Source organism: Oreochromis aureus, linkage group 9 (genome assembly GCF_013358895.1).
Source record: "Oreochromis aureus strain Israel breed Guangdong linkage group 9, ZZ_aureus, whole genome shotgun sequence".
Classification (NCBI taxonomy): Eukaryota; Metazoa; Chordata; class Actinopteri; order Cichliformes; family Cichlidae; genus Oreochromis; species Oreochromis aureus.
Genome location: NC_052950.1, coordinates 23,183,238 through 23,255,326, shown reverse-complemented (window position 1 = coordinate 23,255,326; position 72,089 = coordinate 23,183,238). Strand labels below are relative to the sequence as shown.

General features: G+C 39.8%; 2 protein-coding genes and 1 pseudogene across 2 annotated transcripts; 1 reads left to right on the top strand and 2 right to left on the bottom strand.

The window, feature by feature from the left end:
* The first annotated feature begins 12,673 nt into the window (after positions 1-12,673).
* Positions 12,674-14,067, top strand: LOC120441828 (annotated as a pseudogene).
* A 9,455-nt stretch (positions 14,068-23,522) lies between these two features.
* tmx3b (thioredoxin related transmembrane protein 3b) lies at positions 23,523-58,367 on the bottom strand. The gene is made up of 16 exons (XM_031751682.2): positions 58,275-58,367; positions 57,951-58,008; positions 57,207-57,246; positions 54,073-54,196; positions 53,514-53,559; positions 50,629-50,709; positions 50,080-50,179; positions 49,804-49,881; positions 49,453-49,519; positions 44,525-44,623; positions 40,633-40,690; positions 40,375-40,428; positions 36,261-36,317; positions 32,357-32,486; positions 30,735-30,803; positions 23,523-25,663 (listed from the first exon to the last, which is right to left on the bottom strand). The coding sequence occupies exons 1-16, from the start codon at positions 58,306-58,308 to the stop codon at positions 25,403-25,405; spliced, it is 1,356 nt and encodes a 451-aa protein (XP_031607542.2). The 5' UTR covers positions 58,309-58,367; the 3' UTR covers positions 23,523-25,402.
* A 1,256-nt stretch (positions 58,368-59,623) lies between these two features.
* Positions 59,624-71,568, bottom strand: pxdc1b (PX domain containing 1b). The gene is made up of 5 exons (XM_031751697.2): positions 71,011-71,568; positions 63,278-63,369; positions 63,067-63,184; positions 62,860-62,971; positions 59,624-62,347 (listed from the first exon to the last, which is right to left on the bottom strand). The coding sequence occupies exons 1-5, from the start codon at positions 71,264-71,266 to the stop codon at positions 62,224-62,226; spliced, it is 702 nt and encodes a 233-aa protein (XP_031607557.1). The 5' UTR covers positions 71,267-71,568; the 3' UTR covers positions 59,624-62,223.
* Positions 71,569-72,089: the final 521 nt, after the last annotated feature.

Genomic DNA, 72,089 nt, shown 5'->3' with positions numbered 1-72,089 from the left:
TGATGACAATTTACAGTAAAACAAGTGTTAGCTTGGAGTTTTAAATAGATCTGCTTGTTAATTGGCAGAAATCGCCCAGCTCTAAGGGATTTATCTTTGTACTGGCATCCAACTGTTTACAATAAAGGTAAAATACATTTCTGTCCACTAAAAATAATAAGCAGTTTTACTTTTGAACATGTACTTTTTTATTTATTTAGAGTTTGTTCCCTGGAACTTCCCTAACAACGCTCGTGCCCTAATGAGTTGTTCTGTTTGGTCCATAATGTTTACAGTTTGCTCATGTTGTGTTTTATTTAAATACAGCACACATTAGATGGCCAAAGCTATGAATGCGGTGCTTTGCTGGTCTGAAGACGTCTCACCACCCAGACGTATGTGAGCAGGCTGAAAATTAAGTCATTTTACAAAGAATCTCGAGCAATCTCATTTGTCTGTCTAATGGGTGATTCATCACTTGTTATGGTATAATGAGCATAAGACTTTAATTGCATGGACATGACCAATTGCTCTAGTCAAACAGTGGCACTTAAAAATAAATGCCTGCCTCTAATACAATAGATGCTTTGAATACAAGTCTGGTTAAATAAAGGCCTGTCATTTTTCTTACGATGAAGAAAAAATGCCCAGGATACCATCTGAGGGAATAAAGGAATAATTGCACTCTCGTGTGATTCTAAACCTAATTATTTTTATAATAGTGTGTGATAATACAACTTTACAGGTGTTGTTGCGCTTTTAAAAACCCTTTGGTGAACATTAACAATCTGAAACAATACATAAGATCACATGTAGAAATTGCACCAACACACTGTAATTGAATTATTGAATTTTTTTTTTGCAAGAGATTTTATTTGCATTATTTTTACTGTATTTTTGAAGGGCAGCAATATGGGTTTTTTTTTTTTACATGTAAGCATTTACTACCTGTGGATAAATAAGTGCATTCACTTTTCACTTTTCTCAAGAAATGTATTTCTTGTCTTTTTTCTTTGTAGTCCATACACGCCGCATGAATATGCAATGCCCTCGTGTCAGAGATATACAGTTTTTATATTGTAGTTAATGACTGGCATGTATATGAACCTGCTTTGTATGCCTGGACTCAACACTTATGCATGTAATTAACTGCTATACTCTTTCTCAGTGTTTTTACCACCTAGTAGCATTTTAGTCAGGTAGGCAGTGGGTGCTGCTTTCTTTTTCTTTATATTGATTTTTCTAGGTTTTGTTTGTCATCCACTTCTGAGTTTAAGGTTATTTTGTATCCCTGTAGTTCCCAAAGTGTTCTTGCCTCCCTTACATTCCTGTATCTGGTCAACTTGTCGGGTTATATCTGGTTATACTTTGTGTAGTTGTTTCCTGTTTTATTTTTAGGTCTTTAGTTTTGAGTTCACTGTGTTTGGTTTTGCTTCCCTTGTCTTGTTTTCCTTGATTTGTTGCCACTGTGTCTCCCACTTGTTTCCACTTCTCTCATTGTCTTGTGAGTATTGACTGTTCACTGTCACATCGTCGACCATCCCTGCATCCTCTTTAGTGCTGTGTATTTCCTTTGTTCAGTGTTTCTCATGGTTCTTCTTTCCTTCCACATATGTATTCCCTGCTAGTGTAATTCTGTTGAATTATTTTGTTGAACTTGTTAAGTTTCAATCAGCCAGCAATAAAGGCTCACCTTTTGTTCTACACGTATGTCCTGAGTTCTGCATATTGGGTCAAAAACCTGCCTCCAGCACAGGTTGATATGCAGCATATTCATTTTGTTTGTGAGTATTTTGACAGTCTCTGCTTAGAGCAATAAGGTTTGCCAAACAGAACTGTTTTATCCAGGTCTGAGACTAAAAATGGCCAGTAGTAAAAGAGACTATTAGTGCAATAAGCCAAGTAAAGCCTCAGAATTTTCTGTAATAAAAAGTCTCAAATACTCACATTGTTTTATTACACTGCACCCACCTTGCAATCCTGGACTAATCTCCAAGATCAGTTAACCACCCAAATCATCCAAATCATATTTTTCCCTGTGCAATAACCTGTAAAAACAGCCATATTAAAATATCGATTATTTTTTGTTTTGTGAATTGAAGCGCACAAAGAAACACAAAGTTTTCAGGCCATGAATGAATTTAGAAATAATCATGAGTTATTCAGTACAGACCCTGCATGGACAGCCTTCAGGTGCTTTTTTAGATATAATAAAAATATACACTGTCTGAGGGAACAGGCTTCTAGATGAATGAGAAGGGAGGGGAGGAAGTACAGTGCATCCTAACTCTCCTAATGCAGCTTTTCATATTCCAAAGTGTCAGCAAATTCACGGTCCCAACTCCATCAGTGTGTTTTATAGCTACAAAAGCTAGAACAGATCAGTGATAGCTCATCATTACACCCCTTGAATGATTTCACAGCCCATAGATTCATTTGGTCCAGTGACTAATGCAGCCGTATGTGCAGTGGAGCCAATAAAATTCTTGCTGAGGCACATGGTCCGACATTAGTGAAGCAGATAAAGTAGATGCAAAGTCTGTGTGTTTGTGTGTATGTGATACAAAGGCAGGATGGAGGAAGAGCGTCATATCCGCTAAGAACACAGAAAGCGTCACTATTCACTCTTCAAGGTAACATGGAGGCCTTGCAATCTTGTGCCTTTAAGGATTTCAATGAGAGAGCAGGCCGTACAGTGGTGGCGGCAGTTAGAGAGCGCTTGTTAGCCAAGATAGAAACATTTCATTACTACTGACCGGGACCACAGCTCAGACACTCCACTATTTGACACGGAGGAAGCAGTCATCATCGTGTTTATCTCCTATGAGCACACTGCTGTCTGGATTTCTGAATTCAAGGCAGCAGACACATCTCCTCCACATACGCTTAGTGTTCGACTTAAAGTAGTGTAGCATAGTTTACCGGAGCTGCTGCTTCAAGTCTTTCCATCATCAACATTTTCTAAGTTTTTGACAGGACGCAGTCTACAAACAGACAAAAGCTTCACTGGCTGCTCTTCGTTGACAGCTGACTTATGAGAAATAGTTTCTAAGCTTTTGGAGCCGTACAAAGAAAATGCTCAAATTTTTACAACAGTAAGCTTCAGTTCTAAATATGGACATGAGTAATGCAATGTTATGCGAGCAATGGATCACATGGTGAGAAAATGATGTCTAGTAATGAGCCTATAGGGACGTATCAGCTGACAGAGCAGCTCTCCTCAACCATCTTTATGCTCGTTTCATTAATCTGAGTCATGATATCACGAGTTCGGTTTAATCTCACTCTTCTTATGTTGTTACTTTTGAGCACAACAGCCCTAATGTCTAATAAAAAAATACAAAAAACACCTTTACTCTTTTTGCCTCGTATCACATGCCAGACATGTTACACCATTTGAACCTACAGTCAAAGCTAAGAGTGAAAGCAAAGAGAAAGAGAGAGAAGAGAGAGTTTAGAATTTATTTGCTTCATATAAATACAGCCAACAGCGTAATATCACTGCATGTGTAATGTGTAAACAAATGTCTAATAAGATCCCTATAAGCCTAAGGTGTGATAATACTAAAGGTACGCTTATACGCATTGGGCACCTGCTCAGCTGCTTTTTAATGCAGTTATCTAATCAGCCAATCACATAGCAGCAACTTAATGTTTTTAGGCATGTAGACGCAGTCAAAGCGACCTGCTGAAGTTTAAACCGAGCATTAGAATGAAAAAGGAAGGTGATTTAAGTCACTCTGAAAGTGGCATCGTTGCTTCGTCTTGGTGAAGCTTAAACTTGAGTGAAGAAAAGTGAAGAGTGGCAAGGACACCACTCATCTATGCAATACTTGCTTGACGGTCATCATCACAAAGATGATGTTCTGTTAAATAATACTTGAAACTATAGAGGTGAAACAAGGGGTTACCTATTAGGAAAGGGTTCATATATCAAATGAGCATCGGGGTCATTTTCCTATAGACTTCTATACAATCAGGCATCTCTTTGCAGTTGCTAGTCATTTTGGAAGAAACTAATTAAAAGCACAACTTAGACCTAGAAATTATGTCATGTTTTAATGGGTATTTTGTTATGTTGCAGGAGTCATGCATTTACTTTAGAATAGACCTCTCTGTACTGAATCATCCTTGTTATTAATCTCTGTCTCTCTTCCACAGCATGTCTTCTATCCTGTCTTCCTTCTCTCACCCCAACCAGTCACCACAGATGGCCCCGCCCCTCAATGAGCCTGGTTCTGCCGAAGGTTTCTTCCTGTTAAAAGGGAGTTTTTCCTTCCTACTGTTGCCAAAGTTCTTGCTCATAGGGGGTCATATGATTGCTGGGTTTTTCTCTTTATGTATTATTGTAGGGTCTACCTTACAATATAAAGCGCCTTCAGGTGACTGTTGTTGTGATTTGGCGCTGTAAGAATTTAATACGTTTTTACTTCATGTTACATGCATAGTGAATAAAAGCTGCACATTTTACTCCCCAACAACATTTAAAATAAAGAAAAGCTTTCTAACAGTTTCACTAACAAGAGTGAAAAAGTCTTTAGCTGTTAACAGTTTTTTTTTCCAACAAAAATTCAGGTAGCACTTTATGTTTTCTTTTCCGAGCCCATTTCTATTCACTGCTTACACACAAGCTTATTTTTGTGTATTCCTCGCTTCTTTCACCTGAATTAACACCATTCCTCTGCAACTCATTCTGCTTCACTTGCCCCTTTATTTGCAGCTTTTCAAGCAATAACCAAGATCCCCCAGGAAGCAAACTGCATGTTCTTCAGAAAATAGCAGTGCTGTTTCTGTTTTTAATCAGCGTTTTATTATTTATAAGTGCTTAAGATTTAGTAAATGTATTTTTATTTTAAAATGTAACTTGCATGTAACCAAAAATGTGACAATCTAAATGTGCAAATTAAACTTTGCAGACAAACGGCGAGGTTGTGTTCAAATGCACATCGAGGACTTGCGCTTGACAACGTGAGTAGCTGATTCCGGGTCATCCAGTTGAAGGTCGCCACAATCCTGTATGTCACGCTGCTGTCTGAGGAGACTCCTGGTGTGAGGTTAGAATAAACAGAGGGTTATTCAAATGTGACTTCCTCTATTTTGAAATGGTATCAGAAAGTGTCAGTCATGGTAACTGTTTAATCTTTGATCCTCTTGAGATTCCGACAGTAACTTTAATAACTGTTTATTCACATGCAAAATAGCGGCGTCCCTCCTGCATGCTAATGGGCAAAGACGAGCAAGTTTTCAGATTCATTCTGATATCAGGCGCTGTTGACAGAAGCAAAAGAGATATGGTGGAATAAATTACAAGGACAAAGAGTGTGTGCGTGTGTGGGAGTGTGTCCATCTGCACTCGTGCGTCAGAGAAGCATTTTTTGAAGTTAAAGACGACAAGGTTGTCTGTTAAAAGGGAAATAAAGTAATAAAAATGTCGTTTTTCTAGAGTAATAAAAAAATGCCATCCGCCATAAACAAAAGAGAAGTCTCCGCCACTCAGGATGTTTGTACCTGTGTGAATACAGAAGCTACGGCGCTTTCTGACCATGAAAATGGACAATTTTGTTTGTGCCACACTCAATTTAGGAAGTCATAAATCATATTAATAGTTATAAATTTGTGACTTTACACTGACTCTGCACCCCAACATTTTCCATCCGCGTGGGCCACCTAAATGACAGCAACACTGCGGCGCAAACAACGTGCATATTTTTAGGAAACTGTAAAATCTATTTTAATTGGCAAACTTTAATGGGTACAGCAGGCCTGTCAGCCTTTGTTCCTGTGTCAGTAAATGATCGCAAAGACCCGCTGGAAACAAGCCAAATCACATAAGATTGCTGCCTCTCGCTTGTTGCACTGAGGGAGACGACACTGGCTGAGGAAGGAGCTTTGTTCTTAGCAACCGATTTGTAATGAAACAAAAGGCACCTTCACAACAGCTGCTGCTCAGAGTATTGCAGTCAACTGAAAATCAAGGCAGTCTTCATATCTCTGGTGTGGTAAAGCCAAACCTAAACTTTTGACCTCTCCTTTTATCGCCCCACTGGACTGTCTCATGCGGCCTGGAATCCTCGAATGTCATATGGAAAATGAATACCTTCAACCTCATCCAAGGCTTTGGAGAAAACATCATTGTTTCACTGCACATTGCTGTGATGGAATCTGTTGCATAGCTTTTCTGTCCCTTCTAAAGATCTGGCCATGAGTTCATACTAAAGAAGGCACAGCTCCTGTACTGGTTTGTAACCCTGGCTCTTCTTCTCTTTTCTATTTACATGTTTACCATTTACACACAGGCTCAAAAAATAAGCAGCTGCTTTAACTAAATAAAGATGCAGCCAGCATCGTTTGTGGTCCACCATTGTTTACTCTTCTACTAAATCTAAAATATCTTAGGTATGAAAAGAACACACCCGATATTGTTTTGTTGGCTGCGTGAAACTCTCAGTGATGAATGGTTCTCAGTCATCCAGGTCGTGGTAGTCTTAGTAGACTGAAAAAAGAAGGAAACTGGACTTTTTTTTGTTTGTAAAGACGTTTCACCAGTTCTTCAGTCATAAAAACAAAAAGGTGGACAGTCCCAGATATTTAAATCCTAGTGGGGGGGTGGCCACTTTGGAGGTGGTCTGTGACCCACTATTAATCATGTGCCTAATCACATGAGCCAAGGTGTGAGCTCACGCATATGATCAATAGTGGGTCACTGACCACCTCCAAAAGGGCAAACTCCCCACTTGGGTTTAATGCCGCGCTCTATTTGGACCTCAGATGTTGGAACTCAGGAGTGACGTCACTCTTGAGCACTGTGTTCCAGTCAAAAAGTCATGGATTCATTCGTGGATAAAGACTAACATGGCTCTCATTACATGGCTGAAACTGTCATGAATCTCTATTGCATCGATACATGATCATGAGTGGGTAATATGTTTTCTAATTCAGCTGTTGACTGGGTCAGCAGAGAGAAACTTGCATCAAGGAGTTGGCAGCTTGCGTGAGATGACTTCAGGTATAGTTTAAAGATGGTAATTGATATCTGCAACTGGAGGTCTTACTTAGAGAATCTAGGACATGGGTCCATGGATAGTTGATGCCATTGGAGGGTGAACAGGCAGAGAAGTATTAAGCAGACCTTTCCAAATGCAGTGGGACATTTTCATGGGAACAGGTAAGTAAGCTTTGCAGGTAGTGAGCTCTTTTGCTGTCCCAGAATTACACTCTACTATTGATAATAATCTGGTGGAAAGGGAATGCTGGAGCTGGTCCTTAAATTCAGGAAGGTGAAGGCAGAGGAAAAACCATGAGCCAGACTCTGAGTCGTGTGCTATGAAGCAGGTTCAACATAAAAAGGGTATCTTTCTGTTATTTGGGTTCTTACTACAGGGAGTGCAGAATTATTAGGCAAGTTGTATTTTTGAGGAATAATTTTATTATTGAACAACAACCATGTTCTCAATGAACCCAAAAAACTCATTAATATCAAAGCTGAATGTTTTTGGAAGTAAGTTTTAGTTTGTTTTAGTTTTAGCTATTTTAGGGGATATCTGTGTGTGCAGGTGACTATTACTGTGCATAATTATTAGGCAACTTAACAAAAACAAATATATACCCATTTCAATTATTTATTTTTACCAGTGAAACCAATATAACATCTCCACATTCACAAATATACATTTCTGACATTCAAAAACAAAACAAAAACAAATCAGCGACCAATATAGCCACCTTTCTTTGCAAGGACACTCAAAAGCCTGCCATCCATGGATTCTGTCAGTGTTTCGATCTGTTCACCATCAACATTGCGTGCAGCAGCAACCACAGCCTCCCAGACACTGTTCAGAGAGGTGTACTGTTTTCCTCCTTGTAAATCTCACATTTGATGACGGACCACAGGTTCTCAATGGGGTTCAGATCAGGTGAACAAGGAGGCCATGTCATTAGTTTTTCTTCTTTTATACCCTTTCTTGCCAGCCACGCTGTGGAGTACTTGGACGCGCGTGATGGAGCATTGTCCTGCATGAAAATCATGTTTTTCTTGAAGGATGCAGACTTCTTCCTGTACCACTGCTTGAAGAAGGTGTCTTCCAGAAACTGGCAGTAGGACTGGGAGTTGAGCTTGACTCCATCCTCAACCCGAAAAGGCCCCACAAGCTCATCTTTGATGATACCAGCCCAAACCAGTACTCCACCTCCACCTTGCTGGCGTCTGAGTCGGACTGGAGCTCTCTGCCCTTTACCAATCCAGCCACGGGCCCATCAAGACTCACTCTCATTTCATCAGTCCATAAAACCTTAGAAAAATCAGTCTTGAGATATTTCTTGGCCCAGTCTTGACGTTTCAGCTTGTGTGTCTTGTTCAGTGGTGGTCGTCTTTCAGCCTTTCTTACCTTGGCCATGTCTCTGAGTATTGCACACCTTGTGCTTTTGGGCACTCCAGTGATGTTGCAGCTCTGAAATATGGCCAAACTGGTGGCAAGTGGCATCTTGGCAGCTGCACGCTTGACTTTTCTCAGTTCATGGGCAGTTATTTTGCGCCTTGGTTTTTCCACACGCTTCTTGCGACCCTGTTGACTATTTTGAATGAAACGCTTGATTGTTCGATGATCACGCTTCAGAAGCTTTGCAATTTTAAGACTGCTGCATCCCTCTGCAAGATATCTCACTATTTTTGACTTTTCTGAGCCTGTCAAGTCCTTCTTTTGACCCATTTTGCCAAAGGAAAGGAAGTTGCCTAATAATTATGCACACCTGATATAGGGTGTTGATGTCATTAGACCACACCCTTCTCATTACAGAGATGCACATCACCTAATATGCTTAATTGGTAGTAGGCTTTCGAGCCTATACAGCTTGGAGTAAGACAACATGCATGAAGAGGATGATGTGGACAAAATACTCATTTGCCTAATAATTCTGCACTCCCTGTATGAACTGACAATCAGGATAAGCAGTCACACAAAGCTGGTTATCAACTTGCTATGTGAACTCAGCTTTTCCTCTGCGTGTTCACGTGAAAGGGGTGGTGTTGGTAGCAGATTGGTGTATTGGCATTAGAGCGGCTAATTTTAGAAAGGACAATAAAACTGCTCTAAGGAGAAATTATGAAGCAGTAAACACATAAAACAGGTTAAAAGTTGAACAGTGGCATGTGAATGTGTGTGAGAGGAAAAAGCATTGAAGAGTAACGTAGTGTTAAAAGTGTGTGCTTTAAGCACTTTGGTCAATAAGAACGGAAAGACCGACTATATTAATAAAGTTCAGTCTATTTGAAGCCACGAAGGAAAGCCAGAAAAAATGCCACCCGTGTAAGTGAACTGATTTAGCAATATCACAACTCCATCAAGACAGCAGAGAATCTGATGGCTTATAATCAAGTATTTCATTAAATTCAAAGGCAGATTTTTGTTTTTATTCTTTCAGCAGCAGACGTGGTGGTGTTTAAGGGTTTGAGGGTAAAGATTAAATATAAAAACAGAATCCAAACAGGCTGCGTACAAATTTTATATGACATCACATCTACAGTGTGGACGTGCTGTTTGAGGATCATATATTAACGTTTATGGAACAATAAAACTGTTGTTAAATTGTTTGCTCCCAACAGAAAAAACTAAGGAATAAAGTCACAGAGGTTCACGAGATCTTCCGGGAATTTGCCGCTCTTTTCTTTAGATTTGATTGGTCTGTAGGAGGTGATTTCAAATCACAACATAAGTTACCATGGTGATATACCCTGCTAACAAGTGAACCACCGTCAGAACAGAAAAGCCAGGGTTATCTCTAAAGTTACCTGGATAAGATGAAATCCTGCTTCTTAGTACAGAGCTCAGTACAGGAGAATGGCACCTGGAAGTTTTACGTCTACCAGCATCTTTGTTTTCTCATAAATTTTAATTCAGGATCCTTTTAGTAGTGTCCTCTCTCTCTCTTATGTCTCTGTTTTCATCTCTTTTCGTGTTTGTGGTCACCTACAGTATTTTTAATTTGACTGAATACACAATAAACCTTTTGCAATTCACAAAACAATGAAATACAATGCAGCGCAAAGTCCAATAAGACTCACGTCTTAATGGGCCTTACTGCTAATTAAAGTCCAGTGAGAGTCATAATAACCTGCAAACCTGAGGCGCGCCCACCATCATGCATGCAAACGTGTGAGTCCTGTATCGCCTGGTTGTCTGCATATTGATCAGTCATAGCAGCCTGACCCTCACGTCTATACAGTAGGAGCAACAAAGGAATGTGCTTCACAAAGAGGGCAAAAAAGGTGCCGCAGCAATTTACAGTACAAAGAATATAAAAGCATTAAGCCTTTTGTATTACACCACCAAAACATTATTACAAAAGTGGAAATGAGTACAGTGTGATCATTTTTAATCTGGGCCACTAGTAGGCTACTTATTGTGCAAGCACTGTGCTCTGTAGCTTACATTAAGCAGTCACTTTGAGACAAAAGAGCTGCAGTGAAAACAATAGGTTAGTATTATGTTGGGGGGGGGGGCAGCTAGCGTTTGTTATAGCTGCATTTGAGAGAGAGAGAGAGAGTTCAGAAAACAGAGAAAAATGTAATTTACAAAGAAAGATAAATGGAACAACAGCTACAGCATTCATCATTTTGTAAGGTTGCCCACTTAATTGTATCATGCTTTATTCCACATAACACAGAGATGTGCAGCTCGGCAGTGCCAGGCTCTCCATTCTTTTTTATGTCTTCCTCTGAGACATGAATAAAATGTCAGTGTAAAGAGCAAATTCAAGGGACGGGAAAGTAGAAATGATGCTTTATTTCTTTGTTAAAGTCAAATTTAACCAGAGAGTTACAGCGTTTACCATTTGAGACAAAAAACTTGCTCTGACAGTATGATTACTGCTATTAAAGTGGATCAGCTTTTTCTTCAGCTATGATTCAATGGCATTTATTTTAAGTTGGAAATTATGTCTTCAAATCTGACTCTCAGACCCTCTGTGATGGATTTCAGATTGAAATTCATTGACAGATGAGACAAAAAGGACAGCAGATTACAAACTGCCCCTGTCTCTAATGCCTGCTGATATCCTACGTTCATATTTTTAAGGCAAAGACAGATGCCATCTGTTTCCCTTTCTGTCTCATGTTGCTGTCAGAAAAAGCTGAGTGATAAAAAAATAAAAAAATGGTGCAGCAGAGGACTCTCTCTAACAGGCAATGCTGGCTCTCAGCTCCCTGTTCTTTGCCCGTGACAAATGTAGCCTCTAAGTGGATGTGGCAGGCTGTGATCCTGTAGGACCCTTGATGTTGCGTATGAGCGTTACATTTCTTTCATTAACTCCAGGTGTTCCATCCCATCTTTTCCTCCTCTGTCATCTATGGCCAGAGCTGAGATGCACTGCCCGCACCGAGCAACGCTTTCACTTTCCGCTCTGTTTAAACCGAGAGCAGAAGGGCGGAAACGCATGACAGACAATCTCTGTCCTATATGCAGCTACAACACATGGGCACAGACATCAGAGAAATGCATAGGACTGAAACCACAGAAGAGAACCCACTTAGGGAAAAAAACAAGGATGAGGGCCAGTTCTGAATATGCCTGTGACTGTCCTTGACAAACCTCCGGGCCAGATACTCCTGGGTGGTCTAAGCAGTGTGGAGCACTGAGAAGATTTATCTGGATTGTTGACAACTTCTGCAGCACTTATCCAGCCCGCTCATGTCTCCAAAGAGAGTGTGTGTCACGGCTTTAAAAGCAAAGCTAGTTGACAATGACATGTGGGGTTGTTTCATCTGGTTTTTCACTTTATTTTGGAAAAGTTTTGAGGAAGCACACTTGGAGCTTTGAGATTTCTTCTCTGCCGAGCTACAGATTTTCCAGTTCAAGCTACTGTTTTGTTTGTTTAAATACCCATTATTACAGCAGCTATTCTTTCAGAGAGCAATAAAAATATATAAGCGGCAAATGACTATTATGTAATGAAAATGTGACACTCAGCCGCTGAACTTATGACAGTTGAAAAGCTGAAATGAATGCTGAAAGCTTTCTCATAAAACTTTTGCACAGCCTCTGACATAAATAAATAGCAACATGATGGAAGAAGGCAAATATTTAAATGTATCAGTATAAAAAGCTTCACACATCTGCTACAAATGTATCAATATAAATAAGCCATTTTTTTCATTTACATATATGAAGTATATTTTGTAACATAAAATTGAAGAAATTCAATAATGGGTGAAAGTCCAAGTCAGACTTTTTTTTTTGAGCCATAGTTCTCCAGGCTTTCAGGAGGTTTTTCAGTCATTTTCAGTCCAGTCCTTGTACCCGACCATTTTCAGGGGAATATTTTGGTTTGCTTGTTAAGCCCTTTCGGAATGATCTATGAATTATTCAAACATAAAAAGGGTGCGTAACTCAAGGGATGAATCATTGTTATGTTTACAGAAAACAGAAAACTTTTACCTTTTGGCAATTTGCTACTAACAGTGTGTCACAAAACACAATTTGCTCCCATCTATTTAGTTGAATGTATGAAAAATGCCAAAGATAACAGAAATAAAATATTATTTAGGAATCATGTTGTTCGTGAAAAAAGAGCTATTAGCCAAAACTGTGGAATAACTCAGCATGGTGTTTAGTGTGTCCTTAGAAAAATTGAGGAAACTGGAGAAGTGGAGGACAAAAGAAGTGACAAGCCTAAAAAATATATCTAGACCAAATGAACATTTAAAGCCTGGACCTACCAGCATTCCATCCTGCCCCGAATCCTGTGGCCTCTGCTTGTCTATACAGTTCCAATAACTACTGTGGAATCCCTTGAAAGGAAGATCAGTGGCTTTCTTCGTAAGTGGCTGGGACTTCCCCGCAGCCTCACCAGTGCTGCCTTCTATGGGGCAAGCAACAGCTTGCAGTTACCCCTCAGTGGTCTCACAGAAGAGTTCAAGGTGGCTCGCACACGAGGAGCCCTACAGTACAGAGATTCTAAAGACTGCAAGGTGGCATCAGCAGGTATTGAGGTAAGGACAGGAAGAAAGTGGAAGGCCGAGAAGGCAGTTGAGTTGGCAGAGTCATGCCTAAGGCAGAAAACACTGGTGGGGGCCCTAGCAACAGGGGGAGCAGGCTTGGGGTACTTCCCAAAGGCCCAGGTCAGCAGGGCACAGGGAAAGGAGAGACACCAGCTACTCCAGGAAGAGGTCCGAGCAGGTGTGGAGGATGAGCGAGTAAGTAGGGCTGTAGGCCTTAAGCGGCAGGGAGCATGGACAAGGTGGGAGAGCACCTTGCAGCATAAGGTCACCTGGGCAAACATCATGCAGGCAGACTTCCACCAGATCCGATTCCTAGTGCAGGCAGCATATGACACTCTGCCAAGCCCGGTAAACCTCCATCTGTAGGGGAAGAGCAAGACACCTGTCTGTCCCCTGTGCTCTGGAAGAGGGACCCTAGAACACCTCCTTAGCAGCTGCCCAAAGGCCCTGGCCGATGGTCGGTATCGTTGGCGGCACGACCAGGTGCTCAGAGTAGTTGCTGAAAATGATTGCCTCAGCAATCAGCACCAGCAAGCACCATCATGCTCCGAGGAAGGCAATCTCTTTCATTAAGGCTGGAGAGAAACCCCAGGTGCGCCCACACTTAACAACTGGCCTCCTTAACACAGCCTCTGATTGGCAGCTACGGGCTGACCTGGGTAAACAGCTAAAGTTCCCACAGCACATTGCAAAAACATCCCTCCGGCCAGACATGATCATTATTTCTGAGGCCTCAAAACAGCTGATCATGCTAGAACTCACAGTGCCCTGGGAAGAGCGGATCGAGGAGGCCAATGAAAGGAAACGTGGAAAATACCAGGAACTAGTGCAGGAGTGCAGGGGAAGGGGCTGGAAGACTTTCTATGAGCCCATAGAAGTGGGTTGTAGGGGCTTTGCAGGACGATCACTCTGCAAAGTCCTAGGCCGGCTGGGTGTGGCTGGGGCAGCCAAGAAGAGGGCCATCCAGGCTGTGAGTGAAGCGGCAGAGAAAGCCACAAGGTGACTGTGGATTAAGAGGGCTGATCCGTGGGTAGCTACTGGTACGCAAGTCGGGGCCTGATCACCCCCGGCTGGGTCGCCTGGGTGAGGGTGTATGATGTTGTGAGACCCGAAACACCTGATGACCCCAGGATACATCACTGAAGATGTGTACCAGTGCATCCAGGAGATGTGTCTTGTATAGTTAACAGTATATGAAATTGATGTCCTTAAGAAATAGGACAACATGCAGCAAAAACCTGGCACAGGACCTGAGAGATGCATCTGGTCATTCAGCTGGTCCATCTAATGTTCACTAAAGCTTCATAAGAAATGCTCTCAGTGGAAGGTTGGCTCTCAAAAAGCCATTCTTAACAAAGTGAAACAGTCAAAAAAGGCTGAGGTAAACCAAATCACACAAGAACTGGACTGAAAACCAGCCGTAACAGGTCTTATGGAGTGAGTAATCCAAAATGTTGTATGCAGAGAGGAGGTCAAGAGAGAGTACAACAGTGAGTGTCTGCACCCATCTGAAAAACACGATGGAGGTTCTGTCATGATTTGTGGATCAGGTCAAAATTGATGGAATTATGAATGCAGAAAAGAACAGTCAGAGTTTGATCCATCATGCATTACCATCTGAAAAGCCTTTTAATTGGCAATCGTTTCTATTTTCAGGATGGCAGTGACTGAAAAACACAATGCCAAGCAGCAATTTTAACAGAGAATGGAACAAAAGGAGCCGACGACCAACGAAGATCTTTGAATGTCCTTCAAGAAACCTGGAGAACAATTCCTGAAGGCTACTTAAAGAAATTACAAGAAAGCTGCCTGGGCGAGTTCAGGCTGTGTTGAAGACGTTTCTTATATTGTTATGTTGTATGCACATTTTTCTATAAATCACTGCATGTATTTCCTATTTTTCTAGCAAAACATAAGAAATAAGGAGCGGCAAAGATCTTTACACACTACTGTAACTGTCTTCTTAACATCTTGTGTGAATAAATTTTTTTTTAAACGATGTTTTATTAATATTTATATTTAATTACTCGTCCTCAAACATTTGATTTATCTTCCTCCTTGTGAAACAGTAGTGCCACGTTTAGACAAGCTTTTTAGAAAATAAAGTTATTTTGGTTTCTTATGTAAGATCTAGATATACCAGTCGCACCTTAAAAATGAGTTGGGGACCATTTTATTCAGGTACTTTATTTCACACCGATCATTTAAGGCTCCTTTAGTATTTTGCCCTTGGAATATTTTTCCCACAGTCAACAAATACTGAAGACGCCTTTCAGCATAGCCTCATGCAATAACAGTAATTCAGTGCAACAAAAGCCTGTGTATTATTACAACCCAGAAGCCCCAAGAAGCCCCAAGGAGTCTGTTAGACTTTGTTGTTGTGGTCCTTACAAACAGTAATAATCCTTAGGCCTCATTATTGCTTGTTTTGAATGCGTTCCTAAGCCATCTACTATCAACAAAAATGCATTTTAAGAGATTAGTTTGTACCTCTGGGTCATTTTAAACCAAATAACTCCTCACAATTATGTTTCCCTAATTATGATCATTTCATGATTACATTACAGAGCTCCCTCGCCATAGAAAACACAACATGGTCTCGAGGCTACCGAGGAAGAGAGGTGACAATGTCACTGAAAGCAATTAAAAAGCTATCAGAGGGAGCTGAAAAGGAAACATTTCCTATTAGGTTGCAAAGTTAACCACTGGCCTGGGCCAAATGTGACCACAAGAGCAATAAGATGTTATTACTCTCTGTAGGCTTTATGTGGCTATTCCTCTGTGGTGCTGGATGCTAAAGTGGACTCGGTAATGACCACTAACAGCATTTTGTGTCGATCTTCCAAAGAATAGCACATCAGGAGCAGTTGTCTGTACTTGACTTGTCATTGTTCACATCACATCTCAAAGGCATCTGGTAAGTTTTAAATGCTCGATTTTTCTCTGGTGCCGCACTGATGTAAGGGTTTCTGCAGAGCACCATAGTTGGGATAGTGGGCTGTTTATTGTGCTCATTTCTAGCTACATATTTTTATTCCTGGATTCTGAAATCAAAGCCTATTACGAAACTGATACACCAGGTGTGTGGGAGTGCAGTGCAAAGACATTATGAGGAAATCTCTTCTCAAATCCCAAATCTAGGTGTGTTAAACAATGCAATGACACTGAAACAGTCGAACGCCTGAGCATTTGGCACACATGGGTTTTACACTCATTCAGTCCTTGACCTTTAAAATTTTGGACATGTTTGACATGAAAATGTTTGCTTTCAATTACTCATTAAAAGCAGTGGAAGTACTTCTGAAGAGAATGAATAGAAGCCTGCTCTTTCAAGCTGCCTGTTATTGCAGCTAGTCATACAGAACAACTCACATAAGTGCTTTTCCTCCTCAATAGACTAAAAAGATTCAAATTATCCTTTGAACACTCTATTGGAAGGCTCACCTGTGTATAAAGCTTTATTATAACTATATATATTGTTGTACATTAGGTCTCCAACAAATTAAATCAGATATCATATTTTAAAAAGTAGATTATCAAACAAATAATGACATTTACAAGATAGCAACTAATAGAAAAGTAGTGCATTCAGCTGTTGTCAGAAGTTCACATACAGTACACACTCATCACGGGCATGAATGTCGTGGTGAACCTGAGATTTTCGTGATTTGTTTGAACTGTTCGTTTTCCAGTGTGGCATTGTTGTACAGCATACATTTTTAATGATTTTTAAAAACCAGAACTGGATGCAGAAGTTGGAAACTATTTTGGATTTTCTCTAATCCGCACAGGCTCGAACATATACATGCACCCTCATTAACATTTGGTCCTTTGGCAAGTTGCACATCAACCAGATGTTTTTGTCTTCTGGCATAATTTTGGTTGGATTACCAACCTTCCTAATGAAATTGGTAGAATTCATTTAAATTATTTGGTTTCCTGGCAAAACAGCCCCAGAGCATGACGCTACCACCACCGTGCTTGAGAGTTGGTACAGTAATCTTTATCCCTCTAAATATCCCTCTTGTGCATAAAAAGCTCAATCATTGTCTGAACATTTTGGCAGCTACAGACTTCAGTCAAGCCTGACTCTCAGGCCATGCCGATGAAAATTCACTTCAGGCAGGCTTGAGCCTTGGTGGTTCCTGGGTTGTTCATGAACATCCAAATCAATTTCCTCTAATCCAGAAATGACAGCTTGGATCTTCTTCCAGATCTTGGCAAAGTATTGACACATTAGAATAATTTGTACTTTGATTAAACTGATAGTCCTGGAATCTGCAGTTGATTAGAAACGCCCTGTTAAGCTTCTATAATGGATTTCCCTTGGCCCAACCTCAAACATATTGCAAAGCAAACATAAGCAAAGCAAATCAAGTCATTTAGGTTTGTTTTTCTGAGATGGAAATATTCGTAATCTTTCGATGAAATAGTCCCGAATACATGTGTGAATCCATGTATTGTATTCTCCATATATATATAGCTGCTTCTCTCTCCTCAGCTATTGAACCCACCCATTCCAAATGTTCTAGGCATGCCTGTGAAAGGATTATCATGCAAAAGCCTTTAACTTAAATAAATCCCACTTTCTTTACAGAATATAGCACTTAGCTTCTTACACCCGGGTAGTATTTTCTGAGATATCCGGTTTTTAGGAGTTAAAGGGATTCAAAGACTGTTCCCACAAGCTTCCTCCAGGTTGTTGCCTGAGCTTCAGAAAGTCCCACATAAAGCGTGTGTGTGTGCACAGTAAGGAAGAATGCATGAGTGTGGAAGTGTTGTTGACTGTACCATCATTGACACCCAGCTGGCTACAGTCACTATAAGGGGGCTTAGAAGTAAGCTCTGGACCCAGCAGTCGAGACACATAACGTCCCTGAACATCTGTGGGAAGTAGCACAGATTAAACACACAAAGGCTGGGACACACATATACGCACACACTGCTCACACTCATTCATCTGTTGATGAACCTGTTTTGTTCCGTGAATGTGAAGGCTGATTTTTAAGTTCTCCCAATAATCAGGTTGGAGGACAGAAAGGAGCCTCTGGCAGCGGTGGGAGTGACAGCATTCACAGCTACATTTGGGCACATGTCACCTCCTCCAGAAACAGCTGCATCTCAGGTACTGTAAGTCACCAAGACCACCCTGAGGGGACAGGTCCCTTCAGTAAATGATCACGACCCAGGAAACATCATTAGGCAACTGCTGTGTGGCAGTGGCCCGTTGGTAGAGCGATAAGCAGAAAAACACCACTGGGAAACGCTTACAGTGCTCTTGGCAGGGGGATAATATGCACTTGTTATTCTCAGCAGAGATGTGCATCATTTCAGCAATAAATAAAAAATTGTCACAAACTGGAATACGGAAAGAAGTTGATTTATTTGTCACGATTTTAAATGGACCAGTTTTCCAACAGCGACTGCACATGGCAGGTCTGTTAAGCTTTAAATCTCTCCACCTTATAGAGGGGCGCACGTGGCTCTAGCAAGAGCGGCATTTAAAAAACATCATTTACAGGTGTAAAACTAGCCTGATATCAGACCAAACTGTCAAGCTATTGCACTCTGCTTCCATTTAAAGGTATGGCGAGAGCAAAGCTGCAATCATCAGCGTGCACGTCTAAACACCAGACAGTTTTTAGTATTTAGGGCTTATGTCTCATGTCAGTAGGCAAGTGTGAACTTAACTGAATGTAGAGAAGGTTATGCTCCAACAGCTTTGGCCAAACACATTGCTTATATTCATTCAAAGATGGGAGTGGATCAGCATGGACTCTGAACAGAATAAAGGTTTTTATGGCTGATAAAAATACTTAATAAAAAATGTCAAATTTGCCTTTTCATTTTATTTTTTTTAATAACTCACCTGTTGAAGCCCTGTTAAGGCTTACACTGTTGTCTGGCTTCTTTGTACACGACTAGCCTACTGCTGGCTACCTGCTACGAATTAGCTCATCTAACTTCTATGTTTGTGGTTTTGCCTTTTGGACAATATTTCATGCAATTATTATTGAGTTAACTGTATTAACAGTCTGTCCAAAGTATCCATATGTTGTTAGGATTAATAAATATCTGTGCCTGTAAAATGCATCCATACAGTCTGAAAATGAATCTTTGTAGCATGCTGGCATTAGTCGACAACTTAGCACTCCACTCTCTAGTCTGTGTATGGTCATTTTTAGCTCCAAAAAGAATAAAATGTAAGCAGACAAAACGCTGAATGTAGAGGCTTCAAAATGTTAAAACAAAGAATTAAAATCGTTCTTGTTTATGGATTTTGAAGAAATATAGCAAATCAAAATATCTGTTGTGGGACAGAAACCCCAACACTGACTCTAGTTCTTGATAACCTACTTTAAGTTAATACAGAGCACCTTGTTTATTAGCTTCCTGTAGGTGGAGAGCATAGGAATCTTAGGATAGCACATATAAAGAAGCGAGGAACATGGGAGCCTTTGACGGGACATTTGTATAATCAAAGTGACCATGCATCTAAAGCCAGTGTCCAAATGAATCACTTATCTCAAAAAAATAATGCAACCCCCGCCTCCAGCTGTAGTTTATTGCATATCCATGCGATCTACATTTTTTTATTCCAGAAGATGCTGCTTAGTCAACCCGCATAGACTGCAACATTAAAATACCAAATTTTAGATTAAAAATAAACACCTGAGCAGAGAAAACAGAGCTTGTGGAGCACAGGATCCAGAGGTAGCACACATTCTGAACTGAAGATGATTGTGTGATTTGTCACGCGTCCATTAGGTTGAAGATGAAATAATAATAAAATAATAATAATAATAAATGTAGTTTAAAAGTTACTTGGGTACTGTTTTAGATACAGCTCTCAAATAGTTTGTGTACAAGAACATTCTGTGGTCTTTTATTATAACTCGTGCTTGTACAACTGTTTGTTAATGCAAATATCTGTAGTCTGGAGGATGACCTGCTGAGGTTCAAATTGAAGATCTCAGATGGGAACAAAGGTCATTTTAAGTGGCTTTGAACATCACATTATTGTTTGTGCCAGATGAGCTGTTTAAGTATTTCAGAAACTGCTGATCTACTGGGATTTTCCTGCACAGCCATCTCTGGGTTTTACTGAGAATGGTTTGAAAATGAGAAAATATCCAGTGAGCTGCAGTTCTCTGGGGACAAAAATAACTTGCTGATTTAAGAGATTAAAGTAGGCTGGCCAGACTGCTTTGAGCTGACAGAAAAGCAACAGTAACTGAAATAATCACTTGTTACAACCAAGATATGCAGAAGAGCATCTCTGAACATTGAAGCAAGTGGGCTACAGCAGCAGAAGACCACACCAAGTGTCACTCCTGTCAGCTAAGAACATGAAACTGAGGCTTCACACAGGCTCACAGAACTGGACAAAAGAAGATTAAGAGAAGAAAAACATTGCCTGGTCTGATGAGTCTCAAATCTGGATGGAACCATCCGGCTTTGTGTGAGCAACTGCCAGCGCTGGTGTTGAGGATATTTTCTTGGCACGCTTTCGGCCCCTTAAGCATCTTTTAAACACCACAACCCACCTGAGTATTGTTGCTGACCACATCTATCCCTTTTGAGACCACAATGTACTCATTTTCTGATGGTTGCTTCCAGCAGGATAATGCACCGTGTCACAAAGCTCAGATCATCTCAAACTGGTTTCTTGAACATGACAATAAGTTCAATGTACTCAAATGGCCTCCACAGTCACCGGATCAACCTGGTGGCTGTGAGATCAACCTCAGAGGAATGTTTGAAGTATGTTGTTGAATCTATGCCACAAAAAACTGCAGCAGTTTCAATTCAAAAAGGAATCCAACCCATCAATAGCAAGGTGCAACTAATGAAGTGGCCAGTAAGTGTAGAGTATGTGGAATAGATGGACTCAAGGAAGAAAAAGGCACACGTGCATAAGTGGGTTGAAATCTTTGTGATGATTTTGTACCATAATGGATGAGATCTAATAGTGTTCAGACATCACAAACTAAACATAGTTTCTTTACCACGTACTGTGTGTGTTTCAAAAACAGGGTCTGTTTGCGGCTCTAATGTGGAGTTCTTATCTCGGCTTCTATCTGCTGTTACCATCCCCTGCAGGAGTTTGCCTGCTTGATGCTTTTTGATGCAGGAGAAGTTGTAACAGCGTTGATGGGCAGCAACCATCTTTGCAGAATCATTTTCACACAAGCCCTGAAGAAAAGTGTGCCAAATTGTCAGAGCGCACAGAAGAAAACAGCAGCAACGAGCCCCGTCTATCGACTGACAGGCTGACAAGCGCCTATTAAGCCCAGTTGAACTGTTGAGGTAAAGTCGCATCCCCCAAAATAATCATAGACAGGGCTATGAGAAAGGATGTAACAGCTGATGATTGAAACAAATAAACGTGCACACACACACAAACACACCGATTCACTGAGAGGAGGTGATATCTCAAAAGGGCAGATTTGCCTACATTGTTTGTGTAATTAGGCATTGAGGTATTTTTCTATAGTGGCAGCAAACAGATGGACTCGGGCAGCTGCAGCCATCTATCAACCATACAAAATAAATAAATAAATAAAATAAATACTCTTGTTTCTAACAGGATCTGCAAAGACTCACAGAGAACAAGTGTGGGCTGGTTTCCATGGTGAGCAAAGTTAATCAGCTATTTCTCATCTTGCTGCTGAATGACACCAACTGAGCTCAGACTACACTCGAAATGGAGGGTTGAAGCATTAACTGAAATAACCACCTATCTTTCCTTTTTTATTTTTTACCTTGACCCTACATGTGAACCTAAACCATTAAACACCTCCCATGTGAGTCAGAAATGAGATGATTACTATCTCGCCTTAATTTGCCATTCCAACATAAGACAGACGTCAGAACGAGCTTCGATGTGTAATTGCTCTTGTCTAGCGCGCTAGACTGTTGGTACTTTGGAAAAAAAAAAAAGACAGAGAGAGACACCAGGCCTCCTTCATTTGCCACACGATGAAACTCATTCTCAGAATATAGCGCGAGGTAATTGAGCGATGAATTACTTTTTGCATCAGCACCACTCAATGACACTGATTCTGATGTAGTAATATATTATCTCCCCCTATGTGGTAATTTATCCCCAAAATGACATCCGCTGGAAAATTCTCTGAATTTATCAGACTTGAAAACAACCAATCGAACTTTACGAAAAGCAACACTTTTTTTTTCTCTCAAATCATGTGAGGAAGTGTGCTGACGGTGTGCTTTTTCATTATGTAAAGTCACGTTTCTGAGTTTGACTTGAGAACGTCGTCTTTCCCTAAAGAGAAGAAATAAATGAGTTTCACATCAAGGAAAGCAATCAGCCCTGGTTAAACCTAGATCTCCAAAAATGTGATTATATCCGCCATATGTGAGTACACACCTCTGCCAAGGATTATAATGGTGGAAGTGGGGGGGGACACATTTATCTGTGTGATAATTGAAGCTTGGCAGAGAACTAGAGTAGTGTGCAAAAGTCTTGAGGCAGCCTTCATTTCTTTATGTTTTTCAAAGAAAAATGAAAATACGTGCAGTGATTTATTCATTAGTACAGAAGGGGGAAAAAAGGCAAAAAACAGAGTTTGTATTATTCTACCAGGGTTTAAAGTCAGAAGCACTCCATAACACCTGCTGCTGTTTCTTTTTCAGTATAGATGTGTTGTGATTTGCCAAGATTTGCCAGTTGTTGACTAATAACTCTTTGGGAATCACTTTGTTTGTACAAAATTACTATTTTATGTCTGTCAGATTCTGTCATCTTTGGCATTTTTCATACGTGCAGCTAAAGATATTCAGTGTGTTTTTGTGACAACCTGCTAGTAACAAACCACCTACAACTGTTTTTTTTTTTTTGTCTGATATGTGTTGGTGTATACACTGGTTCGTTCTTTAATTTAGGAGCCTTGTTAACCTTAACAGGTCACCGTAACACAGCTTACCAAACAAAATCATTATACTGAAATACTGCGATACTGCTACCCCTCAGCCACCTATAATATCAATTACAAAATCCTAGATCATCTTGTTATTGCACAAGATGGTCTTACTTTTGCTTTGAGATCAATTTCCCTGAGACGCATCCAGAATTTTTAGGACATTCACCATTGGTATTAGCTGAAAATCTTACTGTGTTCTCAGAGAAATTTACCTTTGACTTTGAGGTTTAGGTCACTGAGTTTTAATCCTGTCCAAGATTTTTAGTAGATACACCTGTGGTATCAACTTGAAGCTCCCATTTCACCTCATTCTCAAGTTACCACATTGACAAACTTAGATGTCCACGCCGGCTACCCACACTGCTGAGGGGAAAAAAGCATCATGTCCAAGATCTTCAAAAAGCCCAAAGAACTGCTGCTCACAACCACTTTTATAAAATTAAAAGTAACTCTGGTGCTTGGAAGTAAAACAAAGATATGAGGACCGGCTCAAGACTTTTGCACAGCACGGTAGCTGGAAGATTGACAGACGTAAAAGAAAAAACAAAAAATGAAACCTAACGACCTGACATTACATGATGAAAAAAAGAAAAAAAAATCCAATGAGCAAGAAAAAAAGACGACCATCTTTATTTCAATCTTTCAAACCTGTAATAAAATGTGACAAACTCAATTCAAACCCTAACAGGAAGTTTGGCAGATAGTGGTAGGCAACTACAGACCAGAAGGCAAGGCGAGGGCATGGCTCCTTTAGTGCAGCTTCACAGTAAACCACAGATAATAAGATTTTTTTTTTTTTTAAGAGAAAAGGTGTGCTTATATTGAGTCGAATGAGTTACTGAACTAGAACAGAGTGGTGAAATTACTGTTGTTCCTGCTTTTTAAAGGAGCTCTGAGGCAGCTCTTTGGACAGAGCCGGGCGAGCGCGGCCCCAGCTTCGTCTTTATGCTATAAGCTGCCTACCTGCTGACGTAGACACGTGTCAGCAGCATCAACCTTGTCCTCTAACTCTTGGCAAAAAACACGAAAGAAAAGAACATTTGGAGAAAATCTTATATTGAAGGAAACTGATCTTTATTGGAAAAGGTGGATGCCACGTAACTCGCCGTACCAGCTGAGAGTAAGAATCTATTTTACAGATATTCACATTGTGTTTTCAGATGCTTTGAGGTCTCTGCCTCATTGGACCCTAAATCCAATAAGGTGCACTGTACTGTGGAATTTTCATAAAAATGTTATTACACTGGGTGTAGAGGATTTTGGGAACACTCTGTCTTTTTATGAAATAGATTGGTCTGGTGAATTAAGGAGGAATCCATTATCCCTACTTGATTTCAGCTTTTACACACACTTTAGTCACAAGGAGAGGGTATACAGGATCTCGACGCCTTGAGACCAACTAAGAAAAAAAAAAGAACAACAACAACTCAGCAGCATAAAGACAATCCTAATGTTCTACATGCTCTGTGTACATCTCAGGGCATTGGGATGTAAACCTCAAAATGTCTATTGAATTGAATATAGAAACCGGTGATGGGGGATAGACTGAAATATGGAAACAGACAGAGCTTGTCTGTCTGAGGAATATGACTTGTTAAGAGCCACAGGAGCTACTGATGCATGTTATGGCTTTTGTTAGACAGGTACAACCTGTCTATATAAGGATTTTTTTTATTTATTTATTTTTTTACCCAGTTGGTCATGCTGGGAGGAAATGGGTTAAAAATGTCCATCTGCCATGTGTCGGTATCACAGCGAGTGATCCCGGTTATTGTCCCCAGTCTTTCTTAATGGACAGCAGATGGCTGACAGAGAAATGCGGTGAAGTGCAGGACTGTCTGAGCACTTTGTAACCCTTTAAGAAGAAATATTTTTAGGCAATAACACAGAATTAAAAACAAAAAACAAAAACCGCACATTTTAACAATGGCAGATTTTCCTTGTTGGGCACTTCTTTTTCATTCTACACACGTCAATAACAATACACAAGCCTACACAATGGATTGAGGGCAAATTTAAAGGCAACATCAATCAGTTTCTACTACTGTAGGATAATATAGAAAATGAGAATTAAAATGAAAAATAGTTCGGTATACAACAAAAAAGAAGTGGTTTCAAAGACACTGACCTATGAAGTCAGGGTGTCACACGTCACATGGAATTAACCACTGGTTGGTTGGTTGGAATCATAATAAATAAGATGGTGTGTTTGGTTCGCAGCCATCCCTTCTTCATGTGAACAGTGTTTACACTCCATCATTAAAGAGGCTGTTTACTTTCAATATAATTCAGTGGCTTCGCCAAGCAGCCGACCTTACACGCAGACAAAGAACTCAAAGATGGAAGAATAGTCTGTGCTAGAGGGGCTCTGAGGGGAAGTGAGATGAAAAACAAAGCACAACAGTAACACATTGATATGTCTTTGAGTTTCATGTCACTGCATTTGACTAGGCCTATGATCCTCTATCCAGCGGGTGCCCCTGTGTTAATCGGTTTTCTTCTCTTCAGGATCCTTCTCTCCAGCGTCCTCATCCTCTTCTTCTGGGCCCTCCAGCTCCGCAGCACGTTGCCTCTCCTCCTCCTCTTCCTCCTCGTCGTCAGTCAGGCCCTCTCTCTTCAGCGCATCTATGTCATCCGAACCGTCATCGGACTCAGCTGTGCAGATGCCATAGCACATCAGGCTAATTACGCCCAGCGGTAGGCCAAACAGGAAGCAGCCCAGCAGTGGAGAGCTGCGAAACACCGACTGATGTGGGAAAGAAGACAGCAAAAGATGAAAGGAAAATTAAGAAAGCGAAGCACGAGGGGTGGGGAGAGTATAGGGAGACAAATTTGTAAAAGACACTAATACAGTAAGTTGAGACATTGAAATAATCCAGTGAGAAAATACAAAAGAGAAAAATATAACCTTAGTTTTATCTTTCAGCAACCAAACACCACTTTAAACACCATTAACTGCAAATAAAAGATTGATGAATATCTACGAGGGAAGAAAGTTCACAAAATAACTTTTCGCAATAGTGGCATCCTCTTACGGTACCACACTCACACTGTTAGTGCATTAGGATTACCTGATCTTCCACAAATGTTTGCAAAAGCAGACTGCATGGCCAAGAGCTCGATTTCATATCCCTGTGGCAACGGTCGAAAAGCAACTGGATTCAGTGATTTAGAGGTGTGGCCCAATACTTGTATCCATACAACGTACCTTAAACTTGCATTACTTCTAACAGCCAGGAGGGGGCAACTCTCTGGTTTCAAAAGATCTCACAGAACAGAAGTCCCGGAGAAAGTGATCACTGTTTGTCATTTGATTTAAACATTTGAGTGAGAAATATTTTCCAGATAGGTTTATAATTACTCAATCACTGAAGTTGAAGTGAAGTTAATATGGAAAATTAAATTATGCTGAAGTGTCTTGAACCTGCACCAGATGGCGATAGCTGTGGTTGCAAATAGAGTTCTGGCCCTATAGAAGTCTATAGAAAAAAAATTCCATCTTGATGTCTGTGAACACTTTCAGTCACCCATTTGTGGTCATGCTGAATAAAAACTAATTTTTTTGTAAATTTTGGTTCAAATCTACACGCTCATTGGCGAACACTTGTCATTAATGGTCTCATCCATCACCCTGTTCTTGATCGATCTGTATGTCTGTCTGTCAGTCAAAACATTTATGTGCAAACAATGATATTATCCAAGAAATATGATTTTTTCTTCCTTAACTAAGTGATCATCGTTCACAGGAGTAATTTTGTTTTCCTTATGGGGACAAAATCTGAAATCCAGCTAGCTTCTCAGCTAGATTCATGCATAACACAGACAAGAAAATGGGGAGTAAAAATTAAAATGAATACATCTGTACACAGTAATCTGAGGTCATTCACAGAAATAACCAGCTACAGTACTAGCAAATGGTAATAAAAGGAAAGTAAAAGGGATGTCAAGTGAGTATGAGGACTGCTTAAGACAAAACAATCTGCTAACAAGAGGTAAATGTCAGGCTAAATCAATATCCAGCAAAATGTCAATTCGGTCCGATTGTCTGTCTACCACGACTAACAGCTAGTAGGAGTGATGGTTAGTTTAGGAGCTCGGGGCAAAATATAATGAAGCTGCCACATGTACTTTGACATGTGCGCACATTATTGGAGACTACAAGGGAGGAAATATGATAAATAAGACCCTAAAGCTCAGTTGTGGTCCAGAGGTCCCACGATGAGTCAATGCTGCAGTTTCTTAAATTCACACACTGAGACTTGCTTACTCGTAACACAGCCTGTTCAGTCCAGTGGAGATGTCCCAAAAAAGCATCACATTGCTCTCAACAACCAGTGTCTGTAGTAGTAAAGAGGCTGCCTTTAGTTGCAGAAAGTTAAGTAAATTTAAATCAGATCAAAACATTTTTTTGCCACATTTGTAATTTATTCATGTATTCTATCTTTTGCACTACACTATTACATGTTGTGTAAGCATTTAGAAAGCTGGTCACGAAACATTTCCAGACATTCACCTAGGGTTTAATGTTTTAGTATTAATTCCACTTCGGTCCTGTAATTTTCAGATGCTTATAGTGTGTTAAACTATTTGTATCGTCTGCTGGGCCGCTTGTTTTGTTTTACACCAAATGACTATATTGGACAGCGTCGGCCTTCAATCTAATGTCCTTCATGTTTCTTTTACTTTCTCATTTTACAGACTGAACTAAGATGAATAAAGAAAAATCAAACATCAAACACGAGCACAGGCCCACCTTTATACACTAGTCTTTCTGAAGATACTGCCTGCACACACACTGCCCTGCTTATTACGGGCTCACCTCCCACCTCCCTCGGCTTTAGTGCGTGCGAGCACACTAAAGCCGAAATTATGCTTCCATGAATATGAATGTAAATCTCTGCAGACCTGCACAGAGCGTGATGCTATAGGTAACTATAGGTCACAAGCTGGCTAATCTCGCTTATGAGACGAAGATGAAACGGAAATGAGCAAAAAGCTGCAGGAGGAATGTGACACAAACCTCCGTGGACGCTACATTTGTCGAGACTGTGCTTTTCGTCTTAATTACAACCTTTCCATTTTAAATTAAACCAGCGTTAGTGACAGAACAATTTTTCTAATCCCTTAAGAATTTGCACATTTATAACAACTACATTTATCCTTGAGGATCACTTAAGAGAAAAATCAAAGTAAACACGCAGAGCCAACAAGTTGCTCTCTGGTAATAATTAAGGCACCCCTCATTTCACATCCATGTTTTCCACTCTGATATAATTTATTTCTAATATTTCTTAAGCACTCCAGTGTAATTAAACTGTTTTTTTTTCTTTCCGGAGGCACACGTGAAGCACAATTCAGATGATCTTAATGTAGCAAACTGCATCAGAGAGAATCCACCTGAAAGGGCACATTTGGTCCCAACTCCTGCCAGCCACTGAGCTGAGAAGAAGAGAAACACTCACGTTCCCTTCAGTCGTTGCCACAGGAAGAGGAATGGTAATTGCCGGTGCTCTGTGATGCTGGATGAGGGAAAGGATGGGCATGCTATGCTAACACAGCTGGCTATGACTCATTGGGCTTAATGCGCTTGCTTCTTCATGCTCCTGTCAGACATGAATTTAAATAGGCTCTCTAGGGGCAAGGTGATGGCTGTTGCCCATCTCCTCTATATCATATCATGTCACTGTAAGCAAAACTAGACTGGTGATACTTCCAGCTTGCTAAATTTAGGAAAGCACAAGAGTCTCACATTTCATTTCTCTTACAGGTGTAAGTCAGACCCTTGACACGAGATTTTTACTTTTATGCAGCCAATAGAAGAAGTCAAATAAAGACCCTGCATTGTTGCTTTTTCAGCTCAAAGAAATACAGCTTTTCTTTTGCACTGAAACTTTTACCCATTGCTCATCTGGCTTATTTTATCACCGATTTCATTTAATAACCCGACAGTCAAACCTGATCTGACGCACGAAGAATTAAACCTTCAATTAATATCTTGTTAAAAGGCTCTCGTTTGTGCTTTAAGTCAAACCCTTTACTTCAATCTAACATTAAAGCATGTAATTCTCATTTAGACATGCTCCACATGGCTTTAAGGACACTGTTATGGGCAGAGCAGAGTTTTAGTTGTGGTTAAAGTTCAACCGTGCCCGCTGAGAGGTATTATTCACAGCTGTATTTACATTCCTATCACACCCTTGGTAAAATAAACACTAGTTCTCCCAAAAGAACCAACTACTTAGAGTAAAAGAAGGAGGAGAAGTTAAGTTCAGCCGCCTGACCCTCTCCTCCCTCAACACTCCACCTCCATCTGCTCTGCTGCTTTTTTTCCCCCTCTCCCTACGGACTGTTTACTGCCTGCACTGCATATTCTCAGTTGTACATCCAATCTTGTCCTCTAAACGTTGTTTTTCCTCAAAGAGGAAAAGTGGAGTGCACAGGGGCATTTGTTTGACATTGTTGCAGAGCAGCTTGAACACAGAGTATTAACCCTAATTTGGCAAACGCAGTCAAGGTGAAGCACATTGTGAAACACAGCAAGAATATTATTCCATAACAGAGGCAATTTGATATTGTGGAGCACGATAACGATGTGCTTTAATTGTAGAGGTGAAGCCTGGTATCCTTAAACAGGAGAGCGTCCTCTGAGTAGCATGCCGCATAGTAAAATTACCATAAAGTAATATTAGCTTGAAAGCTAGATTGGATAATCATCTGCAATACTCTTATTTGACAAACAGTAAGTGCTGTATGTAATGTGAGAACCCACAGAGCATTGTTCCAACTGTATACAAGCCTTTAATTACTAGTTACAATTAGCTGGTGAACACACAAAAACACACATTTCCCCATGAAGGTGGAGGAGACCAAAACAGAACAAAAAGCAGTGCAAATATTGAACCTTTGGCTCCTTTTCAAAAAGCAGAACTGTCGGAGATATAAGCCACCGTATGCTAAGTCAGCTTTAATACAAATCTATGATACCGCCTGTCAAAACTGAGAAAATCTCCCAAAAAGTTGTTTAAATCTCAAAAATGTATTGTTATTTATTAACAAAAAAACTGAATTACCATTTTTATACCCAAATCTCATCCAGCACACTGAGTTCCTCTGAGATGTCACCATAATAATAAAGCATAACATTCAACCACTTAAATTAATTTTTAGGAATGCAACTGAATAATACCACTACGACTACGACTACTACTACTACTAATAATAATAATAATAATAATTATAATGATAATAATGATAATAATAATAGGCTTCAGTAATTTTCCAGCTTTTATTCTATTCAGGTATAATAATAATAATGATCATATGTTAGCATTAAAAATTTAAATTAAAGAGCATGTGTATACTGGTTGGTTGTTTTAACATTACAGTAAGATAAAAAAAATAATCTTGATAATTACCAGTACTGTTAATGTAGGGCAGCTGTGGCATAAACCTTACACTGGGTGGTAATTTAATACATTTATTAAACCCAATGTAAATGTATGTAACATATAAATGCAAGGATAATTAGAGCTATAATACAGTGCAAACTGAATAAATTCAAAATGTAGTTTTGGAGCTTTATTGTTGACGAATGGGGCACAAAAAAGGAATAATTGAATTTCAGTCATATTGTTTCTTGCAGTCCTGAGGAACAGTTGATGCAGATATCCTGCAGACTGACTTATTTTACGCTCTTTTGTAAATATTTATTGCCTACTGGTGGAAATCTGAGATGATGTTTTGCATTTCATTTCACTTTGAACTCGAGCTACATCCTGCTTAGGTAATATTCTCTGATTGAAATCTCGCCAACTTACCATAATGGTGGACCTGGCATCAAAGGCAACACGTTTGATCCTCTGAATGATGCCGTCACCTCCATATGCCTGCAGGAAGACAGAGTTTAACGGACACAGATAAGCTACTACGTGTAGTCTATCCTAGTTCTGTAGGACATGCACAGGGTTTCATGCACTCTTCAGCTTGGCAACAACAATCTGATGCAGTTACCTGGAAGCCTTTCCTAAACCACAAAACAATCAATAAATCAATAAAAACTTCTCAAACAGCTACACATACTATACACAGACTGAAATATCCAGGTTTCCGTTCTCCAGTCATGTGCTTAGTGCATTTCAGACATTTTAAATAATGTTTAATTAACCGCTTCCTTGCACAAAATTATCTAATGTGCCTGACTCTAGTTTGCTCACAGTGCAGCAGTTCTGCTCCATCTGAGCTCATTTATTGGCAAAAAGCAACAGGGCAGCCAATGAGTGATTTGTCCTGATGATAATTCATCAGGATGGCCAATTAGTGAGCTCCAACTAAGCAGGACTTCTGGAAATGAGCTGAAGGTGGGGTATGAGACAATCTTTGTGGATGCAGCTGCTGAACAGACTAAGCTCAAACTGCATGAGAACTACACAAGTTATCAGACATCCTTTTGCAAAAAGAACATAGAAAGGAGTTGTAGCTTTTTCTTCTTAATTGAAACGAAGCAAAAGAACGAGGACTTAAATCTGGCAGCAGTGAGTTTTAAAAAAAAAAGAATTATTCCATGAAAACCAGGTGGAGAGATGTGACAGACTGCTACAGTAACTCTGTTCTTGAGGCTGGTTCATGCTTCACAGGAGGCGAATTCTACAAAAAACACACCCAGTGTTCGTGGTTTTTATACTTCCACTGAAAAAGCATTAAAGATTCGCAAAACTTGATCATGCTTGGAGCAAAAAAGCTCCCTGCACTCCACAAGAAAATTGTTGAAATCCACTCCTATTCTATGGTAACATTTTGGGGGGGGGGTAAAAACTTTATTTGGTGCATTTCTACGTGAAGGACAAAAGAGCCCTGAGACACCACATGGCTGACATTACGAGCCTGACGTGTAGAGGCTGAAACTGTCCGGGGCTTGGCTAAAACTGGACTGCAGAAACATGGTGGTTTCTGTTGCTGTTTATTTGGTGGGAGGGTGGTTTGTTTTGCCAGGCAAAAAATAGCTCAGACCATTCTCGGAAAAAAGGAAAAAGACCTTTGGGTGTTTGGCTTATGGTTTCATACATCTGGTGACTTTAGTGTAGCGTAGGGAGAACGATGACATTTATTTTCCAGATTAGTGTGCACACTACAATACAAAGTCATGTAGTAATCTCAGTGTTTGGCTCCGAAGATAGAATTATTGCAGATAATCTATTCAAAAGGGAATGCAATGTGAAATCTAAACATGCAAAAGGAGATTGGAAAAATATCTCATCTGATAAAAAATATTTTTCGGGGGGGGGGGACTTAAAATGCAAGGCAACATGCTTGATTAATGAAGATTTGGTGTGATTACAACGGTACAACATAAGGCGAAGGGGAGAGAAGGCTACACCGGGCTGAATACATAAAAAGAAAGCAGGAAAGGGAGGCAAGGGAGAGGAGAGGGAAAGATTTGGACCTGTGCAGAACCGTTCAGAACACTGCTGATGAATTGGACCAGCTGCTCCATGCTTTCGATCGGCTCACTGGGCAGGAAGTACTGCTCGTTGGATGTGTTGAGGATGATAACGGAGGGCACTGTCACCTCGCTGAGGAAAAAACAGGAAACACGGCTTTTAATCTTCTTAACCCCCGCACCTCAGACTGCCATTATCAAAGAGCATCATTAGATGGGAACAAATTGTAGTTTCTTAAAGAATAAATTGCAACACAGAGAATACAATAGTGAGATAAACAAACCCTTTGTACTGTGAGCAAGCCAACTTTTCCCATGGGTTTTCTTTCAAACAGAGAATTTTTCTTTCCCAAGTAAAAAGGCGATGCAGTGTGGCCTATTTCAGAGTGGCATTTCTTCCATCTTTTATGCAAAGAGTGTGCAACTCAGGGGTTTTATGGGTCTGTGCCGGTCACAGTTAAAGAGACCTTTACAAACTAAAACTGACAAGTGAAGCCCAGGGAGTCCAGAGGAAGGCAGCTCTGCATCCACACCGAGACACGTACAAAACATATACTAACTACTCCAGTGATCTTACAGGCTTTGTTTTAACAGAAAACACAGAAACAGAGACACACACTGTACGCTGCCGAGCCGGCTCATTTCGACAAATCAGCAGAGGAATTACAAAACTCAGTGAGATAGGGAATAAGGTCATACAAACAACCGATCCCTCTTCCACACGTCTTGCACAACACCAAAGCCTGGCTTAGATAAGGTATCCTAGTGCTTAGATACACACATGCACACAGGCGCACAAACAGTCCATCACGGCGCTGCCACCTCACATCCCTGCGGTGTTACTCAACCCAGCAACAAATTGCACACACACGCGCGCATATCCATCACTGTCCCAATCCACCACCCAGCTCAGATCAGGAGTGCAAACATACACGCCCGTGCGGTAGAGTCATCAGTGCCTCACTACTCTGTCCAGCTGAGTTCTGCAATCTCTCTCTCACACACACACACACACACACACACACACTCACACACACAACCACACACACATTATGAATGGGTATTTCCATCTGACATCCAGCCTACTCCAACAGATGGCACCCATTTAAAATAAATATGGATTAGCCTATGTGCCTCAGTTAGTGGGACTACTGGGGGTTCGCCACCATAATTAAGGGTCATATATTCTACCATTTGCACACATTCTTCTTCTACTGCAAAAAATGAATGGTTTCTATACAATTAGGGCCAGTGGTTTTGTTGTTGTTTTTCTTTTATGTACCATCCTACAAGATCTGTACAAACTGCTAAAGGAATTAAAAGAATAGTTAGCTTTCTAGGCTAGCCAAAATTCACTATTCAAGTAATAGCTTGTGATTTGGGGGAATTTGCACATTAGAGAGTTAGACGATAAGATACCACTTGCATGTCTTTGGATTAACTATGGAGATGGAGCTGAGAAACTATTGGTATTCATTAGAATTAACACTAGAAGCACAGACTACATGAGAGTCCCATCTTGAAGACTTGAGCCAAGCTTTTTGTTCATCAGTGTATTGGGAGTTGCATGCTCAAACAGTGGAGGTGGGGGGGCGCGAGCAGGTAGGTAGTGTCTGTAGACAGTCATTGTCTTCCATGCAAACTATGGGCCACCCTACAGGCAGTCTCCTAACAGCCAAAGCAATCACAAGGTTTTTGGTACCTCTTTACGACTGCCAGCAACTATTCGTCAACCAGTCAGGGAACCCCTTTCTCTGGAGGATGGTCAGTGCTGGGGGTCACTGACCAGTCTCTATGCCTGCCTGATTAAAGCTTTAGCAATCAGTTAAACCATTACGTCTAGAAACCTCCAGCAACCACTAACCAACACTGTTTTCTAATACTGATTTATCAGAAGATGTTCTTTATATTCTGAACAGGGTTGTTGTTCATTAAAAATTCAACAAATGAATTTTAACAAACTAGTTATTAATTTACTGCGAAGACACCAAAGACTTCACAACTGTCTGCTCATCTTTGGCATGTACTCGCCTACATGTGGTGCAGCTCAAGCTGCTCTGCTGGGGACGATGTGATTACACAATTTCTAAATTATGCAAGTTTCGGCATGTCTTATGCTTTCGCTTTGACCTTTTGTGTGCATTGGACAACATATATATTAATACATTTGTGAAATATTTGTGAAATAAAATTGATTTTAATGCACTAATGTTTGTTGGTGCTTAAAAATGAAAATAGAAGTGAACAAATTGTGCACAAATTATGTGCAGTTTACCCATTTGAGGGCTTTATGTTATTTTATTTAGTTTTTTTTAAACGGGACTCATTAGCAACAGTTCATCAGTTCATTTTCCTCAAAGTTTCCTTTCCGCTTTGTTACCAGAAGCATTTTCCGAGCATTAATTACTGTAAGAAGGCCTAATTACTAATCCCAACTGTAAACTATGATAATCATTATCACAGTATGTCCAGAATATACATTTAGGATGTGTGGCAACATAAAATCTGGATAAATATCAATTTAAATTTATCAGAAAATTACATTTGCTGACATCAGGAGGTCGTTCATTTGGATGTCCAACTGGAGAAATGCCTTTCGTAATCATTCCCATTCCGATTACAAGTCTCCCCTTGATATTGCCAGTTTTCAGTCAGCTCACATCTTTTCACGTTTTTCACAGCCTACAATGCATCCCATATAAGGGGTTAGAGATAATCCTACATTTAAACAGAAACAAAGACGACCTCAGACTTTGAGTGGTTCTCATCTGGTATGTGTGTATTCCTGAGTGTGTTTGTGTGCCTCTGGTGAAAGCAGAAGCAGCCTTACGCCAGACAGACTGCTGCCAGAACACAGTAATCGCTGTGATGACAGAAAGAGGGATAAAAAGCCATCAGATTTATTTCCATGGCCCTCCTAAGGGAAAGGATTAGTGGACATTGACAGGCCAGGATTTTATTCCTCAAAGGAGGGCAATTAATCCTGCGCTACAGCAGCTAAATTCAGTCCCCTAAAACCCACAAAAAATACATATTGTATGTGCTCATACAAAATTAGGAAGGCTAATCACCTCTTTTATCCTTAAATATAAACACCGCCTATTTTCAACTGTGCACCAGAAGCCTGCTGGTTCAATGTAGTCATATTTCAAGCCATAACTTCTACTGTACTCAGTGACACACTGACTAAATTACACAGGACTTGGGACACCATGTCTGCTATAATCTTGCTCATACAAACAATAACATGCTCAAATTAAAATAACATCCTGCCGCGGTCGTTTTACGCATGCAGATTCTCACACAAAATTATACAGACACACATAATTAGATGCTGTACGTTAGTAGACACAAAACAGACATGCCGACTGCGACGGCCATGCTGGTCGTAGTGGGGTTCTGGCTAATTAAAAGGAAGGGATGTCAGTTTCAAGGCCTCCCTAAGCATGACACCCTAACAGCCAGACTCAGCCTGGGCACAAAACTGCTGCAGCAAGGGCCTAACTGCATCATTAGTGTTGCTCTTTGGCAACCTATTAGAAAACACACGACGACTATAGATTTAATCCACGCACAGCCCGCTATCCCTAAACTCCTCACATATTCATCTCAATAGGCTGCCCTTTCACAACCAGATTTGCATGAGCTTGTGGATCTTTGTGCTTTTCCTGCGTGTATGCCGGATGTTGAGGGGGAAAGGGGGGTTTAAAGTTTCCAAGAGCACTAAAAAAGAAATGACAGTCTGTCTGTGTAATTGACTTCTCCACAAGAGAGCATCTTTAATGGCAGAGGCTGGCATTACAAGTCAGTGCAGACCTGAATAAGTAGCTGACAGAAGGTAACATGAGGCTGAGAACGAGGAGGATGACACGAGAAGAGAGAGGGAGGCTGAATGTGAGACACTTACCCCATAATGAGGCTGTTAATGTAGTCATTCCCGTCCATGTGGCCAAACTGGAAGTCTCTGGAGATGCAAGAGAAATCAGTGGCATGAGAAAGCGAAACATTGCATCCAAAAAAAGCTGAGTGAAATGAACTCTTTTTCCTGTCTCAGTGGACTGCATGACACTAGCACAAACTGGGACACAAACTTCAATGCACAATAGTACACAGCTATGAAAACTTGGTGAATGGAATTACATGTTCTTGCTATGGGAAACTGGAGAACGCTTTAACAGAGGACGGGGGAAAAAAATATCCCCAAAGCTCCATTCTGTGCCATCTCCTGTTTCTCCTCATCTTTTCTAGCACAGAAAAGACTCAGGTGATTTATCTAAACGATAAGGTAGGAGGAGGAATTCAATTTGTATCTCATTGTGCTGCACAATGTCTGAGCAGAGTGTATTGTGGGCAGACTAGGAAAGGGGGTTGCACAAGTCCAGGAAAGCTAGGAACTTTCTCTGAATGACTGATTGTGGAGGCCTCTAGATATATATTATATTCATTCTGAATCACAGCAACATCTAGGGCATTGGTCCCCTGGGTGCTAAACAATACTGCTTGTGCTTGACATGATTATGAAGAAACTGAACTGTATAATAAAGCCACTGGATGCAATATAAAAATCAGTCTGGGTTACTGATAATCTTGCTGACAATAGTGGGCCTGACTGGGAATAAAGCTCATCAAAAAGTCAGCTTATAACTTCAGTGCTATAAGACACGGATCAGGCACTGTTGGAAATGATCCAGATCTCAAAGACTGGCAAAGCAACCACTGAGATATGAGACTGAGGCACAAAAAATATGAGGCGTAAATTAAATTCCATTCCAGTTTTACTTTGCTATTATTAGTACTTTTCAGACCCAATAAATTAAACATTTACAAGTCTCTTCACCATGTATGTATATCTTTCCACTGACTCTCCTGGCTGGAGGAATCATGGAGCAGACTGGCCAAAATAGTGAGTAACTTACCGAGAGCCTTGTATATGTGAGAGTAAAACAAACTGAAGGTAAGTGTGCCCAAACTGTTTGCGGTTTTACAAAATATTCCCCTTGTGGCATGGTTTTCTAATAAACTTTTTTTAAAATCCTGGTTGTCTATATTGACTTTATCTGCAGTTCTCACTGAGTATTTTCAAAAGCCAGAGCACAACCAAAAAAAAAGAAATTCCAAGTAAGGTGGGCGTATTTTTTCACCTCGCTATCTAAACTCATCATTCTGACCATCATTATACTTAGAGCCAAATCCCAGAGGGTGTTTTTATGCTAGATAATGAGTAATCATAAAATAATCTTGTGACCCCGTCATCTCATGGCACACAGTTCTTAGAAATGCTTTAAAAACAAAATGTTTCTGTGGGCTGAAATTAAAAGATGGGACACGCAGTCAGTGTTAAAAAACAAAAAACAAAACAAACAACCGTGAATTCATTCTCGATCTAATGCAAATTAGTACAGAAGCCCCACCCACCTTCAAACCTTTCTGCTTGTTTGAGCAGCCAATCAGAAGACAGCTGGCTTTAAAGGGAAGGGAGTTCAAACAGCTTTTTGCAGAGAGTGGATGAACTGAGGTGCTGCACCAACACCCAGTGCAAAGTCAACAAGGATTATTTTAAACTGTCACCATGAAGCGTATGTGCAAGTTCAAGAAGGAAGATCTGTAATCACTCAGCCGCCTGCTTTCCCGGGTGCTCGGCTGCTCGTCTATTCTTTACATCACTTCCACTTTCTCACGCTGTCAAACTTAATGCTGACATCATTGAGGCTGTCCAATCATCTTCTTGCCTGCATTCTGCGCACTTTAAATCTCTGTACTTTTATGTCTTTCTGCCTTTTGTTCAACCCACCTCCTCCCCATCTCCACCTTACCCTGCACCATCTTCATCTTCACCACCACCAGCTTCTAGACTTCAAGGGGTCCTTCATTCCTATCATAGTCTAATTGCCAAACACACTGATTGAATTCTGTATCTCAATAAATCATGTTCATTTCTTCCAAATGATTCCTACTTATTGAACAGAATAGTGGTTTACACATTCGCCTAACAAGCAAAAGACCCCCATTTCGATTGAGAAAAGAGACACAAATCCCTTGGAGGTTGTGTCAGGAAGGACGTCCCGCTTAAAAATGTGCCAAATCAAACATGCAGTGCTGCCCGCTGTGGCGACCCCTTACGAATAAGGGAGCAGCTGAAAGCAGCTACACAAAAGCTACTCTAGTCGAATGAAATAATAAAAATACAGGCTGCAAATGAGCATAACAGGGTCACTTTTAATACATTCTTATTATGTGACTATACTAAGATGTGCTAAGAACAATGTGTATGTGTAAATGTGTTCATGTGTCATTACATTCTCAGTTCAGATGAGGGTTTAAGAGGTAGGATGAACTGCTGTTTACTATGGCCTTTTTTGAAGACCTTTTTTTTTTTTAAATTCATAATACTTGCATTAATTTAATTTTGCCTATTTACACAAACTATTCATAAGTACTGACCTGGATGTGTTTCTGCTCTTCTAGTGAATTAAAGATCAATGCTTACTTCCCTTTTAGTTTCTTCTGCAGCTAAATTCTGCTCTGTGCTTTCTAGTAAATAACTTGTACTATGTTGCTGTGGTTTGTGACAGTTTTGAAAAAGCGCTCGATCAGAGAAGGGAGAGTGAACAAGATTAGCAAAGTCATTGGCCATGGACCTAAAACAATGAGCTAAAAAAAAAAGTCAAACGAGTGACAATGCAGAGTTGGTCATTTTCACATTATTTTTAACTGCAGGGTTTCCTGAAATGTTGCAAAAGTTTCCTTTAAAAAAAAAAGGAGCCCACAGAGTCGTTTTTGGGTAAAAATCTCCAGTTGAGGCAGACTTTGTGACATTGCTTGTCATCTTGTCATGAGTGCTGTAAAATATAAAGGCATACACAATGACTGGTGTAGAGTGACAACCCAGCCTACACGCCCATCAAAGTGACAAAAATCAAACTCCACCACACAAACGTGGGCACGAGTCCTCCACTGCCCCACACCAACATTTCTACAAATGCTACAAACTGAAGGTGAGCTAATACTACATCAAACAGCATCAACTCATTCAAATGTCAGTCACCCCCTATGCTCTGTTGACTCTGTATGCTGGCTCCACCCACCAACAGGGGCAACACTCGGCAGCTTGTAATTACAAGTACCATTTAGGTGTGTCTGAACGCCGCAGGCAGCTCTGATCTCAGTAGGGATCTCAGACTCTGAAGCCTTCAAAAACAGCGCTGAGTAGTGTGGCAGACAGTAGTATAACAGATGATAGGGATCTGTGTAATTCAATCAGTCTTAATGGGCATGCCTGCAGAGTGAGAAACACTTTTATCATTACGGTTTGAGACACACCTCTTCATTCAAAAGCAGAAATGTATCTGATGAAGGACACAGCGAGGAACTAAAGCACTGCATCATTATGCAAATGTGATGGACTTTTTTTTTAATTAATCTTTTGTGGTAATCCACCTGGTGACTGACTCCCTGCTGACAGTGATCAGAAACGAGGGTCACATAAAGAACAGCAACCTTTGAGCTCATTTTACCTGAAACCACTTCAGCAAAAGACCCTGTTTGCTTCTACCTGGGTGCTGTAGGGGAAGGATGACCTGCCTACTATAGCGCACTTGAGCAAAAATAACAATAGTGACAGTGTGAAATTATGCATTCAAGTGGGTTTTTTTATCCTTTCATTTGCCTTGTTACGCTGGCTTCTCTCCTGTGAAAGAACAGGTCGAGCAGCGCAGCGCGTAACATAAATACCCCATCTCCAGTTGTTATCGCACAATTGAAGCCAGAGAAAACAGAAAATTATGCATTAATACAAGCCGAGTTGAGTTTCTGACTGACAGCTGAAAAGAACACCTATATTTGGAAGCTGACATTTTGCATAATTACCTTCCTACTGAACCTCAACAAAAACAGACGTGCCCTGACAAAGGTATAACTTGCTTGTGAGTAGACAGGCAGCGTTCCCCAGCGAGCGCACCATCCTAGAATAAATGTATAAATTGGATCTCTGTCTTTGACCTCATCATTTACCCGTGCCTTACCTGTTAAACTGTTCCCGGTATTCCTTTGCCACCCTCTGCATCAAGGTCTTTAATCTAAAAGCAAATTAGAAGACACAGAAATACCACATGAGTTGGAGTCTATCCTTTTTTTAGCTGTTGGCTGCAATTTGTGGGCAGATGCAAACAATAATGGTCTTATCTGTATTTGAAAGCCATGCACTTAAGCTCAATTATTGTGGTGAGAGTGGGAGTAATTTATAAGAGTCGTGCTTTTTAATTTCAGTGTTCTTTTTGTACCTGCCACTCTCCTCTGTGGGGTCCTTCTCATCGATGACTGCAATTGCCACCAGTTTGCCTGAGGTGGCAGACAAGGATTACAAATCACAATCAGACACACAAAAAGGACGGTGAAAAGACAATGGTGGGCAGGTAAGAGGTTCCGGAGGAGATCTATCACCTCTCAATAGGGGAAGAAGAAAGGAAGGGACACGGCGAGCACTTTGCTCATTCATCACTCAAACATTAAGCTAGCTTAGGCTTTCTGCTCGGCTGAATAGGAAACAAGTGGTCACTTTGTGGTGGGAGAGCTATTTCAGTGCCATTCAAAACCCAAACCCACAACAAATAGATCTGCGTAAAAAACACAACAAAAAACTGTTACACAACTTTAAAGGTTTGTTACTCCGGCTTATATGCTTTGATGCTACACGTCCCTTGCTGCTTGGGTGAGAGTGCCAGCCTGCCCCCTGGTGGTCACTCATGTTGATTAGATGCCAAGAATGAGGTTATATAAAGAAAGTGGCCAGCTTTGCATCAGGAGAAGGAATAATATTTAACATGTATATTCAGTGAAATTATACTGTATATCTAAATAACTCTGACTGTGGATTTTCTGTAACTGCTGGTGAAAACAGAAAATCAGAGGGGAAAAAATGTTAATTTATGGTTCAGTTGGTGTTTTTATTCTTCATGGGAATACCACCTGTGGAAATGTGTATAATTAACTCTGTGCTGTGTTTGAGCATGAGCACAGCAACATCATTCATCTGTGTATTTCCAGGAAGATTAGATGGATTCTGCACAACTCAAGTTGGAAAAGGACAAATTAAGTTTTAAAATAAAATTGCACTACCATGCAAGTATTATTTTAGACATTTATGGAGTATTTTTAACAACGTAGCCAATGTAATAATAATGTACTATGGGAAATAAAGCCACTTAAGTGCAGCAGTGTTCAAACCTCTTTGTTTTTCAATCCTCTACATGTGGCAATTTCACTAGTTACATATGCTGATAAGCATCATAGGCTTCTTACTTTCTATGAAGGTGCCAACAAGGTGTAGTAAGTGCAATTATAAAAGTGAGTGCATTCAAGTGATTAATGAGGGATTTCTTCACATAAATATCAAGTCTGCAGATTTAAAAGGAAAACAGTTAATAAATTGACTTTTGGTTCAGAAGCTTTGCGGCTCTTTCCAGAGGATCAGATGTCAAACGTCAGATTATCTGAAAGGGTCTGTGGGGTTAATTAAAGAGCTAAAAAGACTAATTCTATGTGAAAGGTGGGTTTTCACAACATGGAAACTTAAAAATAAGCTGAGCTTGTCAACTACTCATAATTGATCCAAAATGCATTAAATAGATCTAATATTAATAAACTCATTAGTAAAAACTTACAACTGGCACACACATCGAACATTATATTTACCGTGTTTGCACTGTGTCGTTATTTATTCAACCACTTTTTGAAATCACCGATTTCTCAGCCTGCTACCCTCTGGCATCAAAGCCCCTCGTTCTGTGAATTTAGTTGTAATTTTTGACCTACAGATGAACTGAAGAACCACTGGTGTTATTTTCTACAGCTTCGACATCCAATACCTCCGAGCTCCGTGATCATGAGGTTGTTATTATATCTTTTAAACAATCTCCAAGCAAAAAGATCAAAGCATAGAAAAGATATTTTTCATGGCTTACATGTAGACAGCATTTCTGAATCCCTTACTGCTCATACACCTCATGTAAGGCTCAAGTCCTTTAAATTCCAAGATTTTGTAGTAATAGCTTTAAAAAAAAAAGAAAAAAGAAAAAAAAAGTGATGTGCAGTAACGCAATCGAGTTCATAAAATGTCCATCTAAGAATTCACATTTTCTGAAATGTCCTATTACATTTCTATCAGGTTTCTATTCAGGTTTAACCTGCAGATGTTGTTTATTCACTAGTTCACTGCCTCAATCAAATAACGTGTGGAGCAAGTTGGATTCTAATGGGTTAAATTATAAAATCTGCAAATTAGCCGCACTATGAAAGAGCTTGCTTACTATTTATCTTCTATCCCCAAAGAAAAACCTTCAATGTTTCTTTACACTGCAAAGAAATCCAAACTGCTGCCTTTTAATTTCAAAATCCAGTTGTTGCATGTTTTTTTGCTTTCAGTATGCTACCAATTTAAGTCTCATGTGCTCTAAATCTTAGCCCATAAATTACAGTTTCAAACTTTTCAATGGTTTGGTCACACTGGGACTGTCGCGGGTACCAAGTTCTGTGTCAGTGTGACTTATGATGTGTTGGAGCAGGGATTTTACAGCATAAAATGTCACTCCTACAGCTCCGCTGAGCCCAAGAGCGTGAAATCTGATACTTGGTTGAAAAGGCTTCAAAGACAAGGCTGGCAAATTCACAGATATACATCAAACTTAACAATGTAGCCTTTAATCAGTCACAGTGTTTATCCAATTAAGATGCTATGGAGACCGTGTTATATGCAGAACTGTTAAAACTAACTGGAAAGTCTGCTATATGGATGGGCCAGAAACTAAAACTGCACACAGTAACACATTCAAGCAACATTCAACTGTTGAGCGTCACTGATCTCAGCAACATCAGCATAAAGGAGGAAAACACTGTATCTAATATTAGAAAGCACAGCTTTCTCTGCACAGACCATCAATTTACTGCCGTTTAAGAGGCAGTTTGTATTTCACTCTTGAGCTTAAATTTCCTTTTAGAGGAGAAATGTATGTACATTTAAACAAGCAGAACATGAGCTATATCTGGAGGGAAGGGATACTCTTTGCTACCTTAGCCCTGAATATTTTTACTGGATTTTTTAAAAACAGCAGCTCTATATTGTTTGATTCTTAAATATAAAGTTATTATGTGGAAGACATGTTTAGAGATGCTAAAATATTAAAGGGTTTTACAATGTAATAAAATGAGGTAGGCAGTCTGAGCAAAGCCATGTGTAAAGTGCTGATGCAGTTCAAATGATATAAGCTGGTATTCAACCTGTAATCACTTTGGTTCCATAGTCATAAAGATTAAAAAAGGACACACACATAAAAAACCACATTAAAAGTCCCACATCTTAGGCTTACAATTAACAAAATACTGCCCTTTAAAAACCAGTCATTCTGCAAAAAATTGATCTGTATCTATTCTGATAATAAAGTAGAAGCAAAGACATAAAATGTCCCAGTGCTGGGTTTTTAAAAGTGATCATTTGCTGCATGTCTTCTTTTCCATGAAAGGAAACTGAATGTTTTGAGGTTTTCTGTTCATTCTTCTATTTCTCAGTGAAATTTCACACAGCAATTAATCTACTAACCAAAAAACAAAAAAAACTAATGAAACTAGACCCAGAAATTCATGATTCCATACATTTTGAAGCAGGATATTACAGTACTGTGCAAAAGTCTTGAGCCACCTATCATTTTTGAAAAATGATAGGAGCCAGACTTTCTCCAAATCAGTTTTAAAGTCCTCTCGTGCAATAGTTTTTCAGGTTTTCTGAAACTCTTTCAAAGTTTCTTCTTTTGACACTTGGTGTTTTTTCTCATGTACAGTCCAGTTATTGTACCTGACCATTATTCAGAGGAATGATTTTGTTTGTTAAGCTCAAAGCCCTAACATATAAATAATTCAGGCACAAAAAGGGCACCTAACTCAAGGGTCTACATATAACAGTTAACTTGGCAGGGAATTTTAACTGTATTTTTATCATCTTCACAGGTTTCAATAGATCACTGCATCTATTTCTCATTTTCTTAGCAAAATCTAAAGAAATTAGGGGTGGCTCAAGCCTTTTGGACAGTATTGTATAATAAACTAGAAAAGTAAAAACAATGTGTAAAGGAAAATAAAATTTGGGAATAAATACGTTATATATTGAACAAGAGCATACGCCACCTGTTTCCCCCAGCTCATACAACGTAAAGCCATCAATCTGAAGGTATCCTTGGAAGCGCTCCTTGTTCACCCACAATGATAAGCTACTGTCCTCGTACTCTGCAACACAGAGAGGTAAAATCTTTCAGAAACAGAAGCACAGAGCTCATCAACATTCAGCCCACAGACTCCCTGTAATAAAAAGGGAAAGCAGAAGAGTGTATTGATGGCTGGAATGTAAGAAGATCAGCGTTTGCCACCTGTATGCATTCTTGGGGAACAAAGAGCAAGACAGAAGCTGAGCAGTCATAGACATGGGTCAGATAAACAATGACCAGAAACTGTTTTGACAGCCAGCTGCCTCTGGCTTAACAGTCAGGCAGGGTATTCAAGATCTGAAGCAGCACAATGATCTATGACTCAGAGCGAACAGATTGAGAATCGATGGAGATGTAAACAATCAAACGTAACAGATGGCCAAGTCATAAATCAAATAACAGTTTGTTTAGCCTTGACTGTTCACAGTCACATTTCCAGATTAATTACTATTTATCAAATAGATGGCTGTCAAGAACATTAAGAGAAAAATACTGTAATTTTCATTCACAATTGACGCCTTTTCCCCCAAAATGCTGGCTAACCTGACCTAATTTTTAAGGGGAAAAAAAACAAATCACATTTGGTTTGTAAATGATTCTGCAACCATACATTTATTTTTAACACATCTGGAGCAAATGTATAATTCAACAGATGCAACAAGAGAAGAAAAAAATCCTATCAAGTGCACCATATAAATAAAAAAAATAAACAAAGACAGAAAAATAAAAAATTACTTCCTGAATGCGAGCCACATGTTGTTACTCCTCTAACATCTGGAGGCAACACGCAAACAGGAAGCAGAGACTGTCCCTGGAGGGTATAAATAGGGTGTAACGAAGCTGCTTAAACAACACCGTTTTCTCCAGCTGAGAGGCTACAGGACGCTCATAATTGATGTCAAATGTAGTCGGGACCTTATTATGACACGTTAATAAGTTACCGTGACCTTTCGCTACCATCATAGTAATTACAAGAACACTGATGACTTTTAACATGATTCTCATCCTGCAGGGCTCCAAGTGAGCTGGAAGCATAATACTAAACATGACAAGCTAAAACCTGGAACACACTTTTAAACCCCCCCCAAGGTCGTAGCTTACAGTAGTATTAGAAACTATTCCTCAGTGATGCTACTGTGCAAAGGGAGCAGAGCCTCGCTGTTAAGACTGCTGAGTCAGTGGACAGGGCAGACATTCCAGAGAGTTCTTTCCACAGATGTTCTGGCTTTACAGACAGCATGCAGTTTCCCAACTTTTCCTCAGAAGCGAAAGAAAGCTCGGAGGCCCCATACTGGGGTTGTACAGCCTGATCCACCTCTATACCGACTGAACCTGCTTCACCTTGAAACAAATTAGAGCTGCTTTCTTCCCGGGCGCCAGCCTCACAATCTCCATACTGCCCTACAGGAGCCTGTCAGCCCAGAGTTCACACAGTGGGAGGCAAGAGAGAAAGATGAGGTGCATGTGGGGGAATATAAACAGACAGTGGGTGGAGTGAGGATGATCCAGTGTCAGAGTTTGGAGCAAAGGGAGGAGGCAGCTCTGACACATTTCAAGGATGAAGGTTAATGGCACAGAAGACCTCCAAGACAATGCAAAAAGTGTAGAAACAGAACCGCAGGGGGAAACGCATAGAGAGGGGAGGAAGCTACTTTCATCAAAGATAACTCAGAGAGCGTACGATCCAGGAGACTGACGTGTTGAAATGTGACACAAAGCTTGGTGTAATGATGAGAAAGCAAGGGTAATTTCCTATTATAAAAAAGAATACACAAGGTTTAACAATGAAGATGCTTTGGCTCGACTGCTAAAAGAAAATAGGAATACAACAACAAATAAAAAGAGTGTGATATAAAAATATTTTATGTATTGCTCAGTTATAGGATCGGGTAAAGATAAAGAAAAAAAAAAGAAAAAGATGCTGTCAGTAGCTGGCATCTCATATTCATGTAAGGCAATGCTTGAGCAATCAAATCAAACAAAGCTATATCGGTTATAGTTAGTTATATTATTTATAGTGAAGAAGAAGCCACTGTCTGTGACAAATGCCACATAAATACAAAAATATAGAAAAGTGGACAAGAGCCATGTAGTAAGAAGACTTACTAAAGTAAATTTACTGAAGTACTTCACTGTATTCCTACTTTAATTACTCCACTGTAATTTGCATGCAACTGCAGAATGTAGTACTCTACATTATATACTTATAGTTCAGCAATAAATTAGTAATTAAACATTACACCAGGAGCTGGAACAATAATTTGATCATTTTGACCCAATAATTTGACAATAATTAAACATTTGACTTGTGTTAATTATGTCCAAATACTTTTGTCCACTTTCCAAAACAATTATCCAAAATAAGATCGTAAAATCCACGGTCACAGTTTATATGCAGCATCTCTGCCTTTTTTGCACTTCATACCCCCCCCCCTCCCACCCACCACTCCTCTGTCCAAACAAAGTAAAAACAGCTTTAAAAACAAAAACAACAACCAGTTATTAGGCTTTCCATCAATGTCATTCACGCTGACCTTGCCAACACTGCAGACTGCAATAACCAGTGAAATGAAGGCTGACCGTGTGCGCTGCTGCAAAATGTCATCATTGTGTTATCACCTGTTTAAGTGTGATCTTTTCCGTCATCACATTCACAAACTGTTAATCATCCTGTCATTTACATGATCCCAATAAACATATGCAAACACATTCGGCCTCACAGCTGGCAGCATTATGAATGTTTCCATACAAGGAGTGGAAAGGCCAAACCATTAACCACTGAGTCAGATTAACAGGAAGCCTTATGTGGAGCTCTGAGCATTAGGAGGACTCAAAGACCCAAAAACGTGTCTGAAGACTGTTGGCAAGTGAAACAGTTACAAATGCCGTATTGTGCATGCTGACATATATGCTAATTATATTCTTCTGCTTTCTTACATGTTGCCCAGTAGCTTTCAATGCAGCTACACAATGATCAAAACCACTTGGCCTTTGAAGCACAATAGCAGAGCAGACCTGTATAACTGTATGAAACAGAGGATTTGGATAATTAAATATGTATGAGCTTCTGTGTTCTACTATATCTTAACAGTGCTCTTCAAAAGGGGATGCCGCTATTTGTGATGCGCACTAAAGCAATCAAAGCTAAACAATAACATGTCAAATATCATTTTACACAAAGCGAGAGCTTGTGTTTGGACAGTGTGGCTGTGCTCAGTGGGACCTGTTCTTTAAAAACAGGAGTGCACAGCAAGAACAGCAAGTGTGCAGTGAATTTCTAATAAGTACTTTGAATCTGCGAATTCGGAAAATACATATGAAAGCAAATAGTTGGCGGGGGGGGCATGATCAAAGTCGTTAGAATATCTTGGCAGCTGTCGGCCTCTAAAGCTAGAAGATAAACAACAATGCAGCAAAAAAAGAATGTGTCAGTTTCACAGTATAATATTCACACGCTTGACTAAATGTCACAGCCTGCCATAAAACAGTGTCACTAGGTGCCTATGCAAATGGGTCTCATAAGTTTAGCCATATAAAATTTTCTGACTGAACACCATGCAAAGTGAGGGCAACAGCAAACCATATGAGGTGTGGTTGACTCATTTATTCCTTCATCCAACATTTAGCCAGCAGATCTTCAGGGAGACTAGAAACATACTACAGCAGATGGACAGAAAGCCGAGGCTGAAGGCTACAAGTCTTTAAAAAAGCGAGGCAAACCACTTTCTTAAATTTCTCTTTTGCTATCACTTGAGGTAAGTGTCTAATGCTTAATGACTCAGTTTCTGTGCTACTATACTAAATAATAAAAGTGTTTTTCTTCTGCAGTTTCCGAACGACTGAAAAGGACAAAGAAAGGAAGGACACAACCATGTCATTTTGCCATGCTGCTCCCCTCCTCAGTCCTTGACAAGTTTAACACACCGTCACCATGGCAATGCTACAGATTCATCACATCCTCCGTATCAGGGTCCTAGAGGACTCTGCAGAGTGTGGAGTTTTTGTGGTTAACATCTACTGTGGCGAGCCTCTTCTGCTGAGATTCTGGTGCGTGAAGCCCGCCTTCCGAAATGGTCAGGTGGAGCAGATGGATGCAAACGCGCAGACCGCGGCGCAGATGGATTTTGTTCTCCGGGTCACACACCGTGCACCTGACCTCCCTAACAGCCACTACTGGGGTCCGTTTGTGTTGTCGCTGTGCCTCGACGCTCTTCGCTTCCGGTTCTGCCTGCCAACTCAGGCCCAAAGCGGCAGAGAATTACAAGAGATCATGGAGGAATGCGGTGAACTCACGTTACTGCGCTGAAAGCTTTCAATTATGACCCGAAAAAGCAGATCCTCTAAACCTTTTACGCATCGCAAATGTGATTTTTTTTTTTTGTCTGCTTTGACTTGATGGCTGATGCAGTGATTCACCTCTTGGCTTTGACTGTATACACACTACCAGCTCTGCGCTCTTCTTTGGTCGAATCTGCGGTCTCGCACGCCCACTCAAGCCAGTTCATCCACCCTGGCCTGCTATGTACGTCCGCCCAGAGACAAACCACCACAACATCACTGGCCTAACCACACACACAATAGTGGGCAGAGCCTGGGGTGCTTTATGATGGGCCAGGCACACCATAACTCAGTGTGGTGAGGATGAAAGAGCAGCGGCAGGAACGGGAAAACTACAAGAAGACAGCTCTGGTTACACAGTTTATATGAGAGGCGAGAAGGAGGAGGGAATAGCAGGCGGGAGCAGGAGACAGCATGGCACCCTACTGCCCTCTAGTTAAGCTATTAAACTAAACCAATTGAAGAAAACAAGACAACAGTAGTGGACAAAGCCTAAAAAAATAAAATACTTACCATCATAGGTAAAGTAGCCTCCATCTTTAAAGACTACGACAGCAGGAAGCTCTGGCAAAGATACTGACTGTTGAAAACACAAAAATACCACTTTAGACAAAGATCCATAAATCATATAAAATATGTGAAAAACTCTTTGTACTGGGAAAAAACATCAGAGCTCGTAACGTGTGCAATCCCAGGACAAGAGACATGCTCAAAGAATCTAAATACATTATTTCAAACTAGGAAAATATAACTGCATGTGTCATTCCCAAGTGCATTAATGACATGTTTGTGAGTGTATCTTTGTGAAATTAATTATTTAATACTTTCTAAAGACAAAAGATGATCGCCTATTCAAAGCATTACCTCTGGCAAGGCTTCCTCTGAAGCAGAGAAGAAGTAAGTATAGACGATGAGCTCAGAGGCAGCGTCGTTGTATTTCTCCTGCAATAGCAAAAAAAGAAGCAAAAGAAGGTTTTCGGTATTCAAAGATTGTAAATTATCACTTGAAGGTATTGCATAGAATTAAATTCTTTCTTATATTATGTCAATGTTGCAGCATAGCATTGCCCCTATCATACAGACTTTTGTGTGGTTGCTAAAGAATAAAAGAATGAAAGTGTATTGATGTATGTTGCTTACTTTGAGAGGAGAATCCCCACCAACATACACAAAAAGCACATCGTGCCGTTTCATCATGTGCTCAAACATCTGCTTGCTGGGAAGGGCTCGGACGGCTGGTCTGATGGAATAAAAACCAAACAAAAAAAACATAGACAGGAGTTCATTCTGATAAGTATTTAAACCTCACAGAGTACAACAGTGATGTGTAACGTCCTAATCTTGGTTTCTGTGCTGCTGGCACCACCCAGTGGCGGTTCAAAAAACCACTCCAGTCCTCAACCCGTCTCTGAGCCAAGCTTTTGATCAGCCCCTCTGTCACGGATCTAGTTTGATTTCCCTCAAGGAGGGGAGAAATCTGTCAGGCTCACTTGATACAGTGGTTTAAAGTGGAGCATCAGAGGCAGAAATCCATTGAGCTATGAAACAAATATGGCCTGGGTTGATAAGCTGCCTTAGATGCTTTTCATTTAGCTTGGCATGTCTTCCTGTGAAATAAGGGAAGTTCTACTCGGCTCTCAGTTTCTCCTCATGTTGATTTCCAAGTGTTGCTTGAAGCCTGTAACTTACCCTGCCACCCTGTTGGCAAACTCTACAATATCATCTTTTGTCCTTGGTCCCTTGTAATTGTAGGCAAGATCACCCTTTAACCTGAAAATAATAAGAAAAAATAGTGAAAGACTGAATATTTCATTGAAAAACCCCATTCAACACCTTTCACTGTTTTGTGCCAACAGAATGACACCGCTTACATATTTATATGAAACTGAATAAAACGGAAATTAACTGCTTGGCAGTCGTGTATTCAGGATTTGTGTGAGAAAGAACATTATACAAGAGGTGTACGTCGAACTAATTTTCTGATTGGACCATTCTTTTGACATTTTAGAGTAGATTCTTTTTGCTGTTTAAGCAACACAAATATTTTTTTTTTTCTTCTACTGGCTCTTCCTCATTTTATAGCAGGTGCCAATTTATTAGTATACTTTTCTAATGTAGTGTTGGACCCACCTTTGCCCACTTAAAAACGCCTAAATTAATTGGTGGCATAGATTCAGTATAATATTGGAAACATTCCTTACAGATCGTTTACCATGTTCATATAAAACCAGTACACGATGCTACAGAATTGCTGGCTGTACGGCTCTCCCTTTCAACCTCATCCCAAAGGGGGTTTTGGTCGAGAGCCGAGGCGAATGGAACATACAAAACCCGCTGGCATGTCGATGGAACCGGCTTCAGATCATGTGTGCTTTGTGAAATGGTGCCTTACCCTGCTGGCAGTGGCTATCAAGAGATGCACATGGTCAGCAACAATACTCAGCTGGGCAGTGGCATTCGAATGATGTTCAGCTGGTATTAAGGGCCTTAATATGCGCCAGGAAAAAGCAATCCCCACGCAATTTTACTACTACCCCAGCCTGAAGCATTGACACAAGGCAGCTGGATGGTTCCACAGATTCATAGCGTTCATGCCAAATCGTGACCCTACCATCTGCGCATTGCAGTAGAAATCTAAAGTCATCGTACCAAGACATGTTTTTCCACACTTCAGTTTTGGAGAGTCACAAGGAGTAGAGCCTGATTCGGTCTGGCCAAACAAGTTTCTGCGTGTTACGCATACTGAGATACTGATCTGCAAAGCAACCATGCTCATTACAGTTGCAGTCACTTTAACCAATCTAGCAGTTCTCCTCTGACCTCTGTCATTGACGAAACCAGCCCATCACTGGGTGTTTTGATGTTATTTGGGTTTTAAATCATATTTTGTAAACTATGGAGACAGCTGTTGTAAGTTCCCGGGGGTTAGCAATTTTTGAGAAACCATCGCAATAAGCAGTTTTATAAATCCACCTATTCCCTTTCATGTTATAGGTGTCATATATGTTATACGTAGAATATAGGATATGTGGTATATGATGTCAAAAGAAAAAAATTGAAAAACTAGAATTTAGTGCCATATTAAGCCTTTCTTTTACAGACGTTTACATCATGATTTTGAAACTCTGCCCAAGTTTTATATGAACATCATACCTTTACATATGAAATGCATGCCTTTAACAATAAAAAGCATATTATCTCACCTTAAAAGTCTGTGACCAACATCTGAACTTAAAAACAACAACCTGTCTTACAAACAGCATGTTCTGGTGAAACAGCACCTACCAGGATACCCTGTTCACCGCAAAGGTCAACTTAATCTAAATCATTACACCTCCAATAGGGAAAAAAGACAAATGACTTTACCTAATTGAGTTCCAGCCGAGAAAACTGCTCGAGTCGAGCTCTTACAACAAGCAAAATGCATTAAGGATTGCTAAGGTTGCATCAGCCCACGGGGCTTAATGAACTCAGGGGGAAACAGAACTCTAAATCAAGTCTCCTTCTGTCACCAAGGGAGGTATCTCGTGTTCTTCGATGGATGTTTCATCACTTGCTTGGTTTAATGTTATGAACCCTGCAGTGATCTTGTGGCACTTTCCCAAATGAGCTTGATGAAACTAAATGGGGAGCCCATTATGTTAGTGTGCTGATAAATGATTCAGCTTCATATAAATGGAGGGAACTCTGCTAAGTTGGAAGATCATTTATCTCATGTCAACATGAGCCCTGCCGTTAAGCAGCTGGTGTCTACCTAAATTCATTCATTTTATAAAAAAAAAATAAAAATGTCACTTGAATTTTAAGAAATGATTTGAAATAAATTAAATGGAAAGTATACGTTAAAACATTTGGACAACTGCATTTGTAGTTCCACAGGTACACTGTAAGAAAAGCACACGAGTGAAATCAAGAAGCTATTGCTAATTCTAATGACTAATGGGAGTTTTGCACAATTTTCCCACAAGAAATGTGTAATTAACAGCACTCTGAAGTGCCAAACTAATATAATTTTTTTTCAAAATGTGTGAACTGACTTTGTTACTTGGTTATGCCTTAAGGAGAAAGCAACAACACCTTATTCCCTTTTGAATAATTTATCTAAGGGCATCTCCAAAGGCCAGGCAACAAGGGAAAAAGCATCTTGATAATGACACAAAATACACGCAGGTACACTTAGATACAGGAGGTTACAGTGGGGGTGGGGTGGCTAAAGCAATAGCTAGAGTATAAAATATAAATAATGCAACAGCCACATAACAAATTACAGTCCAAAATTACTACATGTTGGTGAAAAAAACGCTCCTCTGATCAAATAGTGAAAGTAAAATTACTGAAGCTTCACAAAGACGGTGTTACCTGCAAAACAATTTTATTGGAATAATTAAATATTGTGTTAAAATTTAATTAATCTTTTAATAGTATATGACTTTTTTTTAAGTGCTCAAGTATAATAACTTGTTTTTAAAAAACTGCTTGGTATTACTTCCCATAAAGTCTTTAATGAGTGTGGGATATATTCAAATCATTAAACTTCATCTTGCATCTATACCAAACTAAAGAGTGGTACTTACAGTTTTATTGTGGGGTAACCGCGAACACCAAACTCTGATGCCATTCCTGCAACACAGAAAACAATGCAAATCATACTTGCTTTCTTTGAAAGGCCTAATCTCCGCATGTTGAAAGACGTCTCTCTCTTTGAAAGATTTAATACCCTCTTGTAATCTTCTTAAAGGATTCACAAGCTCTCCTAATTTAATCTCACTGTAAAAATTAAGAATATCTCTCTGAAGCATTACAAAAAGAAATACGCTTGGCTGTGGCTGGAGAATACGTGTCCATAGATTAATCTTGCAGTTAGCAGCTGCTTAATAAGACACAGAACTGTTGCATTTGTAGCAGTATAATTTTTACTCTAACACACTTGTAATATTGCTGTATCAACATCGCTACACATTGCAAAAATGTCACAATAACCGGTATTAATACTCTACAGTTTATATTGAAAGCATCATGGTGTTGAACAACATGGTCCATTACAGAGAAATGTTGTCTCTAGCACGTAAAGTAATCACCTGGGGGCACGCAAGCTCCAGGGGAAAACATTAAACTGCTACATGATTTACTCACCAGAGTAAGCCGTAGCATCCATCTTTCCCACACGAACCGGCGACCCTGAGCTCTTCAGCTCAGCTCCCACCTCATGCCATATTGGCTCTAGTTTTTTACAGTAGCCGCACCACGGAGCATAGAACTGAAAGAGACCACAGGAATAAAAGAAAGCATTCTTTAGATCATGTCCAACCTACTGTGAAGTCTTTCATATAATCATAAACTATATTAATAGCAACCTTAATATTGCGCTGTCAAGAATCACCCCATTGTTGAATGGACAAACACACCACAGCTGAGTTAAAGCATTATTGGTAATTAACAGCAGATAAAAGAGGAAGAAAAATTGCAGTTCTTTACTTTTAAGCTAAGTTTGAAATAGTGGTTCAAGAACTGTAGTCATGTCATCCCGTTTTCACAAAACAGAGAAAAGAGAAGGTGCTTTCAGCTGGTCCTTTATTTCCCAAAGGTTCACCACATAGGATGGATCTGCATATTTGATTTGACACAGATTTTATGTCGGCTGTCCTTCCTGATGCATCCCTCCCATTTATCTGGGTTTGGGACCAGTGCTAGGACATTTTCATATTTTCTACATTGCAGAAGTCTGAACTTCATGATGTCACAATAACGGTGCCTTTACTACTGGGGCACAACAAAGGCAGAGTTGTGGTAAAAAGAAGGCACGCCCTGCTTTTACTAATCAAATGCACTGGTCATTAGCAAATGTGACCACTGCCATGGAAACACGAGTTTTTCCCGTCTGGAGCACTGACACTTGTTTACCAGGAAGGAACAACATCTGCAATGCAGTGTCCAACTGTTCTTAGAGAAGCAAAAGCTGCTGTCCTTCAGTGTTGGAAAGGTTATATCACCATTTCCAAATAATTAAAAGTGCATCATTCTACAGTGAGAACATGGAAAATTCAAGACAACTGTTAATCTTGCCAGAAGTGGACACCGCGGCAAGTTCACCCTCAGAAAAACCGCAACAACCCCAGAGCATCTCAGACTCTACAGGCCTTGGTTAGCATGTTAGATCTTAAAGTTAACATTAGTTAACAGGCTGAAGTATGGCTAGTCATTCTACAAGCTAGTAACTCAGTAGACACTGGGCTGTACTTAATTTTTCCACAAACTGCTTCTGCATTTTCATGATTTTTTGATAATGACACTGTGTGATATGTCACGTGCTGCTGTCCATCTAAGGTTATAATTACCAAATTTTAAGACTTGGTAAGGAAACATTACTTTTATTATGTCCCAATATGAAAAATGTAGAATTGACAAAGGTCTAACTTTCTTTTTGCCATGACGACATATTAGCTACCTCTAAGGGAGACTATAATCAAATGTTAAACTCTCTCTCTCTTTTTTAATATCTGCCTTACTGGCAAGATTTATAATACATCAAGGGTTAATGAAGTATCAATACACTGAAGTATCCACAGATAATCCTGTACCCGTATGTCTTCAAAATAAAAGTTGTAATGTTTTCAGCACATTTATAAAAATATGTCCCAGCAAAATATATGCAACAGTACAGGACTTTTAATTCAATTGATTGAGGAAAGGTTGAGTTTATGTGAACAATGTAATGAAGTCTTAAGAGCTTGAAAAGAAGGCCACTGGACTTCTTTTGTCAAGCTCCTGAAGCTACCATGACGTGGACAACTGAGAACCTACACAGACATAACGTAATGAAGTAAGTTTCACGGGACAAGAGAAAATAAAATACTAACATGACACACTATGCTTACTAAACAAAAAGAATAAAAGGCCATTTAGGATAACTAAAAGACAGGTACTCTAAGATGAAGTTGATGAGTTCATGTGAATGAAGGAGAAAACTGTGATATTTATGTTGTCAGTGTTAAGTGATGTTAGCTTTTGACCATTTAATCTTTTGCATGAAATACACTTCAGCAATGACTGACTTTAAGTCAGATTGTATTCCATTTCCTCACTTGGAGGAAAAAGTGCCAGACCGTCATTCCAGAGCACTCTGGCAGCACTAAACGTAGGGTTTAACAGACAGGCATGCACAAAATGACGACATGTTCATAAGAACAAAACAACCCACTAAAGGTTGCACGTCACGTCTTACTCCACCACCACAGAAGGATCTTCACACAGAGGTGAGATAGTAGCATGAGAAAGCATGATTCCCCATGCTCTTAATCATCACTATAACCAGAGGGCCATTTGAGGTACCATTGCATTTTACAAATTAGGCAGTTATGAAGCTGGTATGACACACCGTGGTTGTCTTCATCAGTGGACGTAAGTATGTCTGAATTCATGCATAGCAAAAAGTAGTGTATTAAAGGCTTGTTTTGTCTGGTCTCATTTAGTGTTTGGTTTTTGTCTGTTTTTTTAATCATCATCTCGATTGAAATGTTATTATAAGTCTATTATATTATATGTGTGACTATTACATGTCTTATGTAACTGGTTAAAATTTTTTGTATACTTAAAACACTGGTTTGTATCTGCTCTTTTGTACAAGTTAATTTTATGGCTTTTTCGGTTACACCAAATTTCTCCTGCACTATACACATTGGTGCTTTATTGTTGATTTAATGGCTAACCTAACATGTGACCATGGGCAACAGTTACAGTGGTCTTTCACCACCGCAAGCCAAAAGGATTACAAAACAGTTAGTATGGCAGTAAAAGACACAGATTCAGTGTTAAGCAGAACTTGTTCACTAATTTTACGTAGAAGCCTTTTGCTCCAGTGATTGTCTGGTTTGTTTGAATTTCTTTTTAGGAGCTTAGTTTCCACAAATTACACAAAATCTAACAATTTCATCAGTATAAGAAAACAACACAAAAATAAAACTAATGTCAGAATTCACCACGCAGCCCATAACACGCAGCAAAAGCAACTTTTGCTACTCTGGGTGTCGACACAAACCCTGCTTTAAAGCTCTCAGAGCCCCCCGGCTTTGCCGTGCATGCATGACTTCTCATTCACTAATCACAGGGGACTGTTTGCACGACCCCCTCCCTTATGACATCCCACCCTGACTCCCATTGCTTCCGCAAGGGATGATTCAGACAGTGGTGTGCTGGATATGAAGTAAACCATAGCTCAATGGACCCAGATTAGAGTGTGTGTTTGTGTGGGTCCATAATGTCAAACTCACATCAACCAGCCAGACGTCATTCACTCTGGTGTCTTTAAATCTATGGAAAAGAGAAAAAACATAGTTGTAACCATTCAGCTGAGACTAGACAGAAATTACAAGAATCTGTCAATCAAATAAAGCACATTAAAATTAATGAATAATCACTGCACCTGTTGTGATCATTAAAATCAAATGAAATACCACAAAAGACTGTGAGTAAACCATATGGGTAAATCTCTTAAAGTGTCTTCTTTGGTCCCCACAGCAATCCAAAGTCATATTTAACGTAAGAATCATATTCTCACATTTAAACTGCTGACATCTGGGGGGCTGAAAAAATCAATTAAAGCCTATGGCGTGCAGACTATTCTTTGCCCATTGATGAGCTAATGTTTAAATTATCATCGGCAAAATGATGAAAAACGTTCCAATACAAAGACAGGCTTATTACACACAAGAGAGATCATCTACAGAGACTTTTCACCACAGGCATCCAATTAAAAAAAATAAAGCACTGTGCAACTAGAAAGAGAGGAAATCAGGATCACCACCATGTATTTTTTTTCTGCTAATGCAACCACTGCAATGTCGGCACTTTTTACCATACAGGGTTTAGAGCATTGCTAAAGTACAGGAAGTAGGAGCAGTGAGCCACTTTGCATCCACACGGAGCATGATTTCTAAACTCGGAAGTTGCCGTAGCAGGAAGCTGAATTGGTGAATCAGTGAGGGAGGAAAAGCACATAGTAGTGCATCACTTACGTGTCATCTAGGTCTTCAACAAATGCAAGCACCGCTGAACTCAGGAAAGCCGCTATAACTGTGACGGTAAAAGAAAGCACTGAAATCAGACAAGCTGTTTGTCTCAATGTGAAGCTTTACAGCTTTAGGGTTTCTTTTCCCCCCCCAGCATTAAACCTCATGACTGAAGCATCACCAGCTAAAGCTGTCGCCCCTCCGGCTAACTGTGCTTCAGTTTGAGCCGCAATTTCACCAACGGCAGCTGTAAGGGGCCTTTAAAGTGATGCTGGGATAGCGTGTGTGGTCCACTGTTATTCATACAGGAAATACAAAAGCTGAACATACCTCCACAAGCCAGGGAAGCTTTTACTTCTGCCATTGCTTCGAGTGGAAACAGCAAGCAGGAAACAACCGCTAAATCGACCTCCCTCCGCGCATGCGCCGGGTTACCAAACGAAACAGTTCCTCCTTAAGCTTTTTTTTTTTTTTTTTTTTTTTTGTAGTTTAATTTTGCTTAAATTGTATTTTAATCTTTTATTTTGCACCACTTACTACATTTTTTACAGAAGATTTTCATCGACGTTTATGCCATGTTTACTGTCTATTATTACCACTTTATGAATGCACACACATGCATAAATATAAGTATTTATACTGTAATGACGAAACTGCAAGTCAAGGTTTGTGATGCAGGTCGTCCTAATAAACAGAGGTGATTAATTTTAAATTGAAAAACAAAGACAAATAATTAATGAATATTGTGTTATGTTCAGTTTAGTTTTTTATTTTTACATTCCGTTGATTGAACATTTCTCCACAGTTAAATAGACTAAGAAAGATCATCTAATGAAAACAACACAAGGTGATGTTGGTCTTTCTGTTTGTTTGTTTTTTACGGGGGGCCTGGTTGCTGTAATTATTTATTTATTTCATCCTGTTGCTGTTTCTTATTTTACAGTTTCCCCCTTTTTTTTAAATCAGCAACCTTTTAACTGTACTGAGTTTTGAAGAAGCGACACTGATGATGACTACCTGTTCCCACCATCAGGTGTCGCTCTAAGATAACGGGCAGCGGGCCAAGCACCTCAATGCCTGTGTACTTTCATAGAATAAAGTGGTAATATACAATAAATATCATCAATATTACGATACATCTCTCTGTCTTCACTTTTTTGTTTTTGTTTTTAGTAGTATCTTAAATACATAAACGTTAAAATACTACCAAACAATCACATTGATTTATACACATTCTTTTTTTTTTTCTTTTCTTTAACACAATATTTTAACCATGATCTTTAAAAAGACAGAGAAGAAAGGCTTTTGCAGTACAGGGAGTGTTGCATCTCAATATTTTACTCAGAATAAGAGAAATTTTCACCATAATTTGAACATACCCAAAACATATGCCAGTGATTGGCGTCCAAATTTGTGCACTGCCTCCAAGATGGCTCCAGCGACTTGGAATATTTGCTTCTGATATTCATATTTACAAATCACGATTTTCCAAGCAAATATTCTCCACTTCTTTGAGTTTGTGGATGAGTATTGTGCACTTATCACTGAATGCCTCTGAATCTCATATCTAACACTACTGATTGCAGCTGCCTTGCTTCTCAAGTTACCCACAGTCTACGTCTGCCGTTCTATGACCCTAAGGTCCAATCACTTCGTACACAAAAGACATCACAGGACCATTTGTTTTATTGAAAACATATTTATTTGTTTGTTTTGAGAAGGTTTTTAGAATAATAATTTGTATCTAATATTGAATATCTTTAAGGTTATCAAACATGTTTGCACATAGACTTCATCTTGGAAGTTTATAATTATGATTCATATTTACAAACCAAAGGTTCATCTCACATATGATGCACACAAGTAAATATACAATACATTACAAGGCATAGAATGGTTAGCTTCACAGAGTGTGGCTGAAATTTACAAAATAAATAAGAATATTTTGTGTAACTTTATTTTCCTATTGTCTTCACTTGTCTCTCTTCAAACCTCTGGCTGGCACACCAGGCATGTAGCTTTGTTTCAGTTTCACTGGCACTGGAGTACCAGCGTTGTGTTGTGTTTTTCCTCATTGCATTGAATGCGTTGAGTACCATTTCAGAACTTCATATTCAAAGTAAACTGAATGCCATAAGCTTGCAAAAGAGTTGTAAAGAAGGCAGAGGTCTTGCTGGATTTTTGATTATTAAATATGAACTCCTATGCTCATTCATCAACATCAGACAATTTCTTGTAGAACAAAATCTTGGTCCAGAAATTTTAGAGGGAAATTCCAGTTTTCTTGCACCTTAGACAGAAATGCTTATGTACAAAATCAGCACGTCATTCTTGGTCAAAAAGCAAGAAGAGAAAGCATGAAATACTTTTGTACCCTGTGAAAGAGCTGTACTTTCTCACGGGGTGAATAGCAATCATGACTGTGTTACTAAACACATTCATGTGGAGGATCGCCATGCTGACGGCTCATGTGCCAAGTTTGTGGAGGGCTGAATGCCTTTGTATTTGGAAGGGCAGGAACCTGGACACAAGCTGTTAAGTTACATTGTAAGGCCACGGTGACTCCTGCGGTGACAAAACTGCTGAAGCAAAGACAGCTAACACAACACAAATATACATTTTTAGTATTTGGGTCACATTCAAAGCATCTGCAATGCACCGCTGAGTTCTCAGTTTCAGAAGTAAAAGTGCCCTCCTTATAATACAAACATACAAAGGCGTGAATTTTAACCAATTGTTTGCCTTTCTACACAACTTTTCATCTAGAAACTTGTAGTACAGCAAAGTTGTTTGTCTTCTTTACATAAAGAGAGGACTTGTTCCGCCATCACAGGCCAAGCTGTAGACTCCCACACTCTGCTGTCTGACTGAACCCACTCATGTCATCTTACAAAAGTGACCTCAATGGAGCCTTTAAACAAAGCTTTCTTTGCCCCATTTTATCGCTCATCAGAAAACAACAACAGCAGTGACACGATTCAGTTTTCCACAGGCTACACTCACTCTTGACACCAAATTATTCCTTTATGGACAAAAAATGAGCATTATTATGAAGCTACATGTCTAACATCACAATTCATAATTCAGACAAAACATAATACAAAAAAATTCTCATCAACATCAAACGGCAACATTCATTTGAACACAAAGCAACAACATAATAACCAAACTTTGCATTTTGTTTATATTATTTCAACTGACAGCAGTCCAAGGCCCAACTGAAACATGAAAATGAATCCCCTGCTGATGTTTATGCTGCTGGAGGATAAGATGACATAATTCTTGCTCAATTCACCATCAAAATCAAAACCTCTGTGGTTCAGTCCTTGGACAGATACAAAATTGAAAACCCTGCCTCCCAGTTTGTGGACTTGTGTTTATTTGACTGGTCAAACAGGATTGAAAGAGCACTGCGCACACTTTAGTGCCTTTAATTTAGCAATTGTAACAATTTGTCACAAGTAAAATCTCCAAGACTAGCTAAATTCCACAATTGTCTACCATCAGAGCCCATGTTTTCTAGTTTCATTCAGCTTTCAGCGTACTCTCATACCAAAGATCCTGCTGCACGACACAGCAACAAAATCAGAGTTTTCCTGTGAGTCTTAAGCTTTTACAAAAACCAGAACAACTTGCTTAATGCTGGTTGAAACTGCACCACACACAAAAATCCTATAAAAATCTCCTTAACTGTTTTTAGGTTTTTTTCCCAAGTAGCATCACTTCAGGAATCAGAGAACACGATAAACCTTAAAGATCCATCTCTTAGGTCCATGAGAGAATAAAAGAAAAACAAATCTCAATGAGAAGAAATCATGAATGCTTCCATAAATTACTTTTGCTTACTAATTTCAGCTGTTGCGTAGTCGCCACTACAATCACGCTCCAACCCACAGATTTTAGTCCTTCTAAGTGGCCAAACAGCACGTTAAAAGTGTCACTGAGGACTGGGGATCTATACCGTGTGGCTGCCTCAGGTACATCACCTGAAAGCCTTTTGAAGTGAAAAAAAAAGTAAGGCTCTGGATGAGGCACATCGGTGACGTCACATAAAGTGGATGAAAACAAAGGCGTGCTGCTGTAGCGCTCCTCTAATACTACTGTGCATACTGTACACCCAGCCAACTCCAAAATGACCAATGCTTATTTAAAAAGTTCTTAAAGTCGCTGGAATAAACAGCAGCTACATGGTGTGCAGCATTGCATAGTTGAGTTCCACTGAGGACTACATATTACAGCGTGACAAGCCATCATCGACAAGCATCTGGTAGATCAATGCTCATTCCAGGATGTCTGTTTCAAATGGGACCAGATGGTAGTAGGAGAGGTTGGTGACATATGCTTCTGTTTCTTCATCACACACATCTGTTTCCAATGGCAAAAACTCTGTTCCATCTTCATACCTGGCAATAAAACGAAAGACATACTGGGTTAACCCAGGCCTGTGTAGCTTACTCCAGGAATCAAAGGTGTGATGTAAGTGTCAACATCAAAACACTGACTAAAAATTTAGAGCTGTGCTGCCATTTATGAGTGATTTACATTGTTTTTGTGTTTCTGTGAAGTACCGAGAGGAATGTGTTCCTCTTTTGCTTTCTACACACACCCAAGGAAGGAAGAGCTGCACAGACACACTTCCTGTGCTGTGTGAACCGGGTGGAGGGTCCTGGGGTAGGTTCACATTCTAGGACCTCTTTACTCACCAAAGCATTTATTGTATACACTCAAAGGCAAGCATGGAAATCCTCACATTTGTGAGAAAGCAAGTAGGTAGTTTCTTACTCTGAAGTGGCCTTCAATCCTACAACTGTGTTAAACTCACTCTGGCCCTTAATGTGATTTTAAACATAGTTTTCTTGCTCAGTAACATGTGCAAAGGCAGATATAATAATGACTGAGCGATCTTAATACTCACGTATGTTCTACAGAGTCGGTCGATGAAGGTCTCTCTTTTTCTTCGGGGATACTGTGATCGAACACGATGGTTTCTGTGTTGGCCAGACAGAATCCATTGGACCGCATGATTTCTGCAAAATGCAGAGAGGAATATTAAATCATCCTTAAAGAAATCATGAAAAATAATTGAAATGTAGTTATATTCACATTAAATAAGTATATGTACCTGATATCTTGATTGGACTGTCAAAGCATGGCTGGATTCTGTGGACTTTGTCGTTCCTTAACACCTGATCCAGGGGCGACCGCTCAAAGAAAGTCAGCATCACCTCTGATCTGGAATACTAAAGAAAGAGGTTTTTGAATACAGAGCTTATATTCTCATGCAAGAAGCTTTTACAGGTCTAATATGCCATGCCATCAGATGAAATACCAACCTTGCATGGCATGTTGATTGCATTCTTCAGTAGCCTTTCCACTTCGTTTAACTTCTCCTCAATGTCGGTCGCTTCTTTGATTTTCACCAGCCCTGAAAGAAACAAAAAGAACTCTAAATGATTGCGGTACGCTGGATTTGGCTGCTGATTTGAATTCCTGTCAGTGAAATAAAACTCTGTTAACTTGATTCCTTCAATTTAAAACCATCCACTGGATCTCCATGAAGTGTTTTACATCTGTTCATGTCACGGGCCGCCGAGGCAGACCGTGTGTGGGTTAGTGTTGAGGACCCAGGAGCAGACAGAGGCGAGGGGATGAAACTTGAAAGCCCCAAAATGGACCTTTATTTTGCTAGTTGCAGGCGATAACATGAAAACTAGGAGAACTAAGTACAACAGAGTTAACTGAGAAAACACTGAGTCAAATAAGACCTAGAGCTGCAACTTAAACTGTGAGAATAAACTATGATCAGACATGGGATGAGGAAAAAAAAAGACAACACGACGCCGAACACAGGAAGACTGAGGACTTAAATACACACATGAGGTGATCAGGAGAAGTGGAGACACATGAGGACACAGCTGACTCGAATGAAACCTAACTACAACACAGGGGAGAGTAACGCTGGACACACTAACATGAGACACGGCCCTTCAAAGTAAAACAGGAAACATGACAGGCATAGACTAGACACTGAACTAAACCTAAGAACTAACTCTTAATCAGAATAACAATGAAATTTAAGATTATAATATTCAAAACAGGACAACTACAGAATCAGAAAACAAACCATAATACAGAAAAAAACACCAAAATACAAGAAACTGAAAATAGTGGGTCAAAATGATGCAGAACCATGACAGTTCAAGAGCCCTGGATGATAAATAGTGTTGCTTTTAGCCTTTGAGCTTCCTTTGGGGTCAAACATTTTCCTTAAAATCATTGCATTATTATGACCTATTCAATGTTACTCACTTCACCTGTCAGTCTTTTTAATGTTGTAACAAGTGTATCATAACAACTCTAGGACAGAGTGAAATTTGATGCAGCGGTGCCTTTAGAATAGATGCTTTTGGTGAGCCCTTATCATTTAGCACCAAGAGGTTAAAATTTAAAAACTACTTCAGTTTATATTAATACAAACACTGGTATTCACTGACTTTGTGTTTAGACCTCGTTAGATATATATGATAATGTAAAATGACATTGAGAATTATACAAGCTATGAATAAGCAGTTTGGTATTATCATCAACTCTTAAATATAGAGACTGATGTACAAAGAAACTTTCCCTCCATGAAAAGGCCAAGTGTAACTATTTCTGCACCTAGAAAATGAAAGAGGGCAATCTCTATGACCTTTACAGCCATCACTGTGTTAGCTTTCTGTAGGTCAAAACACAAAAGCCAGACAGATTTTAATTCATCCCTACTCTTGAAAAAGACTGCCTCAAATGCAAGAGTCCTTTTTATTTCGGTAACCTTTTTCCTCACAATGCCCCATGATATTTACCTCACGTAGGAGGAGAGAAAAACAGACCACATACCATTGTCCTTAGAGCAAGAGCACGGTGCACACTAACACTGTAAAACTGCCACCGCAATTGCTGGCATTTGTATAACAGCAGTAATAACAGAGGAAAGTAATAATAGGTGGTGGAGTGGCTGCAGAACAATGTCTGTGATAGCACGCTAATCCTGCATAAAACTAGGAATGCAATTTAAGAGGCAGTGGGAACGTAAAATCAGCACATTTGGTAATAGAAGGCTACCGCCGCTATGAGTGAGCAAGTCAGCAGAGCATCATTTACAGCCAGCCTGCTGACAAAGGGATGTGGTGAGGAGAATAATGATGAAGACTGCAGCCACAGGGATGTGGCTCTGTCTGAACTGACTGGGACAGATGAAATGTAGTCACACAGTGGTTACATGGAAGCACTGAGTAAGAGGACCTCTATACACACTCACAGCCTCATCCATGTATAATGGCCCACATTGATGACATCATATCCTGGGGGATGTTAAGAGTGATTTGGCAGTTGAATCATGACTAGGTGCCCAATCTGAAGCTTGTGTTGTGCCTTCCTTCTGTTTAACTTGCAAAGTCATTTCAATATCTGTTTGCCTCTTTCTGTTAGTGTAAAGAAGTTTAATTACACATTTATTCTCTGAAATATCTCAATATAAGAAAGTGAAGAACAATTTCAACCCTAGAACGTTTTTGTTCATTCACAGAAAGTTTTTTTCAATATCAACAGAAATTTCTGTTGTAGATAGACGCATCTGACATTTGATTTTTTCTCATTTAATTACATTGGTATAATCTATGCCCTCCTTCACATTTTAGTTCACTAATTTTCTTCATAGTTTTCTTCAACGATCTTTTTTTTTCTTGATGGAAACAAGACGATACCTAAATAAGTACTAATGCACAAGGAAAAAGCAATGATGAAGTTTATCTACACTTTTGTCAAATAAAAAGAAGAAAAAAATGTTCAAGAGAGACAAGATCCAACCAGAACTAATTAAGATGTGTAGAAAGGCGGGACGAGTTTGGAAGTGATTCAATCAGAAGTAAACTCCTTATGCAGTTGGGTTAGACATGCACAATTTGATCTGGCCCCAGGAAACAGGGTGGGAACGGGGGTTCAGCTAACTCCCATGCTCCCTGTTTCTCATGAAAACGTGACAAAATGTCAACATGAAAAGTAGACAAATGGACATATTACAAATTTAGATGACTAAATTAGGGCGAAAACTAATTTAGATTTTAGTCAAAAGTCTAAATCAAAATTTGTTGTCAAATGAACACTGTTGTCTTTCACAGGCTGATTCTGGTCCCTGGGCTTTATGTTTGACACCCGTGTTTTAGGCACTTTAAGATGTTTTAGTACTAAAGCTAGTGATAGGTTTGTGTCAATATTCAGTGTGTAAACATGCAAAAATTAGATAAATGTGTTACAGATTGGTCCACTGGACCAGAAAAATACAGGAGATGTGTCAGTAAATAAAAGCAGCTTTAAGGAGAGTAAGTAAAAATTGTTTAAATAAAATATGTAGCTGAAGTCAGAAAATAACCTGGATAAAACAAGACAAGCCTCACAATGTTGGAAATGAGTCCGTAAGTTCATTAGATTGTGTTACAGTTGTTCATATTAATTCAAAGCCTTGGGAGGTTTCAAGAGCGAGTCAGCAGTCAGCAGTTAACATCTTAAACAGAAACAAAGCCTAGATGACAACGTCACTGCGGAGACTTCAAACCACACCATGTCTTGTTCGTTGTTATCCTCGGGGACAGATTTCAAAGTTTGTGTCCACTGATGTAGTGCAGTAATGTTATAAATTCAATGAAAAGAAGTACACTTTATTGCATGCATGCACGCAGTCCATTGAGGAATGAATTAGGAAGAATAAATCATGGGCATTTAATCTTGGAGATTTGGAGCAATCAAGCTCACAAATTGCTGTTCTTTTCTTCAGAGTCTGATCTTGGCTGTGTCTTTGCACATAAATATTTTCAAAGTGGGAAGTAGAGAACATCTTGGGTAGGGGTGACAACGATGCGACGTTTTTCACTGCATAATCTGGAAGACTGCGTATAACACCAAGACTCAAACGTGTGTGATGTGTGTGCGTGTCTCTGCCAGTTGTGCAAGTTGTAACCACTGTTAATCTGGTGCGTGTAGCTTGATTATGTGTCTAATTATAGAGTGGAAATTTCAGCACGTAACTGCTGCCATCAGATGGCTTCATGCGGTGTTAATCAGTCATAAGGCGCGATGTCGTGTAAGCATTTTATTGTAGATGACAAATACTGATTAATGTTTATTTTAATCACACAAAAAAACTTTAGGATGAGAAAAAACATTAATTAAAGAAAGTTTGGGGATTTTTCGGGAGAGGATTTCGTGCCACACTTCCACTAATTAGCTTTGGAAATCACTCTAACACATCAATCTTCACACCAATATTAGCGTGCTTCACTAGATCACTGACATGTGTCTCATGAGTGTAACCCAGGATGTCTAATTTTCTGTGTTGGCTAGATTTTCATGGTTGTAAACTGATTTTTCTGCTTGGACTTTCTGGTTGCAGTGGTCCATGCACTATAAATAATTAAACAACACTGCCATTGGTGGTATAGAGCAAATTCTCTTACAGTGAAACTATTTTCACTTTACCCTACAGTGACCTCAAAGCCAGCCATTTTGGCTCTTTTTAGTTGTCTCTTAGTAGCTTTCACTTTTGATTACTGTACTTCTATTTTTAAGAAGAACATGTGACTGTATTTATTTACCTGGGGCTGCTAGGTAGTAAAATGTGATCAGTAATCAGTATCACTAATTTTAGTCATCATAAAGGTAGCTTATTATAGAATGCCATGGTGACAAGAAGCTCTGTAATATTACAAAAAATAGAAGCATGTGTATAACAGGAACTCAGCCGTCCCCACGTCTTCCTCATGCACATTATCTAGTCATCCTATGTTGTAAGAGCCACATTTCACAGTTATCTTCTGCAGGGATCTGATAAGCTGCAGTCAGCAGCACAGTACTTAATCATTCAACCACTAACATGCTACAGTTTGTCAACACATTATTCCTGGATGCTTCAGTCATCAAGCCCCAGGCATGGTCAGAAAGAGAATGTTACTTTTATTAGCAAGAAGTTGCACCAAGTTGTTGCTGCAGGCCATTTTAATCTTTACACGTGCACACTGTAAAATCTCTATTTGCAGCAGCTACGTGCATGCTGCCATTTGTTTTGGTTCAGCTTGATTCAGCTGTCGTTAAGCTGGAAGTTAAAGGAAGACTTTGGTATTTCGAGGAATTTAGTTTCTTGAGTTATGCTTGCTGTTGATAGTCTTGCACCTCCACAAAGCTCACCCGCCCCTCCGAGATCATTGATAAATGCAGCAATGTTGTTTTGTATTGATTTTTCTTGATTAGATTAAACAACTATGTTAAATAGCGACCTTTACAGATGACATAAGATGCTAGGTTAGGTGAATTCTCCTGTTTGTAGCCATTCTGCGCATATTAATGATCAAATTGCCTATTTTCTTCAGTCTCATCTCTCATCTAATGCAAATTTTGAACAGACAATGCATGCACATCCCATTTTAAATGTCTAATTGCATGAAAATGATGTGCACATATTCCGTTTTTTATTATACAGTGCATTATATGTAGTCTGCCAATTTAATAGCCTCTCCACATTCTGAGTGTCAGTGTCACCTTCACTGCCTACAACAGAGTAAAAGTTGAGGTTGTATTATATTGTTTAGCATTTATTTATTACTGTAAAAAGCAAAAAGCCTAAATAGAAAAACTGCTTCAGTAGGCAACAGAAGCTGACAGTTAGTACGAGTGATTTCGACGCTGTCTGTGTCTACATTCCTTGATCATATCTAGCTCACATGGAATGTGAGCAATCGCTCGCTGTCTGTATGCTCATGGGGTCACATGTAAGGTAAGTGTGATGAGGCCCTGGCAGACCAGCGGTACTAAATATGGGAAGTCCACTCCTCCGCAGTCGCCCTCTTTCTCATCATGACATAAGTCTGAAAAGCTCTGCACGCCTTCCTTGTTGCCTAGGCGCAGCACAGAAACAGGAAAACATGACCAGAGCCAGAAATTGTGGCAAAGTGGACTGAGAAAGGGCAGACCTATGTTTTTTTTTTCCCCTCAGGATCTTCAATCAATGCAGCAATTAGATGGGATGCAAAGGAAATATTAAAAAGGGATAGGAATTCAGGAAATCCTCAATTTTTTTTAACCCTGTGGCTCACAATCCGTCAATGAAATGCTCAGACCAGTTTCAAACACTAAAATGGTCTCCTTCAGCTTCATTTATCATTGAGCTATAATCAGCATATGAGAGTGACAGACGGAATAAAGAAGTGAAAAGTGAGTCATGAGATCAAAAACGTCTCGTCCCAAAATGCATTCCACACTGCACTGGCTGAGCCGAAGCAGCTAGCTGTCAACAACTCTGTCAGCTATTTTAGTGCCTGAGCAGGAAGCCAGCCTTTCCAGTCCCAGCTAAAGGGATGTCTCCAAAACACTGGTATAAGCTCAGCAAGTAGACACAAAAGCAAAGTGCCAAGGAGATTGTGGGGAGGGTCATCTCTCACAGAGGAGAGGCTGGGAGCTTTGCCAAATTTGCGACAGTTGTGGGGTATCCAAATCCTGAACGCTGGAGGTTCACACACAGTATACTAAAACACTGCCCTCTGCAAAGCACTGCCTTATAAATCATCTGATATCAGTAGCACAAAATCTTTCACATTCAGTTTTGATGTTTTAAGTTGTATTTACTCAAAATTAAGTGATGTAAACCAGGACCACTGTAATTTAAAAATAAAAAGAAACATGTTATTTCTGCAGTAATTTGTGGCTGGATGGCTCTCCTGCACTTCCATTTAAAAAAAATAGAAAGTGGAAAAGAGTGCGGGAAAACCAGTAAAAAAGACCCCTAGATTAAGCTAAACACAGGTGGTTGAAAGTGACTGTGAAAGGCAAATATTACAACATGGTCAAAGACAACCTACGCTTTGGTTGGATCCTCAGATACAGTCTCAAATTTGGAGACGTGTGATGGCAAAATAGTGTGTCAAATAACTGTGATGTTCATCTAAAACGCTACCATCTGGACTAACTGCTTATATCTCAACGAGTTTATATTTCAGCATCGATCTTCTGCAAAACTGTGTAGTTTTATCCCTCATAATAAAAATGTGCATAAGCAATAGAAATATTTTTGCCGTGGCCTTTGATCAAAGTTTTAAGCTACCAGAAAAGACTTGCTCCAGCAGCAAGCTTGTGATGTAAGATGTAAAGAACAGATTTCCACACTGAAAGTCTGTGTTGGTATTTAAGGATCCCCATAGGGAATCCAGCTCCCATAGAGTCATGGCAACAAATCTTACACATAGTGTGTCCAGTCTTTTAGGTCCTAAATATTGACATAGATTAGAAACATGCTGTCAGCACAGACTATGTGATAGTTCTATTGATGTGACATCCTAAAGTGCACAATGTTAATTATTAACCTCCTAGGCTCTGAAGCACGCAGCATTTCAAATTAGAACCAAGCCTTTGCTGATTAAGCTCAATATTTTTCTTCGTGTATTCCGCTTTGTTAATCACCAGCACTTTAATAAGCCCTATGGTGTCAATGGATCATTTGCGTTACACTGGATCTGACTGCAATGCACAAAAACGCACAAAGACAACAACTTCTGTACTATCTCTTGCAAAATGTAAACAGGAATATAATCTTCTGCTGGAGGATTTCCTTTAGGGAGTCCACCGCAAACTCCAAGACAAACTTTTCAATTAGTTAAAAAAGTGGTCAGTGCTAATTTAGTTCGAATTAGCTTCATATTGCTGAAAAATGCTCCAAAAGTCTGGTAAATAGTAGAAAACTGAGCTTCAATTATTTGACTAATTACATAGAAATGCCATCTGCATGTTTATTTGCCTGAAATGCCAAAATTAGTTTGTTTTCTTTGTTTCGGGACTTCAGAGTAAATATTTCTCTTCTGGAATTTGAAACTCGTGGTGCTAAAGAGGACAGGGTGGCCTTACTTCCTACACTTACAGTATAAATGCAATATGCTCCTGAACGGGAATATAATAATAGAAATGAGTTATTTGTGATACTGCTCTAGCATCACTTCCTGCCTTGTAGATTAGTAACTGTCACATGTTATCCTGCTATCACACCAACCTTCTATCAGTGGAGATTTGGACAGATCTCGTCTGTCCTCCGGAAAAGACTCCACCAGTCTCTTAAACAGTCGCCCGAGATCAGAGTAACTCCGATGCAAGTATAAAATGTTCCTGTCAGACCACTCGGTCCTGATCTCGAAAAACTCCTCTTCCTCTCCGCTCTGACTGATGATAAGTCTCCGGATCCCGTTAACCCAGCAGTCCCGGACGAACATGTTGACCAGGGACGTCCCTTCAAACACAGCCGATGCCATTCCTCTTAGCCGTCAGTCCAGCATGCTGCGGCGGGCCCGGTGAACAGCAGAATGAGGAGGTGTTCGCGATGACAATGTCAAATAAAGAAACAAATAAAAGAAGGCAAGGCAACTTTGGTAACTTTTCGACCAGCCCCTCTGTCTGAGCGGCACAGTCTGGGCGGCAGCTGAGTGTGAGCGAGAGGAGGATGATGGCTCAGCCCATCACAGGCGTAATCTCAAACGTGGCATGACTTAGAAAAAAAATAGACTTTAGAGCCAGAGATAACGCCCCTGCAAAACTGATTTGGTAATATTGATCCAGCTGCAGGTTTTTTTTTTTCGTCAATTATTGACAAAGCGTCCAAATATACACACACACATATATATATATATATATATATATATATATATATATATATATATATATATATATATATATATATATATATATATATAATCCTATACTAAATCCACACCTCTCAAAATAAGACACTGCTCCCTCCCTCTTTGCGCTTCCAGAGCATTTAACCTCACACTTGGATCAGCAGTTGCTTTTCTTTCAGCACAGTTTCCTCCCCTCTCCTTCCTCCTTTCTTCCTTCCTCCCTCCTTGACAACAGGCTATTATTATGCAGGGAATGCAAAGGGCTGTGAGGACAAAACTGTCCATCTCCTTCTGTATAATCCAGATCGACAGGTTCAGTCATTCATTTTCTTTTGCACACTGTCAACTAGTTATTAGTGACCCTGCATGTGAGGCCGCTGCTGTGTATTTCCATAAAAATCAGCACTCCTAATCTTGAAATGAGATGTTTGGGATGAGCCACAGGGAAAAAATACCC

Coding starts and splice junctions, on each gene's coding strand:
- tmx3b (XM_031751682.2), bottom strand. CDS start 58,308: ATGGCAGAAGTAAAAGCTTCCCTGGCTTGTGGAG. Junction 49,520..49,803: donor CAGAGGAAGCCTTGCCAGAG/GTAATGCTTTGA, acceptor TGTTTTCAACAG/TCAGTATCTTTGCCAGAGCT. Junction 40,429..40,632: donor CCCACAGAGGAGAGTGGCAG/GTACAAAAAGAA, acceptor ATTTGCTTTTAG/ATTAAAGACCTTGATGCAGA.
- pxdc1b (XM_031751697.2), bottom strand. CDS start 71,266: ATGGCATCGGCTGTGTTTGAAGGGACGTCCCTGGTCAACATGTTCGTC. Junction 63,185..63,277: donor CAATCAACATGCCATGCAAG/GTTGGTATTTCA, acceptor CTCTTTCTTTAG/TATTCCAGATCAGAGGTGAT. Junction 62,348..62,859: donor ACCGACTCTGTAGAACATAC/GTGAGTATTAAG, acceptor TTTTATTGCCAG/GTATGAAGATGGAACAGAGT.